Consider the following 71,623-nt stretch of genomic DNA (forward strand, 5'->3'; position numbering starts at 1 on the left):
TTGGGAAATCGTAATTCTAGTTTGGATTTGTTTTGAGGACATAGCTTTCTGGTGTGCTTGCTGTCTTTCCAGATAGGAATCTGTTCTTTTCAGATAGATAGGAATCTGTTCTTTGCAGATGGATAGGAATCTGTTCTTTATTTGCTTTTTTCCTTACAGTACAGCTTTTTTTTTTTTTTTTTTCCAAACAGCTTTCATTATAAGAAAAGGTATGGCATTTTACCATGATAGTTTTCATGTGAAATTATTTTTCTTTAACTTTTAGAAGGAGGCATGGTTCAGGATAATTTTTCTAACTTCACCCATCTCCTTCTTTCTTTCATGGTTTTCTTTTGATGATCAAAAATGTGGTGATGTGCCTTCTGAAACTTCTGGCTCAATTCCTCTGGCTGACCTTGAGCTAGATCTCCTCTTTCTTTTGGCTCCACTCTCTGTGTTTTCCTTGATTTCAGCTTCTCTCTGGCAGTTTCTCCCAGTGTGGGGCTCTGTCCTAGAAGGGAGCCCTGTCTGGCAGGTTTCAGGTACTCACAGAGGCCAGATTTTACTAAGGGCCCCCTTTGTTCACTTGCCATTGCCTTCGGCAAAACCCCTCCCAGACTGAGCTGCTGTTCTCAAATTGGCCTGCCTGGTTTTCCAATGAGCACCTGTTGACTACTTTGGGGTCCCCTGTTCTCAAGTCAGTCACCTGTCCTTTTATTCCCTGGGCTTAGTATGATCATGGCATTGTGATTATGTTAATAGAGTATGTTTTATAGGTCCACACTTACAATCTATGAGACAAATCATAGGATGTCTGGACTTTGCTTCAAAATAATTCAGGAAATTCTGGGAAGATGGCAGTGGCATGAATCTTTAATCTCTCCAAATCCTCACATAAAACAGAACCCTACACTCAGGCTGCTCTGTGGATTTTGTGGCTCTTGGTGGTTTGCACCCACCCACTTGTATTTTGGAGCTCATTAGGAAGACCTTTCCACTTTGCACTGTTGTAAATGTTGTCTTTGGAGTTTTGATTCTGCCACCGGTTCTGTTTTATGTGAGGATATGGGGAGATTAGAGAGCTATGCCACTGCCATCTTCCCAGAATTTCCTGAAGTATTTTGAGGCAAAGTCCAGACATCCTATAATGCCATGATCACGCTAAGAATTAGTGATAATTTTTAATTATTGTCAAATAGCCAGTCAGTATTCAAGCTCTCCATTGTCACATATTTCCTTTATAGTTTGTTTGGATAAGAAGTCATCTGAGGTTCATCCATTGACTGATGATGGTTTTACATTTTTTTTTTTGACAGAGTCTTGCTCTGTTGCCCAGGCTGTCATCCAGGCTCACTGTAGCCTTCATCTCCCAGGCTCAAGCCATCCTCCCACCTCAGCCTCCTGAGTAGCTGGGACCACAGGCGTGTGCCACCACACCTGGCTAATTAATTTTTTTTTTTGTTTTAGAGATGGAATCTCGCTATGTTGCCCAGGCTGGTCTCGAATTCCTGGGCTCAATTGATTCTCCTGTCTTGGTCTCCCAAAGTGCTGGGATTACAGGAGTGAGCCACTGTGCCTGTCCTGGTTTTAAGTGTCTTTTAATCTACAGGTTGTTCCTCTGTCTCTTGTTTTCCCCTTGCAATGTATTTGTTGAATAAAACAGTGTTATTCGTACTGTGGCATTCCCCTCAGTCTGGATACTAATGGCTGCAGCCCTGTAGGGTAGTAAACTCTGTATTTCCTGTATTGGTAGTTGGATCCAGAAGGTTAATCAGATGTGAGTTCTTTTTTTTTTTTTCAAGACTAATTCATATGCAGTGTTGGAAGACTTTAACACACCTTTGTCAGTAATTGGTAGATCAAGCAAACAAAATACAAGTTAGAATATGGTTTTGAACAGGAACTGGCAGCTTAACCTAATGAGCATATGTGGAACATCACACCCAACTGCAGACTGCACATTCTCTTGGGCACACATGGAATATTAATAAAAACCAACCACAAACTGGAACTTAAAGCAAATCTTACCATGTTTCAAACGGTTAAAATCATTCAGAGCGTGATCTCTGACCACAGTGTCATTAAGCTAGAAACCCAAGAGAAAGGGAAAATAAACAGCAGACCCTGACATTTGGAAGCTGGCCTGGCCCTCGCAGCGAGGCCATGCTGTTCTCCTATTGGACATAAACAATCTCGCAGAATACCAACCTCAGACAAGGTTACTTGGAGACCATGAGAAAATGAGACAAAGCAAGGCCACTTCATCATTTTGTCTAAGTGCAGATAAAAACAAGGTTAACGTGCAACCCACAAAATACCAAACGTCCTCCTCTTGCTTGGCTAGTATGGGTGACTGCTGCTTCTTTACAAATTACAACTTTAACTTTGTTCTAGCCTGCCCTCCCCAGAGAAAAGATTTACTAAGATACCCAATCATAGACTTGTTCTCACTCTCTGATAGTGCTTAGAGCAAACCCCAGCTTCCTCAGACCCTCCTCAAAATACCCCACAAAAGTCCAAATCTAATAGGTTTTTTTTCTAACATACTTTCTCTGAGATGGTGCACATCTCCCTCACTGCAGAGAGGAAGAAGACCACCGTATACAACTAGAAAAATCCCCAGGTGTTTAGAAAAGAAGAAATGCACATTGAAATCACCCAGGGCGCAAGGACAGTAACATGGGAATTAAAAAATATTTTATTGAATGATAAAACATACCACACATCTGTAACAGTCAGCTGTCTGACAGGAAACAAATGTCACATGCAGACTGAGTAATTTGAGGAGAGTTCAAGAAATGGATTGAGGTGGCTTTGTCATGTGTCACCTTGGCTAGCCTGAACTATGTTTTCTAGAATTCCCTTTTCTATAGGTTTTGATGAGATGGGCAACATGAGAGATTCTGATGGGAGATTTGGAGAACAGAAGGGAAACAAAGATGTAACTAAGTTCTCATAACTAGAAGATAGCAGGAACAAAAAATAAGAAAAATACATAGAATACAATAGAAAAATGGGCCAAACTCTTGAACAGACAATTCTTCACAACATATGAAAAGTGCCCGACCTCACTTGTCATTTCAGAACTGTAAGTTAATGTTAGTGGGAGATACCATTACACACCCACCTGATTGGCAGAAACTGAAAAGTATCACAATTGTAAGTTTGTGAAGCTGTGCAGCAATGGAAACTTCCCACAATGCTGGTGGGGGTGTGCGTTGGGAAAAGGGTTGGCATCCCGTAGTAATATTGAAGACACACTTCCCCTATGACCCAGCAGTTCCACTGCTAAGTATACAAACTCTGGAGACACTTGTGTAGGTAGGCGCCAGAAAGCAAGTGTAGACGGTTGCAATACGTTGAACGGTGCCTCCCACTCCACAACAAAAATGATATATGTCCACGCCCTAACCCGTAGGCACCATGAATGGGATCTTATTTGGGAAAAGGGTCTCTGTGGATGTAATTAAGTTAAGAATCTTGAGAGTACATCATCCTTGGTTATCCATGTGGGCCCTAAACACAGTGAGAAGTGTCCTTATAAGAGAAAGGCACGAGGCCATTTGAGAGAGGCTGTGTGAAAATAGAAGCAGAAAGTGGAGTGATGTGGCCTCAAGCCTGGAGTACCAGAAGCTGGAGGAATAAGCAAGAAAGAGAGTCTCTCCTCAAACCCTCAGGGGAAGTGTGGCTCTGCTAATGCCTTGGTCTTGGATTTCCGGCTTCCAGAACTGTTGGAGAATCCATTTTTGTTATTGTAAGTTGACCACTTTGTGGTACTTTGTTGCAGCAGCCACAGGAAAATTGTACAATGGTTCATCACAGCATTTGGTGGCTGAAAATAAACCAAATACTCAGCAGGTGTGGGATGGATAAATACATCATGGTAACGTTGTACAATGGAATACTCTACCGGGATGCACAGGAATACACTCTACATATGCTACAGTAAGGATGGATTTTAAAGACACAGTGATGCATGAAAGAAGCAAGACACACAAAAAGCATACATTACAGTTGCATTTATGTAAAGTTCAAAAATAGCAAAGTGGAATCATATGATTTATGGATGGATGTGTGCTTCAGTGGCAAAACTCTGATGCAAAGCAAGGAAAAGTTTACGAAAAATTTAATAAGAAGACGATTGCAAGGGACACACTCTGGGCTGGGGTGGGGGCCAAGGGTCTAGCCCTTGATCTGGGGTCCGGGGGGTTAGCTGAATATGTTCACTTTATAACTGTAGAGTTTTAAAGTGCAGAAAATGCATGTAAAATATATATGATTTATACAGTCCTCTGTATCTAGGCTGTATTTCACAATCTGAAAAGTTGGAACATTAGAAAGCAGAATTCAAACAATGATTATTTGCAGATTATATATTATATATATGTCTCTGCACTGGGAAAAATCTAAGGGAATCTACTAAAAAAAGTTACAAAGAGTAGGGCCGGGTGCAGTGGCTCACGCCTGTAATCCCAGCACTTTGGGAGGCTGAGGTGGGGGGATCACGAGGTCAGGAGATTGAGAGCATCCTGGCTAACACAGTGAAACCCCGTCTCTACTAAAAATACAAAAAAATTAGCCAGGCATGGTGGCACGCACCTGTAATCCCAGCTACTCGGGAGGCTGAGGCAGGAGAATGGCGTGAACCAGGGAGGCGGAGCTTGCAGTGAGCCAAGATCGATCGCGCCACTGCACTCCAGCCTGGGCGACAGAGCAAGACTCCGTCTCAAAACAAACAACAACAAAAACAAATTAAAAAAAAAAGTTACAAAGAGTAAGGAGAATTCAGTAAGTCCTATGGGTACAAAATCATTGAGACAAACAAGTTAGAATATATAATAAAAGAGGCCGGGCACGGTGGCTCAAGCCTGTAATCCCAGCACTTTGGGAGGCCGAGACGGGCAGATCACGAGGTCAGCAGATCGAGACCATCCTGGCTAACCCAGTGAAACCCCGTCTCTACTAAAAAATACAAAAAACTAGCCGGGCGAGGTGGCGGGCGCCTGTAGTCCCAGCTACTCGGGAGGCTGAGGCAGGAGAATGGCCTAAACCTGGGAGGCGGAGCTTGCAGTGAGCTGAGATCCGGCCACTGCACTCCAGCCTGGGCGACAGAGCGAGACTCCGTCTCAAAAAAAAAAAAAAAAAAAAAAAAAAAAAAAAAAAAAAGAATATATAATAAAAGATGCCATTTAATAAAAACAATAAAATACCTTGAAATAAATTTAACAAGGAATGTGCAAGATCTATGTAAAGAAATTTTAAAATGTTCCTCAGGGCCGTCAAAAAAGGCTTGAATGAATGGAATGGCCTATTATGTTCTCAGATAGAAAAAGTCAACTTCATAAAGAAGCAAAATTTCCCTACATCAGTCTCTAAATTAAAGATGATTCCAAACACACAACCACAGAAAATTTGGAATTCATCAAGATGATTCTAACATTGGTGTAGAAAACTAAAGCAGTAAAATTAGCCAGAAGTATTCCGAAAAGGAAGACTAATGAGAGGGGCACTAGTTCTATCAATATAATACTTATTATAACATAATAAGTATGTTTGATGTAATATGTTTGATGTAATATTTGATATAATATTTATTATAACATGTTTGATGTAATATTTAATATAATACTTATATGTTTGATGTAGTATTTCATGTAATACTTATAACATAATAATATATGTTTGATGAAATATTTAATATAATACTTATAACACATGTGTGATGTAATGTTTAATATAATACTTATAATATGTATGATGTAATATTTAATATAATGCTTATTATATTAAAACATAAATTGAGAGTAATTTAAAAGAACAATGTAGTACTAATATATGAATAGAAGACAGAACAATAGAAAAAACAGAAAGTCTAAAATACATCTAAATACAAACGAGGATTTAGAATATGATAGAAATGTTATTTCAGTTTCTTGGAGAAAGATGGGTTATTCAATCAATGGTGTAGGGACAAGTAGGTGGCCATCTGGGAAAAATGTGAAGTTGAATCCCACCTCATAAGCAATCAACTAAATTCTGGATGGATCAGATTTAAAGATTAAAAAAAAAACTATAAAAATATTGGAAGAAAATATGGGACATTTAAAATATGTTGGAAGAGAGAAGGCCTTTTAAAGTTATGACAGAAGCCAAAACAGAGAAGTTTGATTAATTCGGCAGATAAAAACAAAAAGTTACTTCAATACAAAACTTCCTGCCAGCAAAGTCCAGGGCAAATGTTAAACCGGGAAAATTATTTGCAATTCCTGTTGGAGACAAGGAGGCTAATTTTCCTATTATTTAATAGCTCCTACAAAATAGTAAGAAAAATGGCAACAACACAATAGCAAAACAGGCATAAACTAGGAATATGGTTAATGGGAGAGAAATACAAATGACTTCCAAATAAGAGAAATCCAAATCAAAACCACCTGCTTTCATTTATCAGACTGGCAAAAGTAGAAAAGTTTGATAGCACCCAATGTTAGCAAGAGTGTGGGCAAGTAGGCACTGTCCTATGTTGCTTATGGGAGTTGGACCTGGTATGACTTCTGTGGGGGTAATTTGGCAACATCTATCAAAATTACATTTTGGGACCCAGCAATTGCACATGCAGGAATTGATTCTGCAGATATATTTTTGTGAAAAGATAAAAGAATACTAGATGAACATTAAAGAGAATGAAGAAATTAGGTGCTGATATAAACCATCTCCAACACACAATGTTAATTTAAGAAAGAAAAGTAAAGCACAGCGTGAGTAGTATGCTAGCATTTGTATAAAACAGGAATGTGTGTGTGTGTGTGTGTGTGTGTGTGTGTGTGTGTGTGTGCATGTACATGCATAGAATGTCAATGGATAATTGTTGAAGTTGGGTGGTGGGTATGTGGAGGTTCATTATACCATTTGCTATTTATTGTGTATGTTTGAAATTGCCCATTATAAAAAGTTGAAAAATATACTTAAATGATGACAGTAAAAAGAACATCTCTAGAAGAATAAACAAAAACTGGGGAATACTGGTTGCCTCCACAGGCAATGTATTAATTAGGAACTGTATTCAATGGAGTAACAGACAACCAGCAATGGGGATTTAAACACAAAAGAGTTTATTTTTTCCATGTATGGAGATGTATGGAAGTAGGCAGTTGCTGGCTTTGGTTAGTTGCTCAAGGATGTCAAGAGAGATCTTTACTATTTTCTTGGCTTTTTTTTTTTTTTTTCCATACGCACCAACACAGCTGCTGAAGCTCCAGCCATTAAATATGTGTTCTAGGTTAGGAGAAAGAGAAAGTGTGGGGACCAAATGGGGCAGCTCCTGGTAATTCAGCCCACTGTCAGGAACTTTCCAGAAGCTCCACCCAATGACTTCCACTCTCATTTTACTGACCACCCCTATCTGCAAAGGAGAATGGGAAATGTAGATTTGAAACTTGCAACACTACTACTCCCAACAAACTTTTTACAAAACAAATAATGAGAAGGGTCAAAATAAATGGATTTTTAAAAGGCCAGGAAAATACTAACAGAGAGAAAGCAAGTAGAACAATACTACTATCATGTAAAATGGAGCTCAAAGCAAAAAGCTTTCTCAGGGACAAATATGACTATTCCTATACGTAAAAGACACAAGCTTAAAGGGTTAGTGCCCAATATAGTTTCATAATATGTGAAACAAAAACCTGATAGAAGTTCAGAAAAAATTGACAAGTTCATAGTCAGAGTGAAAGAGATTTGCTATACTTCTCTCAGGAACTGATAGACCAAGGAAACAACAAAATAAATAATAATATAGAAGCTCTGAATAACGCAAGTTAGGAGCTTGACCTAAGAGGTGCACAGTGTGCATAACTGCATCTGACAATCAGATAACACAGATTTTCTTCTCAAATGTATATGAAACAGTATTCAAGACTGACTATATATTTGGTCGCAAAGAAAATCTCAAGTTCAAAGGCAGAAACCATATTTATTGAATACAAAGCACTAAAATAAGACATTAGTAACTAAAGGAAAGCCCCCAATACTGAAAATAATGATTAATAAAATAAATTGCAAAAAGCCCAGAATAGTTGAAAATATCAATATTTAAAAATGCACAAATTCATGGAGATATTGGTCAGGAGAAAAGAAGGTGAAAAAACAAATAAATATAATAAGAAACAGGACAGGGTGTAAACTTCAGATGCAGAGTCTGTTTTTCTAAAACATGTAAGAGAATACTATGTATAGGCCGGGCGCAGCAGAGGCTGAGGCGGGCGGATCACCTAAGGTCAGGAGTTAGAGACCAGCCTGGGCAACATGGAGAAACCCCATCTCTACTAAAAATACAAAAATTAGCCAGGCATGGTGGCACATGCCTGTAATCTCAGCTACTCAAGAGGCTGAGACAGAAGAATCACTTGAACCCAGGAGGCGGAGGTTGCAGTGAGCCGAGATTGTGCTACTGCACTCCAGCGTGGGCGACAGAGCAAGACTCTGTCTCACACACACAAAAAGAATACTATATATAGTTTTATGTGAATAAATTAGAAAATACAGATAAAATAGAAAATTTTCTAGAAAAATACAAATTATAATAATTGGTCAAGAAGTAGAAAATCAGAATAAACCAATATCCATAGAAGAAATGTAAAGATAGTCAAAGATTTATGCTTCAATATTGCATCAGGCCCAGGTGGTTATATGGTTAAATTCTGCTAAATCTGAATTGAAATAGGTAATTCTCATATTGTACAAACCCTTCTCTGCATTGGAAAAGATGGAAAGCATCCAAACCCATTTTACGAGGCTACTATAACTCTGATACCAAAATTGGAATAAGATTGCACAGTAAAAGCACTGTGTAGATCAATTTTCCTCCTGAACAAAAACACAAAGACACCTCATATCCATGAGGGCATTACAAGGATCCTTTATCATGTCAAAGTACAGGTTCCCTCCAAGAATGCAAAGATAAATCAATATTAACAGTTATTAATGTAATTCACTTCATTACTGGTTAAAGGGGAAACATAATATATTATCTCAACTGATGTAGGAAAAACATTTGATCTAATTCAGCATCTATTCTCAGCATCCTTGCCAACTTTCTGTAATGGACTCAGCCTGATCAATGCAAGACAAGAAATAAATACAGAGTATAAATGTTGGATGAGAAAAGACTATAATTATTCAGATATGTTGTGCTCATTTTCTAAAGAATCTAAAAGAAGGACCTGACAAATCTTTAATGTTCATATGAGATGTTTTCACAAGCTCTACCTTTCCAGCAATGACCAATTAACCAATATACTATTTTTGAAAACCTCGTAATCCTCAGAGCAACACAAACTATAAAATCATTTGAACTTAAAAGGCATAAAAATGCATAAGACTGATATAAAGAAAAATATAAAAACTCACTACAGGACATAAAAGTAGTCTGAATAAATGGTAAGATATATCATGTTCTTGGATAGAAAGACTCAACTTTGAAAGACGTGTGTTCTTCTGAAAGTAATCTGTAACTTTAATGCAATCCCAATAATAATCCCCAAAGGATTTCAATAGAACCTGGGAGGCAAATCTTAAATCAATTTGGAAGAGAAATGTACAAGATTGGCAAAAAATCTTAAAAGAAAGAAACTACTAGATATTAAAACTTATAAAGCAATAGTTAAAACAGTAGAGTATTGAAGCAAGAATCAACATATTAATTGATAGCACAACAGAAATTCCAGAAACACACCCATGAAAATTTGGCTACTTAGAATTCATTCATCCATCCATTCAGTTGACAAATCATCATGTGCCAGACATTATTTTAGGGGTGAGGAAAACAAAGCCTCTGCCCTCATGGAAGCATGGAGCTTACTTTCTATGTGATGAACTTGGCATTTCAAATAATCAGGGGAAGGATGGTGTTGGGACAATTGGCTATTCATGTAAGGAAAACAAAATAATAGATCCTAACTATATATCATAGAAAAGACATATTCCTGAGTGAATAATAAAAAGTTTAAACATAAAAAACAAAACTGTAAAAAGAAAAGTATACAAGCAAATTTATAAAAACAAGACTAGAGGATAAAGAAGATGTTATTAAGTAAGGCACAAAATGCACACACCATAAAAGAAAAGCCTGATACATTTGAGGACATAACTGTGAAAAATATAACTTCTGTAGGACAATAAACGTGCCATTAACTAAGTTAAAAATACGACTGTGGGGCCGGGCATGGTGGTTCACGCCTGTAATCCCAACACTTTGGGAGGCCGAGGTGGGTGGATCACGAGGTCAGGAGATCGAGACCATCCTGGCTAACACGGTGAAATCCCGTTTCTACTAAAAATAAAAAAAATTAGCCGGGTGTGGTGGCGGGCACCTGTAGTCCTAGCTACTCGGGAGGCTGAGGCAGGAGAATGGTGTGAACTCAGGAGGCGGAGCTTGCAGTGAGCCAAGATCGCACCACTGTACTCAAGCCTGGGCGACAGAGTGAGACTCCATCTCAAAAACAAAACAAAACAAAACAAAAACAAACAAAAAAGCACAAAACACAGTGGAAGAAGCATCTACAACATACATAACAGACAAAGGGTTACTATCAAGCATATAAAAAGAACTGCATGTCCATAGGGAAATCAGCAAAGAGTATGAAAGAGCAGTTTACAGAAGAGGCCATTGAATGGTCTGTAATAGTAAAAAGATGTTCAACCTGACAGCACTAGTAATCAGGGAAGTGCAAATGATAAGGAAGTATCTGCCATTTTTGCCCATTTGTTTTGGCTAGGATGGGGGGACATGGGAACTCTTGCCACTTGGTACAGGCTTTTTTGGAGGGAAAGTTGCCAGAATCTACTTTTAAAATGCCTGTACCCTTTGAACCCAGTAAATGCCACTTCTGGAGATCTCTGGGCAAGACTGCTCATTGTCTCCCTGGCCCAAGGGCTATTATTCCTGGGTGCTAGGCTGCTCAGCTAGACAAGATTATCCCAGCATCCCTTGGGGTGAGTGTGGTGCCCACTCCCCACTTGAGCTCCTCCTCAAGTGGAGCTGCTATAGCAGGGTCCCTGAACCACTGTGTACCCACAAATTGTTTGTTAGTGGTGGGTCCATGACCAGCGTTAACTTTTAAACAAATCTATAAATTTGGAAAGGAGAAAGGAGACTTTACTTCTTTTTAAGGGTTACAGCTTGCAAGGTGGTCATCCCACAGGCTGGGAAGTGTGCCTCTGGTCAAGACAAGAGACAGGCACTTCGAAGGAGGAGGGGTTGGGCTAGGATCTTAGTGCTGGACAGGTTAGCTAAACATACATATTCAACAGGTTACAGGAATAGCTATGAATATTCATAAAGGGGGTCCTGACACACGTATACTGAACAAACATGCATGTAACATATGACCCATGTTCACTTTGGGGTGGAGACTTAACATTTAAATGTATTACAGTTAGGTCTTATACATCCAAAGGTCTTTTCAGGATATGAAGTCACTCAAGCATGAAATCTCTGTAAACTGGCAAGAATCAGCATGTGGCTGCTGGTCTTATCAGGAGAAACTTACTGAAATCAATCTCTTGTCCCATCAAAGCTGTAGTTACGTCTGGTGGAACAGGGGTTCAGTTAGTCCATGTCTGAAGCTGGCTGAGCGGCAATTATTTATAATCTTGCTTATTTCAAGGCCAGTGCTTGTTTAGCTGCTAGAGAAAAAGAAAAAGCTTGTGGCAGTGAGAGCACAGTTCATTCTGTAAGTGTAGGGGTGTGGGACTTAACCCTTGCATGGCATGGCCTTAGGTCGTGTTTATAATTTCACATCTAATTGTCATCAAGAGTCTGTTCTGTCAGTCTTATGATCTCTATTTTAACACCAATGCAGGTTAGTTGTTGTGCTTAATCTCCAAAAGGGAGGGAGTACAATGAGGCATGTCTGACCTCCTGTCTCATCATGGCTGTGAACTCAGTTTTAAGGTTTTCTAATGTCTCCCTGGCCAAGAGGGGGTTTGTTCAGTCAGCTGGGGGCTTAGGACTTTATTTTTAGTTTACATTGGGTTAGTACAGATATTAAGGCTTTTATAGTAACAGAATATCACCATGGCATCTTTATTGTAAGTTAAAAAAATTTCACTCTACAATTGAATGACATAAACTGGCCTTTCACCATAGAGTTTGAGAAGTGCTGTCCTAGAGAAGAGAGGAAAAAGGCAACGTGAGGAGCTGGGGTTTCTGAGTGACTGTGTGGAGCAGAGCTGCCTCATCAACCAGGACTACATGGCTCAGACTTCCATGAGAAATGATCCTCAATTTTCTCTAAGCTACTGCTTTATTGCAGGTCTCTTTGTTGAAGCAATCTAGTGTCACTCTACCTAACTCAGCATCTGTTGTACAGCTCACACCTGTGCACAAGAGCTCTGAGCAAGGCTCTTTCAGCATTGTTTCTATTAGCAAAACCCTGGAAAATACCTGAATGTTTACCAAGAAGGGGAAGGGTCAAATAAACCTCACTATGCTCATGCTATGAAATACTGAGCTGTAGTTAACAACACTCTCCCAACATTCTCCCATGCTTAGTTATGTGAAGAAAGTAAGTTGCATGACAAGCAGATGGCATGATAAACTGTCTATTGTGTGTGTACATATATGCAGGTAAATAGGCAGAAAAACATCAGGACAGATCTTTTCAGAAAGGGGAGTGTGACTGGGAGGGGCCAGATAGTGACTAAACGGGGTTTTTATTTTATTCATATTTGTTTAATATTTTAAAATGAGATTATGTTCACGTTTTGTTTGTGTAATTAAAAATGAATATAAAATAGACAATATTCATTTTTTTTTTCGAGACACAGTCTCATTCTATCACTCGGGATGGAGTGCAGTGGTGCAATCACAGCTCACTGCAACCTCTACCTCTCAGGCTCAAGAGATCCTCCCACCTCAGCCTCCTGAGTAGCTGGGACTATGGGTGCGTGCCATCACACCCAGCTATTTTTTTTTTTTTTTGTATTTTTGGTAGAGATGGGGTTTTGTCATGTTGCCCAGGCTGGTCTCAAACTTCTGCGCTCAACTGATCTGCCCACCTCAGCCTCCCAAAGTGTTAGTGTTATAGGAGCGAGCCCCTGTGCCTGACCTGTTCATACATTTTTAATAACAACACAGAACAGAATAAAAAATCTCACTTGATGATTTGGCACACCAGCGTTTGTAGCATTGAATAAAGGAACTTTAAGAATGGAATTTAGTTTTTACTTGTTTGACTCCATTTAAGTCATAAGTGTCTTCAGAAAGAGCACCATGGGGAATTCTCATCTTGCAAGAAAAAAAAGGAGAACCTCCAGGAGGAAAAACTCCAAAGCTGTGTACAATTGTGTCTTTGATAAATTGTCTCTAATCCCCCCAAAATAAAGAATATAAAAATATAAAGAAAAAAATAAAGCACTGGAGAAAAATGTGGTTCTCAAACACGTTTTAAAAAACTTATTTATTTATTTATTTACTTATTTATTTTTGAGACAGTATGTCACTCTGTCTCTCAGGCTGGAGTGCAGTCAAACACATTTTTATCTCAACTACACAAACTTCAAGCCAGACTTTACAGAATGCTTTAGGAAAACACTTGCTAAAAAGTTAAAGGAAATCTTGTGACTATGACCGCTATAGATGCTGGCAGTTTTCTGTAGTTAAGGGCAAAGAATTTTTGAGATTTGACCCAACTGTTAATCCTAGGAGCCAGGTTCCTTCTGGAAAACATGTCACTGAAGCCTTTCTTCTGGAATCCAGTTGGCTGCTCCAGGAGCGTCAGGTGTCATCCTGTGGCCAGCAGGAAGTGGCTAAGAGCCCAATACAGGGACCCCAGGAGTCTGCTTTGGGCACCAGAGGGCCAGCTCTGAAAGTGAGGATGAAGATGGATCATTGCATTATAGTAACAGTTAGGTTTGGAGATTTTAATACTCTGTTTTCACGCTGCTGATAAAGACATACCCAAGGGCAATTTACAAAGGGAGGAGGTTTAATGGACTTATAGTTCCACCTGGCTAGGGAGGCCTCACAACCATGGTGCAAGGTGAAAGGCATGTCTCACATGGCAGCAGACAAGAGAAGAGAGCTTGTGCAGGGAAACGTCCCTTTAAAAACTATCAGATCTTGTGAGACTTATTCACTATCATGAGAACAGCACAGGAAAGACCTGCCCCTATGGTAATTGAATAATTACCTCCTGCTGAGGCCCTGCCACAACATGTGGGAATTCAAGATGAGATTTGGGTGGGGACACAGCCAAACCATAGCATTCTGCCCTGTCACCTCCCAAATCTCATGCCCTCACATTTCAAAAAAAAATCATGCCTTCCCAACAGTCCCCCAAAGTCTTAACTCATTTCAGCATTAACTCAAAAGTCCACAGGCCAAAGTCTCATTTGAGACAAGGCAATTGCCTTCCACTTATAAGCCTGTAAAATCAAAAGCAAATTAGTTACTTGCTAGATACAATAGGGGTACAGACATTAAGTAAATACAGCTGTTCCAAATGAAAGAAATTGGCCCAAACAAAGGGGCTACAGGCCCCATGCAAGCCTGAAATCCAGCAGGGCAGTCAAATCTTAAAACTCCAAAATGATCTCCTTTGACTCCATGTCTCATGTCCAGGTCATGCTGATGCAAGAGGTGGGCTCCCACGGACTTGAGCAGCTCCACCCCTGTGGCTTTGCAGGATACAGTTTCTCTCCTGGCTGCTTTCACAGGCTGGTGTTGAGTGTCTGCAGCTTTTCCAGGTGCACAGTGCAAGCCATCAGTGGATCTACCATTCTGGGGTCTGGAGGATGGTGGCCCTCTTCTCACAGCTCCACTAGGTGGTGCCCCAGTAGAGACTCTGTATGGGGGCTCTGACCCCACATTTCCCTTCCATACTGCCTAGCAGAGTTCTCCATGAGGGCCCCACCCATGCAGCAAACTTCCGTCTGGGTATCCAGGCATTTCCATACATCCTCTGAAATCTAGGTGGAGGTTCCCAAACCTCAACTTTTTTTTTTTTTTTTTAGATAGTGTCTTGCTCTGTCACCCAGCCTGGAGTGCAGTGACATTATCTTGGCTCATTGCAACCTCCACCTTCTGGGTTCAAGTGATTCTCCAACCTCAGCCTCCTGAGTAGCTGGGATTACAAGCGTGCACCACCACGTCCAGCTAATTTTTATAGTTTTAGTAGAAACAGGGTTTCTCCATGTTGGCCAGGTTGGTCTTGAACTCCTGACCTCAAGTGATCTGCCCACCTTAGCCTTCCAAAGTGTTGGGATTACAGGTGTGAGCCACCATGCCTGGCCCCAAACCTCAATTCTTGACTTCTGTGCACTTGCAGGCTCAACACCACGTGGAAGCTCTCAGGGCTTGGGGCTTCCACCCTCTGAAGCAATAGCCCGAGCTGTACTTTGGCCCCTTTTAGTCACAGCTGGAGTGGTTGGGGCACAGGGCACCAAGTCCCCAGGATGCACACAGCAGAGGGACCCAGGGCCTGGCCCACAAAACTATTTTTTCCTCCTAGCCCTCCAGGCCTGTGATGGGAAGGGCTGCCACAAAGGTCTCTGAAACACCCTAGAAGAATTTTCCCCATTGTCTTGGTGATTAACATTTGACTTACTCTTACTTATGCAAATTTCTGCAGCCGGCTTGAATTTCTCCTCAGAAAAGGGAATTTTCTTTTCTATCACATTGATAGGCTGCAAATTTTTCTAACTTTTATGCTCTGTTTCCCTTTTAAAACTGAATGCCTTTAAAAGCACCCAAGTCATATCTTGAATGCTTTGCTGCTTAGAAATTTCTTCCACCAGATACCCTAAATAATCTCTCTCAAATTCAAAGTTCCACAAATCTCTAGGGCATGGGAAAATGCTGCCAGTCTCTTTGCTAAAACATAACAAGAGTCACCTTTGCTCCAGTTTCCAACAAGCTCCTCATCTCCATCTGAGACCACCTCAGTCTGGATTTCATTGTCCATATAATTACCAGCATTTTGATCAAAGAAATTCAACAAGTCTCTAGGGAGTTTCAAACTTTCCCACATTTTCCTGTCTTCTTCTGAGTCCTTCAAAATTTGGAATCCAACCTCTGCCTGTTACCCAGTTCCAGTCACTTCCACATTGTTCTGTGCAGGAAATGCATGAGGGGAGAAAAAAGACACACACACAATACTTTTAAGGGTAAACAAACTTTATCCCATGTAAATGGCAAGGCAGATATAATAAGCAAATGATATAATAATAAGCAAATGATATAATAAACAGATTGATACAATAAGCAAATTGCAATGGGAAGGGGAGAAGGGAATATATATATATATTTACACTCACCAGATTATGGAGGATTCACCACCAGACTGGGAAGCAACAGTCTGGGCTCCAGAGTCAGAAGCAACAGCCTGGGCTCCAGAGTCAGACACTTCACTCACTAGACCATGGAGGATTCACCATCAGACTGGGAAGCAACAGCCTGGGCTCCAGAGTTGGCCACTCATCTGCGGCACAGAATAGGAGAGGTCTCATGAAGGTTTGGTGCAGTCTGGGACCCTAGCTCTTTTTGTAACGAGTTGTTTGGCATGAGGCCCAGTCACGAGGGCCCTTCACGACTGGGCTCAAGGAATATAAAAAGGTCAACTTGTTTTTGCAATTGTCTATCGTTTTTCAATGTATAGGAATAGATTGAAATGGAGATTTCTCTGAAACAGCAGTGGATGAACGTCTCAAGGGGCTCACACAACCTGTTCCAGGACTTGGTGACCATTGTTTGTGTCCATGTTCAATTGAGTTCAAATTTAACATTTAACTTTTCCTCCACACACATTTTCGGGTATCTTTTCAGCAGTACCCCACTCTACTGGTGCCAATTTACTGTTTTAGTCTGTTTTCATGCTGCTGATAAAGACATTCCCAAGACTGGGTGATTTACAAAAGAAGGAGGTTTAATGGACTTACAGTTCCACGTGGCTGGGGAGGCCTCACAATCATGGCAGAAGGTGAAAGGCACATCTCACATGGCAGCAAACAGGAGAAAAGAGCTTGTGCAGGGAAATGTGCCTTTTAAAAACCATCAGATCTTGTGAGACTTATTCACTATCCTGAGAACAGCATGGGAAAGACCTGCTCCCATGGTAATTGGATAATTACCTCTCACTGGGTCCCTCCCACAATATGTGGGAATTCAAGATGAGATTTGGGTGGGGACACAGCCAAACCATACCAGAGATAAATTTCAGAATTACTATTGAATCTTGGAAGTTCATTCCCCAATGGTGAAATTTGGGCTTTGGCTTTGGTCATTGGCATTTGTTGCCCTTCCAAAGCGGGCTTGGTGCCCTGAGGCTTCTTGAGGTTCAGGGGCAACGCACCCATCCTCCACCATTTGGCCCCTCCCATTTGGCAGCTCCTGGCCTTGGGGACCTTCTGAGCCATGGTGGAGGCTTCATCCATCCCCATTCTCCAGGCACCTGCCACCCACCTGCCACCTCCAACCAGGAGGTCAGCACCTTTGTGCAGTGGCCACCCAGAGGCCTGGGAGGGACTTGGATCTGGAGGGTCTCCTGCTGTCAGGCCTTGCCTAAGGCTCTGCACCCTCCCTCCAGCCCTCCAGCCCTCCACCTTCCTCAGGTGGGGACCTCCCCATGTCTCTCTCTCCAGGTGTGTAAAGCCTGAGGACACCCTGGGGAGTTGGAGAGTAGAGGGCCCCCTGTTGCCCAGGTCCCCAGGCGCCCCCACCTGCATGTGCTGCAGAATCCTCCAAGTGCACCAGTTCCCCAGCTCTGCATATTTGCCCGCCAGTTCCTTGTCTGCCTCCCTGAGCTGCTCTGCCAGGTTCAGCAGCATCATGGGTAATGCCATGGGCTCTGTGGCTGGGGACCCATGGAGCTGGGGCCAGCCCAGTCCTGATGAGTCCTTCCACACCCAGTGGACAATCTGATCCATCATCTCCACCACTTCCATCTGGGGGTGCAGAAGATGAGGTGAGGCCCAGGCTGAGGCTACATTCTGTCCCACCTGTCCCATCCCCAAGGACATGGCCCTGGGTGGGAGAACCAATTTCTCTCATGAATTCCAAAGACATCTTCATCCAGGGCCCCGGTGTCCAGTGAGGTCAGGAAGATGTGCCCCACTAGGGGGCTCCCAGTCTGGGGGTGCAACCCCTCCCAGGCTATGGGGTCAGGGTCTGGCAGCACAGGGAGCCCAGGGAGGAGGGAGGGGCCTCTTCCCGGTTGGGGGCAGGGTGTAGTTAGTACCCTCTCTGTCTGGGCCTCTGTGGCATCCAGCAGGAGGGTGTTCAAAGGTGAAGGAGACTTCTGTGGGGAAGGGAGACACCTGTAGACACCAATGACAAACAGCTCAATAAGGGGTGGTGGTGCCAGAAGTCCTTGGACTGTAGAGGCCCAGAGGAAACACCTCAGGACTGCAGAATTTGCAATAGGGAAGAAAGGGATGAACAGACTTAAACTTGTGGGAGAAGCTGGCTTGTTGGAGAAGATGTGGCAGAGGACTGGGATGGACAGAGAACTAGCAGTACAGTATCCCGGGAGTGACGTAGACCAGCCAGCTCACAGCACCCTGAGGTGCCGGCCCCACCCACCTTTGAAAGTGCTGAGGTGACAGGCTGACCTTTCAGTAAAGAACTCTCTGTAGCACGGTGGGGCCTGCTGGGCTTGGGTGAGGACCACCCCACTGGAGCTGCCTTTCTTCCCCAGAGGTCGACAGGTGCAGAGTGGAACATGGACTGGGCCCAGAAAGGCAAGGCAAGGCAAAGAGGCAGGGATGCCAGTGAGGCTGATGGAGCAGGGCTGGGGCAGGGATGGAGAGGTGCCAGAGAGTAATGTATTAATAAAATCCCATAGCATCTGAGGAGGGAGTGGGGGGATTTATCCACTAATGTTGTATATGCATTTGGCTTGGTAGTTGTTGTGTAACCCACCTCCACTCAAGTGCACAAATCCTACCTAGGAGCACAGCTTGGTGAACATTTACATAGGCCCCACTTGTGGTGACATTTTGGCTGCATGTCTGTTTTTCTCTCTGGCACTCTGTCCTTGAGGGCAGGGACCTTGTCACTTGCTTTTACATCTCTGGGGCCCAGCACAGAGCAGGTGCTCAATAAATACTTGTTGAATAAAGGTCAGAAAAGGGATGACAGAGCATAGAGTTTTTCTGACACATCTTGCCTGAAAAAAATTTGAGGCCATGTTTTTTTATTGTGCAGTGAGCTTTTGAATGAAATGCATTTTAGCCCAGAAGGTGTATCACGTCTACTGGAGACTAATGAGGGTGGACAAAGACACAGCTCTGGAAGCTTCAGGAAAATAGGCTGGGAGAGTGTTGGGGAGGGGAAGCTAAAATGCAGTGGGCATGAAAGCAGAAGCCCCCATTTCTACCTGCTGGCCTGTCCTTTCTGCAATGAGAGGTAGGCTGGGGCTGAGGGCTGTGATGGGGAATCTGTGCTAGAGGAATCGGGGCTGCAGACACTGGCCCAGAGATTAGGGGCTGGGGACTGTGAACTCTCAGGCCAGCAAGAGACTTCTAGGGTGTAGCACGTGATCTTTCCAATAATCTTGGATTTTTTAATGTTCCACCAGGGAGGAGAGCCAAAAGGCACATCCCATTTCCTCAGATGCCTTCTTGTTTGTTCTACAGAGGGTGGTGTTGGAAGAGCTACAGTGCTCAGGCAGGCAGGGGCACTAGGAGAGGGGCAGGAGATAATATTCTCAATCCTCTACTAGGATTGAGATAATATTCTCAATCCACCCATCTTAGAGAACACAGAACACACATTTAAACAGGTGTTCACGCAGTCAGGTGCGATTGGCCTACTAGGGGCCCATAGGACCCCCAGAGGAAACCCCATGCTGTCCCCTCCTGCCTTGGGTGCAGTGTCAGCTGTGCAAATGGACCCATGCACATCTGAGGCTTGCCAGAACAGCTTGCACACGTTTTAAGAAAAAACAAACAGGTGGAATTCTCAGTAACAAGTGCCATAATGATGCTTTTCCAGCAACTAAGTGACTTGCAAGTGGCGAGGGCTGGGCCACACCAGGGCAGGCACTGGCTAGGGGTAGACGCACTGGGAGGTGGCTGCCTTGCCAAGTAGGAAGAAACCCTCAAGGGGGGGCAGTATCGCTCCACCCACCCAGAGCTGCACCTGGGGTAGAAGAATTGACAGTGGTGATGAGCATGGGCCCCTGCCAGAAGCCAGGGAGACTGGGGCAGTGGAGAGAGTCATGTTGTCTCCTCCTGTTGGCTCCCATCGGGATGTGCACCCCGGAGCCCAAGGGATGGGATGTCCTTCTGCAATTGGGCTGCTGGCTCCACAGCTGAGCCATTGGCATTTAGAAGGGTCAGGAAACTGGGGCCTGCTCCTGCCCCCGACTTCTCTGAGGCAGTGGTCACCAGGCAGAGGGCCAGCCACAGGCCACCAAGAGGAATGAACTCCTGCTCCCACCCCTATGCAGCCTAGAGAGGTGGGATGATTCTCAAGTCCCAAAGCCATGTTAATCCCATTCCCAGTCCCTGAGGGAGGAGCTGAGGATCTGGCCTTGTCTTCTGCTCCCACCTGGAATTACAACTTGGGGAGCCCTCGCTGCAGTGATGGGAGGCTGAATGAAAGACCCCTTTCTGCTGAGGGAGAGCTCAGAGCTCCAGGCAAACCAGCTTCCCCATCAGGGTGCTTCCTCTTCCCTCCAAGTGCCCAGCAAGCACTGGAATAACCATTCCCAGCGGGGGCCACAACAGCACCTGGACCCTAGGAGGGGGCAGTTTCCAAGTGCAAGGACAAGTATAGAACCCTATGGCATGGAGAAAGGAGCAAGGGAAGTGGCAAACGAAGCTGTGACAAAAGACGTCAAGGAAGACCAATGCCATTTAACATATATTTATTGAAATCTACTTGATGCAAGGCACTGTGCTAGATTTGGTAGGGGATCAGACACGAAAGGCCACCCCTGTCTTCTAAGAGCTCACAATTAAATGGGTGGGGGAGGGCTGAGGAGGAGGGGGTGAAGCCAAGTCCACAAACAGCTCTAGTGCAAGGCTGATTATAGTGAGTGCCAGAAAACAGACAAGGTAATGAGATGGGGGGAATGAGAAAAGAGTGCCAACCCAACAGAAAAATACAGAGATACGCAAATGACACTGAGGGCCAAGTTTAAAGAGACAGTTTCTGCTTTGCAAAGTAAACACCCAAAGTGATGCAATGAGAACCACAGAACGCAAGCACATTAGTAAGAGAAGTTAGCAATCCCCCCCTCTGATGGACATGCTGGAAAACGTGAAACACTTCAAAAATAAGAGAACAGGGTGAGCTGTGACTTCACTCATTTTATGGCCTGCACGTGGTGGGTTCAGTAAAGGAACAATACCTAGACATAAAATCACAGGTTAAATTCACTGAGACTAGAAGGCATCAACTTTCACCCATCTTAGAGAACAGAGAACACACATTTAAACAGGTGTTCACGCAGTCAGGTGCGACTTGGCCGGAAAGCAGTCAAGTGGCAAAATGCAATAGAAAACAGTAGAGACCCACTCAAGCTGACTCAAGTCAAGGAGTCTGTAGTGGGGACACACGTGGACCAATGAGGGCTGCTGCCAGAAATCCAAGAACATACCATGGCCAGGCCTTCCTCCCAGCAGGTGCCACACTCCTCACTCCTCTGAGTACTGTGCTGCCCCCCACACCTTCTGATGCCTAGAAGGTTCTGTTTCCTTGTTTGCATTGCCGATCTGGAAGGCCTGGTGGTGTCCATGGTCCGTCGTGTTCTGCCAGCTCTATGCTCTGAAGATTGCCTGCTGCCCTTGGGTCAGGTGTTCAGTTCTGGCTGAATTAATGTGGCCTAGAAGGGGGGTGGCAAATCACATGGTATGCAACAGGGCCACAACCCAGGGCTGCAGGTAGGGCAGGCGCTGTGCCAGTTCTAGCACAAAATCAAGCACATGGAATGCAACACCACTGGAGAAAGATGCCTGCTGCAATCGGGTGGGGACTATTCTGGAAATGCAAGAGTGGGGTGACACAGCTAACGGACACAGCTCATTGTAATAAGCAGCAGAAATGGTAAACAATTAGTTTCTTTTGAAAATTTTCACAAGTATTCAAAACTCTAATAAAAGTAATGGAGGATTTCTTTTTTCAAATGGTAGGAAAAGAACATATTTCTTTTTTTTTTTCTTTTTCCATGTCAGGCGGGTAATGTGCCAACATAGTAACAAGGTGTGAAGGAGGCACATCTCACACATGTGCATGAAAACCCAATTGTCACGTGTATGAACTACAAAAGGATCAGGAAAAGAACACATTCCCTCGCAATAGGAATACATGAGAGTAGAAAGAAAACTGGAACGAGGTAGATGCATGAATGCACAGACAAGGATATGTGACAGGAAGCTGGGTGATATTTTGCATCTGACATAGTAGTACACCTAGAGAGCCCAAGGAAATCCACCCCAAGTTACCAGAGGCGAGAAATGAACTCGGCGAAATTAAATGACACACGTTAAAGCCACAGACTGCGTTGAAAGAGAACACGGGTTTTACCGCAAACACTACGAACAGCTGTTCCGTCAACCTTGACAGCAAAGACCAGATCTTTAGTGTTAACTCTAAAAGAGCATTTGTTTGAGAGAAAATTATTGAACCGAAGATGGGAAAGGGTCAAGGAGGACAGGAAGGGATGCCAAGATGCCACGTCCCAGTTGGGAGCAGTGACAACTTTATGCTACGTTCTGAGTTAATGCTGCATTCAATGGGATCCCTTCATAAAAGGGATCTACTTCAATGGGATCCCTCATGAAACGCAACAAACGATGAACGAACGGGCAAGACATGGCAGAGTACTTCTAGGTAAAGGTGCCAGACTTGCCCTGGTCGAGGTCAACCTTCTTTATCAAATGACAGCTGTACAAAACACATCCTAACAACTCGAAAAGAGAAAACGGATCCGAGAAGAAAGTAGTGATTTCAGACACAGATTCACAACTACTCCAAGAACTGAGGCCCACAGGGCAAAAGGAATCACTATGTAACAAGTGTTTTTGGCTCCTCTCCAGCCTAGGGGTCAGGGTGGAGATGTCGTATAATGCCACTGTGGTGGCCTGGGTCCATTTGAGAGGACCTTCTGGCCAAGGTCACAGAGGTCATTGTAGGACCTTGCTTCCCAGGATGGGAGCCTGAGAAGCCCTTCCAAGTTGTGTCTGCTAGGAAGCTCTGCCTCAGCCTTGGTGGGCCCACAAGGGCACACTTTCTTGCCAGGCCCTCCTAGTGTCCCTGTCCCCAGCCACAGCTGCTGGGAAGTCACACCACAGCCCTGGTGGGGCTGGCTTCTATCTGTGGCTTCTGTGGACCACTGGAAGGGCAGGTTCCTCGCCAGACCTTGCTGCTGTTCCTCTTGGGGGAGCCCGCTAGAAATGGCAGCTCGGACCCAGGAGGACCAGCTTCTACTTGTATGCCACACAGACTGTCAGAAGGGTTCCACTGCCCTCCAAACCTTTGCTTTAGTGCTCCTCCTGGTCATGACTGTTGCAAGTCATAGCCCAGGGCAGTGCTGCCAGCTTCCATCCACATAACATGCAAGCCATCGGAGGGGCAGGGTTCCTCTCCAAGCCTCTGCTCTGTTGCCCTCGCTTAGGTGTGGCTGCAGGAAGTGATGCCAGAACACATGGGTGAATTTTCCCCTAGCTGCCCAAAGCAGAAGCCTATGAACCAATCTCTTTCTAGTTCTAGAGTCACTGGCTGAAAGGAGGATGTGGTCCAGGCGAGTCTTCTTGTGTCCAAGGAGATGTCTCGTGGGTGAATCTGCTGTTCAGTCACTGAATCCACTCCGAGCACTGCCAAAGCTCCCAGGAGCTCAAAGGATGGCTGGGCTGCTTGCTCCCAGATCAAGTTTGGACCACCCCATTGATCTAGGTGAGGCCAAGCCCTGCTGCTGCTGGCGGGGTCTATATTGATGAACAGTCACAGAGTTCTGGCTAACCTATGATGGGAGCATCTCCAGTGTGCTGCAGTGGCCAGGTTGGATAGTCAAGTGGTGCCCACAGATAGACACGGAGTCTGCATCTCGGATGAGGAAAGAGCCTGCTTCTCTGGCCCATTTCCATCCAGCCTGCCCACCTGGTGTACTCACCTTCCGATGGGCAGGGGTTGCAGCTTTTTGTTTGTAATTAAAATTCTGGTGAAAATGTCATCATATCTAGCTACAGAAGCAATGAAAGTTATGACAGAGTGGACAAAAAATGAATGCTTGGATATGTAAAAATTAAAAGCTTTCACAACAAAAATGTAATAAAACTGCCACAAAGAGCAAAGCAATAAAACTGGAAAAGAGAACATCACCATCAATATAGAAAGAACTGCCACGTAAAGTCAATATATCAGAAGGTAACTTGATAACTAGTCAAAGGAGATGAACAAACAATTTGCATGCAACAGAAACAGCATTTAAGTCATTGCATAAGAGAAAGAAGATGAGACTGGTGGTCAGGAGGCCTGGGGTCTATCCCCAGTTCTGGTACTGACAAGCCACAGAATAATGGCAATAACTACGACAATGACAATGACAGCAGATGGCCTTCACTGAGTGTGTACCTCCGTGCCAGGCTGGTGGTCCTGGCACTCTGCAGGCACGATGGCAGTCCTCGTGATAACCTTCGGAGGTAGGTGCTGTGATCACCCCCGTTTTACAGAGCTAGAAACGGAAGGTTGGAGAAGTACCATCTAGGCCTGATACCAGGAGAGGCTCTTGTTTCCAAAAGGAGGCGTCACCCTGCACTGGAGTCCTTGAGATGTATCTCTTCTTAGGGGCATGCTCTCAACTATTTTGTTTTGAACAAAATAGTGCTGCTTGAGGACAAGACCCATTAGTTCAAAACAACCCCAATCGATGCTAGTTTTGGACATGTATAGGGGACACCAAATTGAAATGGTTTAAGAAAAAAAGATACAGACATTTAACCCAGATTCAGTAACTGTTACTAGGCGTTTGGCCTCACAACAACATTTTGGGTGCTTTAAAAGAAAAGACGTTTAAAGGTTGTTTGAAAAAGTACCACCTTAAGTGGTTATATTGTAGAGTCACAGGACAGATTAAAAAATGACAAGAGAAATAGTCCTTATGTTCTGCAAATATGGTCTTGTGGCTTGGGAGAAAATTTCTAATGAGAGCCTCATGAAGGGATTGTCACTGAGCTACCGTGCAGAGTTCGGATGGAAGTGACTGGGTGTATCTTGAAACTGTCTGATGACTCAAACAGGGCTCCCATGTCGGTGAAGACCGTGAGGAGTCAGAGTAAAATGATTTCGTGAAAGGGAGGATGGCAAAAATGGGGCATTTTCTAAATTAATATATTATTTTATATAATATGTGATTTACAGTATGTATGTATAACTAAATTAATAAATTAAATATTTTAAGACATTTGAGTGTTCTATTTACATCCCTAAAAATTTATAAATTCAAGTAGGCCAAAAATCATGAGGGCAACGTTCTCTTCAGGAAAGTTGGGATCGTATTATAAGGACGCCACCGTGGAATAGCTCTGTGTATTTTTCTGGGGCGGGGGGAGCTTGGACTTGATGACCTCTAAGCCCCTCCCTACCCCACATCCAGATTTGTCCTCTCTCATTCTTGGATTCAAGGCATGTGTACCTCGATGGTACTTCCTACCAGTTAAACTAGGCAAACTAAGTTAAATGGTACAAGCTACTCTCGATGGGCATAACGTAACACTTATAAATTGCTGGTGGCAGTATACATCGGTCTCAACCTTTTGGAAGACAAAATATATAAGCGCTACAAAACTGTTCATCTCCTTTGACTCTGCCATCCCCTCTGGGGATTCCGTCCCTGTCCCGCGGGACCGCAGGGCATTTCTACTCGTGGTGGGTCGGCTGATGCTTCTGTAGCGCCGAGCGCCTCTTGAAGACACGGCCACACTGGCTGCATTCACAGCGCCGCGCCCCGCTGTGGATCCGCCGGTGGCGACTGAGGCCGGAGCTCCGGCGGAAGGCCTTGCCGCACTTGTCGCACTCATAGGGTTTCAGTCCGCTGTGGATGCGCCGGTGCTTGATGAGGTCGGAGGGACCGCGGAAGGCCTTGCCGCACTCGCCACACGCGTAGGGCCGCTCGCCACTGTGGATGCGTGCGTGCTCCAGGAGGCTGGAGCTCTGGCGGAAGGCCTTGCCGCACTGGCCGCAGGCGTAGGGCTTCTCACCCGTGTGGATCCGCCGGTGCTTGGTGAGCTCCGAGCTCCTTCGGAAGAGCTTGCCACAGTGGGGACACCCGTATGGCTTGGCCCCACTGTGGATGCGCTGGTGCTCAGCCAGCCCGTTGACCCCTCGGAAGGACTTGCCGCAGTCGTCGCAGTCGAAGGGCAGGTGGCCAGTGTGCATGCGCTGGTGCTTGAGAAGCTCCTGGCGATCCAGGAAATCCCTGCTACATGCCTTGCAGGCGAAAGGCTTTTCCGAAGTGTGAAGTTTCTGATGTCGGAAGAGGTGGGTGTTGACTTTGAAGGACCGCCCGCACTCCTCGCAATCAAAGGGCTTCTCTCTGCTGTGGACCCTCAGATGTTGACTGAGGCCTGCATTCTTCTTAAACCGTTTTCCACACTCCTCGCACTCGAAGGGCTTTCCCTCCCTCTCCGTCTGCTCCCTCTTCTCCGCGGCATTCTCCAGGGCCCTACTGGGGCCGGGCCGGGGTTCCGCAGCTACATGGCTTTTCCTGTGCTCATTAAACTCCGCCACCCCCCTGAAGACCTTCCCGCAATCGCCACATTCCCAGCCCTTCTCCTCACTGTGGACTCTCTGGTGCTGGACAAGCAGGACTTTAAGCCGAAAGGTGTCCCCACACTCTTTACAAGCAAAATGATGTTCTATGGGCAGATTCTGTGGGCTCCCTCTCTTCCTGTCAGAGTCCCCATGCTGTCTGAATTCAGGACTGGGGCCACTGGCCCTTGGGGAGCTTGTGGACGCCATCTCCTGTGGCTGGGCGTCTTCCCCCATCGTCTGGTGTCGGGTCGCAGAGGTGTTTTCTGAAACGATAAACACAAGGCAGTGTAGTCTGCAGAGGAGGACGGAGGAAAGGGCCTCTCCTTTGTCAAGAATCTTTTTCTTTCTGAGACAGCCACTGAGCATGGGGCCTGGGCCCGGAAGCCACCAGAAGCAAGGACTGCAGAAGCCAGGGGCAGAGGGGCCTCATTCCATTCTGGACACTCTCTACCACAGTGGTGCTGAGGAGGTCACCCCTTCTGTGACTGGAGAGCAGCCACACACGTCCCCAGAGGCTCAGCTGGGCCCCCTAACCCTAACCCAAGCACCCCAAGAGCCCAGTTAATCCTCTCAAACCTAACCTATACCCCAAGAGCTCAGCTGGGCCCCCAACCCTAACCTCAACCCCAGGAGTTCAGCTGGGATCCCCAAACATAACCTGAATCTCCAAAGGGCCCTGCTGATCCTCAACCTAACCTCACCGTCAAGAGCTCAGCTGGGGCCCCAAACCCTAACTAGAACTCCAAAAGCTCAGCTGGGACCCCCAACCCTAACTTCAACTCCAAGAGCTCAGCTGGGATCCCCAAATATAACCTGAATCTCCAAAGGGCCCTGCTGATCCTCTCAACCCTAACCTCACTGTCAAGAGCTCAGGTGGGCCCCCCAACCCTAACTTTAACCCCAAGAACTCAGCAGGGTTCCCAAACTTAACCTCAACCCCAAGAGCTCAGCTGGGATCTAACTTTAACCCGAATGCCCAGAGAGCCAAGCTGATCCTCTCAACCCTAACCTCAACCCCAGGAGCTCAAATGGGCCCCTCTACTCCTAACCTCAACCTCAAAAGTTCAGCTGGATCCCCTAACCCTAACCTCAACTCCAAGAGCTCAGCTGGGCCCCTCAACCCTAACCCGAACCCCAAGAGCTCAGTTGGAACTCCTCAACTCTAATTCAAAACCTCCAAGAGGACAGCTGATCTTCTCAACCCTAACTTCAACCCCAGGAGCTCATCTGGGCTCCCCAACCCTAACCCAAACCCCTGAGAGCTCATCTGTTTCAACCCTAACCTCAAGCCCAAGAGCTCAGCTGGGACCCCCAACCCTAACCTGAAGCCTAACAGCTCGGCTGGGCCCTCCAACCCTAACCCAAACCCCAGCTCAGTTGGGCCTCCCCCAGTTTCCTCACATTTCTTTTTCACTCACCAGAGTACTTAGCTGGATCAGTGTTGGGCGATGGGTCTGATACCAACAGCACTTGTCCTTGTGCCAGGTGAGGGACCAAGGCAGGATTCAAAACAGGAACGCCTGCTCATGGGAAAGGAGATTGGTTACGGCGACAGCCAAAGATGACATGAGAATAGTGGAGGAACATAGGCAAGGCCTTTGAAGGGGAACCCCCTTCCATCTTCAAAGACCAGGCTGGCCTTAACCTTAGGCAAGTCATTCATTCAGTTCAAAGGTGTTTCCCAAGGTCAGGCTCCTTCCAGGAGCTTGAGGAAGGCAGGCTCTGGGCCCACCTGGGGGAGGCTCTGTGGAGGATCAAGTGGCCACCCTGAGGAGGTGATCCTCACCCTGCCTTCTGCCTGTCCACCCCCTCAGTGCTCACACATTTAACTTCATGCTCTTCCCAGACATGTGGACTTCCACAACTCCCAAATCTGACTCCCAACAGTCTCTCCTCCTAAAACCTCCTCCCCACTGCACACATGCAGACCCCTAATGGGTGAACAAGATCTTGATCACGTCAACCATTCTCTCACAAATAAACTCAAACCAAATGGTCATGCAATTTGCATAATTTGTGCATTAAAATGAAAAGAGTATTCTACATTACAGTGGCAGTGTTCTAATTTCTTTCCCAATAAAAGACTGAGAGGGGTTCTTTCCATGCCAAGAGGAGTTGGGGGAACGCATACTACTCTGACATATCAGATGTGGCAGACCCATTGTGTTTCCCCACAATCCAGGGAGAAGGTGAGCTTCTGTGGGGGTAGCCATGTGCCCCCTGCCCCACTCCAAGCAGGTGGTGAATTTGAGGAAGGGCTGGGACATCCTTACCCACATAGGTCACGTTCCTATAATATGCCAGCACCCTCTGTTCAGGGTCCAGCTTAAACCACTCCCCTGTGGTGAGGTACCATGCCACATCGTCAAATGTCACCAAATCCTGAAAGAATTCCCAGGGCTAATCAGTCTTTCCATCTATTTTAGAATGAGGCAGGGGCAGTGCCAGTAATGCCAGGGACAAGAGGCGAGGGTCTGGAGTGGGTGTCTGTTGTTAACATGGAGGCCTAACCACAGCTCCAAGAAGTCCTGAAAAGAGAACCTGATCAAGCACTAGGATCCCTGGGCCATGGCCCTGGCGTCTCATCTTTCCAAGGGACCTCCGTTCAATCACTTTCCTGGATGGAAACTCAGCTTCCCCACCTGGATGATTGGGACTTCAAGCCCAGTGGATATCCAATCCTTGGCAGCCTCTAGAAGAGAAGCAGTGGGAGGGCAGGAAGGCAGCAGCTGGGGTTCATACTCTGCCGTGTGTCATGCTGGGGCAAGAGACAGAGGCTGAGGCCAGATTCAGGGAGTGGTGAGAGAATCCCAAGCAAGGCAGAGGGAAGCACAGCTCACCTCAGCCTCCGGCATCTCAAGAGGGACTGCCAAGACCTGGTTTCCTGGTGCTCCATCCTGGGGAGAGTAAGACCTTGGGGATTAGGTGGAACTAAAGAAAGTGAAAAAGGCCATGAGTGATGACAGCCCTGTCCCTGGATCCCCTGTGAAGAGACTGGTGATTTCCTCTTCCTTGGTTTCTGATCTTGTTGAGTCTTCTCTCACATGTTGGCTGAATGACAAGCCAGGGCATGGAGATGTGTGAGAAAACACACCTTGAACCGGGCCTGGCAAAGAATGAACAGAGGCAGGCCAGAGGGAGCCAAGACAAGACCAGCAGATGCCAGCCCAGGCACAGCCAGGTGAAGACAGACCTAGACAGAGATCCAAGGGCAGGAAGACTGGCAAGCCTAGAAGTCCATGCTGACGCTGCACAGGAAGGAGGCACACCAAGATCATCAGAAGAAATAACCAGGAAGTGAGAGACCCTTTCCAACTTTGTAGAGGCAACAAAAAAACTGGATCAGGATGCCGGAGGGAAGACAGCAGGAATGGGGGCTTCTAGACCAGCAGTGAGGCCCTTAAAAGCCATAGCCCACTGACACAAGGAGCCTGGTGACAGCGAGACAGGTACACATGACAGCAGTTCTCTAATGCATTCAACCAAATGAGAAGTGGAACAAAACAGCTGGAAAAATAAGCCTCAAAGAAAAGATCTTCAAACACTAAATTGTTAAACAAAAGAGCTGAATGATTTCTACAGATTTTCTTCTCCTTCCAAATTGCAAATTATGTGAAAGATCCTACCACCGATATCCATGCATCACAGGCCTCTCACATCAGTGAGTTCAAAGAAACAGCTACACAGTTCCTGTTGTGATGACAGTTCAATTTAATTCATAATTCAGTAAAAAGGAAGGCTTTTTACACTGGCTCAAGACCCACAAAATCTAGCTACTCCAGAAAGACTCTTATATAAAATTAAAGATGTTAATTAAAAAGAATGGACAGAAACTTCCACGTTTGGCTGCGATGGAGTAACAAGGAACAGATTTCACATCCTGCCATAAATAAGTAGAAAAAAATGGAGAAAATATATATGAAACAAGTTTTCAGACACTGGACAGCAGGAAGTACAGAATCACGATCCCCAAGAGAAAAGAAACAGATAAGGGGAGCCCTATCATTGCCTCAGCTGTCTGCCTGGAGGCAATTTCCAGATTGAGACTGTGTGTTGGGGTGGGCGAAAACCAAACAGAGCTTAGTGGCTTTGCCAAGTTGAGGAGACACAGACCAGCATTCAGAGCAGCTGAGGCAGCTGGAAGTTGCAGAGCAGAGTTCCAGAAAGGAGTTAGTTATGCAGTAAAAAGAGCTTCAAAAAATATGTATAAGCTTCCCTTTGAGTCTTTCCTGACTACTAGGCCATGCATGCATAGAGCGAAACTCCAAAAGCCCAGGAAAAGGGTGATCAGGAAGCTGTAAGCTGAACAATTCTCAGGACACACAAAGGTAGAGAGACATTCAAGGTCTGACCAACCAGTATAGAGTCCTCTGTGATTACCTGGGACACACAGTAGAGAATCCAGAGGCCTTAGTAGTAGGGCTGATGTATTCCTAGAGCCAAAGCTACACAAGACCTGTCTCAAAGAAAGTTTAAAAATAGGCCTCAAAGGGATCAAACTGATCCACAAATAACTACCACCCCAAATCCAGACACTCAACAATATAATCTTTATAATACCCAACATCCAATCAGAAGTTACTGAAATGCCAAAAAGCACAGAAATGTGGCCAGGGCAGGGAGAATAATCAGTTTATAGAAACACACAGAAATGACCAGTGACGACTCACAGACAAGGATAACAGCCAGTTTAATGATGTACAAGCATTAAAAGAAAAACAGGAATACAGTGAGAGAAATAGAAGATATAAAAAGAACCAAATAGAACTTCTGGAGGTGAGAACTATAATATTTAAAGTGAAAATTTTACTGGATGTGATTAACAGCAGATTAGATATCACACAAAAAAATTAGAGAACTTGATCTTTTCAAAAAACCAGCTCCTGGATTCATTGATTTTTTGAAGGGTTTTTTGTGTCTCTATCTCCTTCAGTTCTGCCCTGATCTTAGTTATTTCTTGCCTTCTGCTAGCTTTTGAATGAGTTTGCTCTTGCTTCTCTAGTTCTTTTAACTGTGATGTTAGGGTGTCAATTTTAGATCTTTCCTGCTTTCTCTTGTGGGCATTTAGTACTATAAATTTCCCTCTACACACTGCTTTAAATGTGTCCCAGAGATTCTGGTATGTTGTGTCTTTGTTCTCCTTGGTTTCAAAGAACATCTTTATTTCTGCCTTCATTTCGTTATGTACCCAGTAGTCATTCAGGAGCAGGTTGTTCAGTTTCCATGTAGTTGAGTGGTTTTGAGTGAGTTTCTTAATCCTGAGTTCTAGTTTGACTGCACTGTGGTCTGAGAGACAGTTTGTTATAATTTCTGTTCTTGTACATTTGCTGAGGAGTGCTTTACTTCTAACTATGTGGTCAATTTTGGAATAAGTGTGATGTGGTGCTGAGAAGAATGTATATTCTGTTGATTTGGGGTGGAGAGTTCTGTAGATGTCTATTAGGTCTGCTTGGTGCAGAGCTGAGTTCAATTCCTAGATATCCTTTTTAACTTTCTGTCTTGTCGATCTGTCTAATGTTGACAGTGGTGTGTTAAAGTCTCCCATTATTATTGTGTGGGAGTCTAAGTCTCTTTGTAGGTCTCTAAGGACTCGCTTTATGGATCTGGGTGTTCCTGTATTAGATGCATATATATTTAGGATAGCTAGCTCTTCTTGTTGAATTGATCCCCTTACCATTATGTAATGGCCTTGTCTCTTTTGATCTTTGTTGGTTTAAAGTCTGTTTTATCAGAGACTAGGATCACAACCCCTGTGTTTTTTGTTTTCCATTTGCTTGGTAGATCTTCCTCCATCCCTTTATTTTGAGCCTATGTGTCTCTGCATGTAAGATGGGTCTCCTGAATACAGCACACTGATGGGTCTTGACTCTTTATCCAATTTGCCAGTCTGTGTCTTTTAATTGGAGCATTTAGCCCATTTACATTTAAGGTTAATATTGTTATGTGTGAATTTGAGCCTGTCATTATGATGTTAGCTGGTTATTTTGCTCATTAGTTGATGCAGTTTCTTCCTAGCATCGATGGTCTTTACAATTTGGCATGTTTTTGCAGCGGCTGGTACCAGTTGTTCCTTTCCATGTTTAGTGCTTCCTTCAGGAGCTCTTGTAGGGCAGGCCTGGTGGTGACAAAATCTCTCAGCATTTGCTTGTCTGTAAAGGATTTTATTTCTCCTTCACTTATGAAGCTTAATTTGGCTGGATATGAAATTCTGGGTTGAAACTTCTTTTCTTTAAGAATGTTGAATATTGGCCCCCCACTCTCTTCTGGCTTGTAGAGTTTCTGCTGAGAGATCTGCTGTTAGTCTGATGGGCTTCCCTTTGTGGGTAACCCAACCTTTCTCTCTGGCTGCCCTTAACATTTTTTCCTTCATTTCAACTTTGGTGAATCTGGCAATTATGTGTCTTGGAGTTGCTCTTCTCGAGGAGTATCTTTGTGGCGTTCTCTGTATTTCCTGAATTTGAATGTTGGCCTACCTTGCTAAGTTGGGGAAGTTCTCCTGGTTAATATCTTGCAGAGTGTTTTCCAACTTGGTTCCATTTTCCCCGTCACTTTCAGGTACACCAATCAGATGTAAATTTGGTCTTTTCACATAGTCCCATATTTCTTGGAGGCTTTGTTTGTTTCTTTTTACTCCTTTTTCTCTAAACTTCTCTTCTCACTTCATTTCATTCATTTGATCTTCAATCACTGATACCCTTTCTTCCAGTTGATTGAATTGGCTACTGAAGCTTGTGCATTCGTCACATAGTTCTTGTGCCATGGTTTTCAGCTCTATCAGGTAATTGAAGGACTTCTCTACACTGGTTATTCTAGTTAGCCATTCATCTAATCTTTTTTCAAGGTTTTTAGCTTCTTTGTGATGGGTTCGAACTTCCTCCTTTAGCTCGGAGAAGTTTGATCGTCTGAAGCCTTCTCTCTACTTGTCAAAGTCATTCTCTGTCCAGCTTTGTTCCATGCTGGCAAGGAACTGCAATCCTTTGGAGGGGGAGAGGTGCTCTGATTTTTAGAATTTTCAGCTTTTCTGGTCTGTTTTTTCCCCATCTTTGTGGTTTTATCTACCTTTGGTCTTTGATGACGGTGACATACAGATGGGGTTTTGGTGTGGATGTCCTTTCTGCTTGTTAGTTTTCCTTCTAACAATCAGGACCCTCCACTGCAGGTCTGTTGGAGTTTGTTGGAGGTCCACTCCAGACCCTGTTTGCCTGGGTATCAGCAGTGGAGGCTGCAGAACAGCGAATATTGCTGAACAGCAAATGTTGCTGCCTGATCGTTCCTTTGGAAGCTTCATCTCAGAAGGGTATCTGGCTGTGTGGGGTGTCAGTCTGCCCCTACTGGGGGGTGCCTCCCAGTTAGGCTACTTGGGTGTCAGGGACCCACTTGAGGAGGCAGTCTGTCCATTCTCAGATCTCAAACTCCATGCTGGGAGAACCACTACTCTCTTCAAAGCTGTCAGACAGGGACATTTAAGTCTGCAGAGGTTTCTGCTGCCTTTTGTTTGATTATGCCCTGCCTCCAGAGGTAGAGTCTACAGAGGCAGGCAGGCCTCCTTGAGCTGTGGTGGGCTCCACCAGTTTCGAGATTCCAGGCCGCTTTGTTTACCTACTCAAGCCTCAGCAATGGCAAGACTAATAAAGAAGAAAAGAGAGAAGAATCAAATAGATTCAATAACAAATGATAAATGGGATATCACCACCGACCCCACAGAAATACAAACTACCGTCAGAGAATACTATAAACACCTCTATGCAAATAAACTAGAAAATCTAAAAGAAATGGATAAATTCCTAGACACATACACCCTCCTGACTAAACCAGGAAGAAGCTGAATCCCTGAATAGACCAATAACAGGCTCTGAAATTGAGGCAAAAATTAATAGTCTACCAACCAAAAAAAGTCCAGGACCAGACAGATTCACAGCCAAATTCTACCAGAGGTACAAGGAGGAGCTGGTACCATTCCTTCTGAAACTATTTCAATCAATAGAAAAAGAGGGAATCGGCCGGGCACAGTGGCTGACGCCTGTAATCTCAGCACTTTGAGAGGCCAAGGCGGGCGGATCATGAGGTCAGGAGATCGAGACCATCCTGGCTAACATGGTGAAACCCTGTCTCTACTAAAAATGCAAAAAATTAGCCAGGTGTGGCGGCAGGCGCCTGTAGTCCCAGCTACTTGGGAGGCTGAGGCAGGAGAATGGCGTGAACCTGGGAGGCGGAGCTTGCAGTGAGCCAAGATCGCGCTGCTGCACTCCAGCCTGGGTGACTGAGTGAGACTCCATGTCAAAAAAAAAAAAAAAAGAAAAAGAAAAAGAAAAAGAGGGAATCCTCCCTAACTCATTTTATGAGGCCAGCATCATACTGATACCAAAGCCTGGCAGAGACACAACAAAAAAAGAGAATTTTAGACCAATATCCCTGATGAACATCGATGCAAACATCCTCAATAAAATACTGGGAAACCAAATCCAGCAGCACATCAAAAAGCTTATCCACCATGATCAAGTGGGCTTCATCCCTGGGATGCAAGGTTGGTTCAACATATGCAAATCAATAAATGTAATCCAGCATATAAACAGAATCAAAGACAAAAACCACATGATTATCTCAATAGATGCAGAAAAGGCCTTTGACAAAATTCAACAGCCCTTCATGCTAAAAACTCTCAATATATTAGGTATCGATGGGACATATCTCAAAATAACAAGAGCTATTTATGACAAACCCACAGTCAATATCATACTGAATGGGCAAAAACTGGAAGCATTCCCTTTGAAAACTGGCACAAGACAGGGATGCCCTCTCTCAACACTCCTATTCAACATAGTGTTGGAAGTTCTGGCCAGGGCAATTAGGCAGGAGAAAGAAATAAAGGGTATTCAATTAGGAAAAGAGGAAGTCAAATTGTCCCTGTTTGCAGATGACATGATTGTATATTTAGAAAACCCCATTGTCTCAGCCCAAAGTCTCCTTAAGCTCATAAGCAACTTCAGCAAAGTCTCAGGATACAAAATCAATGTGCAAAAATCACAAGCATTCTTATACACCAATAACAGACAAACAGAGAGCCAAATTATGAGTGAACTCCCATTCACAATTGCTTCAAAGAGAATAAAACACCTAGGAATCCAACTTACAAGGGATGTGAAGGACCTCTTCAAGGAGAACTACAAACCACTGCTCAACGAAATAAAAGAGGACACAAACAGATGGAAGAACATTCCATGTTCATGGATAGGAAGAATCAATATTGTGAAAATGGCCATACTGCCCAAGGTAATTTATAGATTCAATGCCATACCCATCAAGCTACCAATGACTTTCTTCACAGAATTGGAAAAAACTAGTTTAAAGTTCATATTGAACCAAAAAAGAACCTGCATTGCCAAGACAATCCTAAGCCAAAAGAACAAAGCTGGAGGCATCACGCTACCTGACTTCAAACTATACTACAAGGCTACAGTAACCAAAACAGCATAGTACTGGTATCAAAACAGAGATATAGACCAATGGAACAGAATAGAACCCTCAGAAATAATACCACACATCTGATCTTTGGCAAACCTGACAAAAACAAGAAATGGGGAAAGGATTCCCTATTTAATAAATGGTGCTGGGAAAACTGGCTAGCCATATGTAGAAAGCTGAAACTGGATCCCTTCCTTACATCTTATACAAAAATTAATTCAAGATGGATTATAGACTTAAATGTTAGACCTAAAACCATAAAAACCCTAGAAGAAAACCTAGGCAATACCATTCAGGACATAGGCATGGGCAAGGACTTCATGTCTAAAACACCAAAAGCAATGGCAACGAAAGACAAAAGTGACAAATGGGATCTAATTAAACTAAAGAGCTTCTGCACAGCAAAAGAAACTACCATCAGAGTGAACAGGCAACCTACAGAATGGGAGAAAATTTTTGCAATCTACTCATCTGACAAAGGGCTAATATCTAGAATCTACAAAGAACTCAAACAAACTTACAAGAAAAAAACAAACAACCCCATCAAAAAGTGGGTGAAGGATATGAACAGACACTTCTCAAAAGAAGACATTTATACAGCCAACAGACACACGATAAAATGCTCATCATCACTGGCCATCAGAGAAATGGAAATCAAAATCACAATGAGATACCATCTCATACCAGTTAGAATGGCGATCATTAAAAAGTCAGGAAACAACAGGTACTGGAGAGGATGTGGAGAAATAGGAACACTTTTACACTGTTGGTGGGACTGTAAGCTAGTTCAACCATTGTGGAAGACAGTGTGGCGATTCCTCAAGGATCTAGAACTAGAAATACCATTTGACCCAGCCATCCCATTACTGGGGATATACCCAAAGGATTATAAATCATGCTGCTATAAAGACACATGCACATGTATGTTTATTGTGGCACTATTCACAATAGCAAAGACTTGGAACCAACCCAAATGTCCATCAATGAAAGACTGGATTAAGAAAATGTGGCACATATACACCATGGAATACTATGCAGCTGTAAAAAAGGATGAGTTCATGTCCTTTGTAGGGACATGGATGAAGCTGGAAACCATCATTCTCAACAAACTATCGCAAGGACAAAAAACCAAACACCGCATGTCCTCACTCATAGGTGGGAATTGAACAATGAGAACATTTGGACACGGGAAGGGGAACATCACACACTGGGACCTGTCGTGATGTGGGGGGAGGGATAGCATTAGGAGATATACCTAATGTAAATGACGAGTTAATGGGTGCAGCACACCAACATGGCACATGTATACATATGTAACAAACCTGCGTGTTGTGCACATGTACCCTAGAACTTAAAGTATAAAAAAAAAAATAGACAACTTGATGACATAGCAATACAAATGATCTCAAAAGAAGCTCAGAGAGAAAAAAGAGTTTTTAAAAACAAACAGCATCTCAATGACCTGGGGTAAGAGAAAATGGTCTAACACCTACATAACTGGAACCTGAGAAGGTGAGGAAAAGTAGGGGAGGGATAAAAAACACAGTTGAAGAAATAATGGCAGGACAGTTTTCCAAATTTGATGAAAACTATAAGCTCACACATGCAAGAAAGTCAGTGAACCCCTAGCAAGACTTTAAAAGACCCATAATAATCAGACTGCTGAAAAACCAGTGATAAAGTCTTCAAATAGCCAGAGGAAAGAAATGATGTTGCTGCGTGGAGAGGAACAAAGAGTAATTACTAACTTCTTATCAGAGAATGTACAAGTCAGAAAACCAGTGCATGACATTTTTAAAGTGCTAAAAGAAAAACAAAACTGTCAACTTAGAATTCTATATTCAAGGAAAATTTCCTCCCAAAATGAAGGCAAAATAAAGTTTGTTTTCAGACAAAAGCTGAGAGAATTCATCACCGGCAGATCTCTACTATAGGAAATACTAAAGGAAATCTTTCAGGTTGAAAGAAAATGATAGTAGGTGGAAAGATGGGTCTACACAAAGGCATGAAGAACACCAGGAATGTAAATATGTGGGGAAATATACAATGCTTTTATCAATCTCACTTTTAAATGTTTTAAAAAACATTCAATCATTCAAAGCAAAAATAATAAAAAGGTAGTGTCGGGTTTATAACATCAGAAGTGAAACATATGATTGTGTGTTCTGGCAAGTCCTCCAAGACTCTGATACATGCTAATAAGCCAACAGCAGAGATCAAATATATACTAAAAATAATCTGAAGGAAGAAGGGTAAAGAAAAAGAGGGGAAAAAAGAATGGAAGGGGCAAATAAAAACAAATAGCAAGATGGCAAACTTAAACCCAACGACGTGGATAGTTAAGGTAAGTGTAAATTGACTAAATACTCCGATCAAAAGGCAGATTGTCAGGCTGTAATAAAAACAAGACATACTGTCTACAAGAAACTTTAAATATAAAGGCACGGATAGGTTAAAAGTAAATGGATGGAAAATGGAAAACAGGATACTAGAACCAACACAAAGAGTCTAGAAAATCCCAATGTCATAAAAAAGTGGGGGAAAGAATGAATGACAAATGTGGCTAAGAGCTCTGGAGACACTACCAAAGAGCCCTAGAACTCAGCAGGAAGAAAGCTGGAGGGTTTCAATATAAAACCAACAGGTGCCAACGTAGGATGATATGCTGCAGATGACAAAAATGTGAATCCTTCATAGACGATACAGGCATAGATAGTTACTCTCCCTTGAAAACCCAAAGAGGGTAAGGGAAGGGGAGGAGATGGCTAGGTATATATTTGCATTTCAGGAGAAAAAAGGAAAGAAGTGAGAGTGACTTGTAGCTAGAATAAGCACATCTCTAATGTGTATGTGACCACATGGGGTTGGAGTTGGGGAGAGTCAAGGTCTGGAAAGATCTGCTTTCTTTTTCTGTAATGTGAGAATTTTTAGTAACCAAGCTGAATTTTGTTGGTATCAGAAAAGCATAACAATTGTAAAATATTTTGGTTTTAAAAGACTTTGAGTAAGAAAGATGCTCAGCATGTGAGAAGCCAAGGGCTGAGGCCAAGGAGTCAATGGGGAGTGGCCCTTCGCTTGGGTAAAAAATCCAGCATTTCCTGGGATCCCCACACAGTAGGGCAAGTGCAGGGGAGAAGGGCTGGCAGGAATCTGTGGGCGGTCCACGAAGGGCAATGACCAGAAAGCCTAGAGACAGGCCCATGGGGTTGTGACTTCCTGGGCTCCTCCTTGCAAGCTATCAGCACCTAAGAAGTGCGGGCAGAAGGCCTCATCTAGTCCCAGAATCCAAGGAAGCCCCATTCCCATCTTTAACTGGCTGTCTGGCACAGGGGCTTCCCCAGTGTGAGTTCATGTTCATCCCCAGGTGCTCAGCAGCCATACCCTCACTGTCCCACTGTCACCTGGGCAGGGCCCTGCTGGTCTGCTGGATTCCTCTGGTATACATTCAATGCCTGATTTGACTTTGGCTTCCAGTACAAAATGAACTGGTCATAAATTACTTACACAATTCATTAAAACAAATTCACTTCCAATTGACATTGACATTTGGCTGCCAAATGGAATGGAGAGGGGGATATTGTGGATATACCTTCTGAGAAAGAGGATCTGTTAGAGACCTCTTCTCGCTGACTTCAGGCCAGAGACCTAAGAACTTAGCCCTCTGACAAGGCTCTGCCCCAGCCCCCCAATCCCATATCTTGCCCTGCCACATCGCAGTGACATCCAGACACACTGGCCTTCATTCAATCCTAGATAGGCCAAGACTGTGGCCTTCAAGGCCTCTGAAACTGCTGAGAGTACCATGGGCTTCTCATGGATGGCTCCTTCTGAGAATTCGGGCCTCAACTCTATTTTTATTTTTCTGAGACAGGGTCTCACTCTGTCACCCAGGTTGGAATGTAGTGGTGCCATCACAGCTCACTGTAGCCTCGACCTCCCAAGCTCAAGTGATCCTCCCGCCTCAGCCTCCTGAGTAGCTGGGACTACAGCTGTGTGCCACCACCCCCAGCTAAATTTTTAAATTAAAAAAAAAACAATTGTAGAGATGGAGTCTCACTATGCTGCCTAGACCAGTCTCGAACTTCTGGACTCAAGCCATCATCCCACCTCAGCCTCCAAATGCTGAGACTACAGGTGTGAACCACTGCATCTGGCCCACATCAGGCTTCAACTCTAATGTCACCTCCTTAGAATGCCTTCACTCTCTAGTGTCCGTCATAGTCTACTCGGAACATTTTTGCTAACTAAAAACTATCCAATGAAATTGCTTGTTTCTAACTGACAGTCCCCAGGAGAAATGGAGCTCCAACAGCGCAGGGGTGCTTTCTCATTCTTGGTCACTCCTGAATCCCCAGTGTCTGCAGCAGCTCCTGGCCCTGAGTGGGCACATGATAAATTGCGGGGTGACTGAATCAATGTGTGTGGGGAGTGGCATGTTAAATGAAGCACACTTCCATTACCGGAGCATGCACTACACGTGTTTGGAGCCATGCATCTCCCTTCCTGTAATTCACTTATCACATCCTGTGGTTATTACCGCCTCCATTCACAGAGAAGGAAACCAGGGCTCCAGGAGGTTAACTTGCTTAATATCCATCTCCCAAGATTTGAGACTTTTCGAACCACACCAGAGAAGAGCGAAATAATATTCAACCTATAACACCACGCCACAGCCAGAAGACAGACTGGGGGTGAGGCTTAGTGTCATCTAGGCCTAATGGCATATATGGGTGTTTGGGTGCTGCCTTTAAACCATCCTGCTAACATGCCCTCATTGCACAATGAGACATGTCATTCCTCTCTCTCTTTCTCCGTCTCTGTCTCTTACACACACACACACACACACACACACAGAGTCCTCCCGAGCCACCCACGTTTAATCGAGTGAATCCTCCCGAAGTGTTCCATTTAATAGGGCAAATCCTACTGAAGTGTTTTTACTTAATTGGCATGATTAACTGTTGAAATCCTGGAGCCACAACTCCCAAATGAATTGTTAATAATCCTTTCCTGTGCAGCAACAGGAGTGCCCCTTCCTGTAGCAGCTCACCCAGGGGACTCAGCCTGAGAGCACTTTAGCTCTCAGTGGCTGCGTGATCACCACCCACAGTGACAGAGCCCCTTGACATGGAGATCATTTAAAAGGTACTCATAAAAATGGGAGGAAAGAAGTGGGCCCTGCTTCCACAAAAGGAAATGAAACTTTGCATAATTAATCAATCAAGTATATCAGGTAAAAGAGCTTCATGAGAAGCAAAGGAAGGTCATTAAAAAAAAGATAACACATTAATCCCTACTGCAGATCAAAATAAAATTATCATCAATCCTAGTGATAATCGGATCATTTAGGATCTATGTTGCACAACTGTTCTATTTTAAAATGGTGGAACTAATCAGGAAAAGAAGCTGGATGCTGTGAAAAAAGTGACAAATGCAGGTGTCCACTGCCTTCTGACAGTGGATCTTGGGGAATCAAGGTCGAAGGAATTCCAGACAGAACATGAAAATCATTGTAATGCACACCCGATGGACACACAGGGTAATGCTGACCTTGAAGTAAGGCACTTTCACTCACAGCACAAAAGCATGTCCTCAATCTCGTAGGGTGCACTCCTACATACAACTGGGAAATATGAACGCTCAAAGAAATACTGTGGGAAAATACATTTCCAACCCTTAATATAAGTGGTATTATTCTCCTTCTTTCAATGGGATCTGAAGATAGTCTAAAGACTATAAACTCCCAGAAAGCAAAGGCCCTGTCAAGGTCAGCTGTGAATTGCACACTGGATCTAGGCAAGCACCATTACACTGCAGCTGTTTAACAAACATCTGCTAGAATAAATGGAAAATAATGATGTCAGTGTCAACCTACTGCCTGATAATTTGAAAAATTATGCTTTCTAAAACACGAGAGCTCACATGAGCGAACAAATCTTCCTGCTCACGTGCTTTAGATCGCAATGTAAATTTTAACCAACTTATTTAAATCAAATTTACCGCATGGAAGCAGAAAACACTAAGAGACTCAAAATAATCATTCCACTTCGATGTGGAAGAACAGAAATGAAGAGTTGAACTCAACAGAGACAAAAAACAACCCACGTCACAAAATGTAGTAATAATGAGATGTTTCCTGGTTGTCTTTGGATTAAAGACACTCCTGCCTCACTGCTGAATGTTTGGCTACTGGCTAACAGTAGCTTCTGAGCCTAAAGACCAGCATTCAACTGATTTTATCACACAAATAGCCAAGCAACATTCTCTAACAGGGGCGCTGTCCTTCCCTGGGCAGGGGAAAGGCAGCGAGGCCACCCAAATAAGCCTCATCTGGAAGGTTCCAGAAGCTTCCAAGGGGTGCCAGAAACACCTGAACTCTCTGAAGCATCTAAATAAAGACCTGGAGCAGAATGTCCTCAGGCCCTAAAGCTTGAGTTTACCCAGAAGACAACAGGTGGCTTGTGTTCTGTTCAGTTCTAGGCCAGAGCAAATGTACCCCAAAGGGTGTCTTCAAAGGTTTCCACTCACAAGAGATCCAATTCAGATGGATGGCTTCTGCTCCCTCTCCCACCCAAAAGGGAGATTAGATTCCAAATTCTCTTTCCTGAATATCTTTTCTCCTGTGAGTTGTGTTGCTTGGATTGAGAGAACTGTCTCTGGGCAAAGACAGTTCAGCAACACTGGCATAGATGAAAATATAAGTGCTTCTGGAACCAAAACGATACTCCTCACCATGTTGTAACCCCACCTATAGGGTCTTCTGATAGCATGCCCAGCGTCGAGGCCAGCAGACACCACGCATAAACACCGAGACTTACCCAAAAGAGACACACACGGATGACTCATCATGGCTCAGAACTACTCCAACGGATCAGCCTGGCAGGTAAGGTCCCACCTGTTGGATTGCAATAATTCAGGTGAACAGAGGCAGACCCATGTGCGCCTCCCAGCAACCTGGCCCCCACATTTTGGGGGATGTACTGAACTGGGCCAGATACAGGGTTCAACTGAATGTACACCACCACAATCTGGATCCACCCTAGCCAGGTCAGGATGCAACCCTTGAGCCAAGCCCAGGGCCACGCTGGGCCTGGCCTTCATGTTCTTTCCACCTGACAGGCCAGGAGGCAGAAGTGAAGGCCCCACGTGGGCCCACCCTGTCCCGTCCCAAAGCAGCAAACAGGCTGCTACTCTAAGTAGCAGAATCCTGAAGGGTCTAAAGAGAGGGTGTCTCACCAGGAAAGTCTGTCTCTCTTGGGGTATTTGTGTCTGTGTGTGCCTTTTTCCGTATGTGTGGGTGGGAAGGCATCTGTTTCCTCTCTCACTTTGCCTGGGCACCTGTCTCTTTCTGTTTGGGTTTCTATCTTATTTCTTTTCTATAAAAAGCCAGAAGGTAGACCAGAAGGGGATTTTGTAGTGTTTGTTGTACTTAATTGAGGAAAGTTTTGTGTTCCCATTTCCCCAAGAATATTCATGGCATCTTACTAAAAATCGAAATAAATTGTAAGTATAGCTGCCTTTAGGTAACACTGCCTGGATACAAAGGATTTGAAACTGGGGGTGGGGTGGGATGCTATGCAAATTGCAAGGAGCCCAGGGCCATCCAAGGAGCCCAGGCAGGTTTGGGTAAGGGCTGGATCATCGGGTGAGAAAGTTGGTTTGGAGTTCACTAACAACTCATATGGGAGTGTAGCTGGTTTGGGAGAGACCAAGGGATCTGCATTTTTTAACAAGCACCCCAGGAGATTATGATGCAGAGCTGCACCTCCTTAACACTGGGCCTGTCTAGAATCTGGAGGTTCCCAGATTCTCCAACTCTCAGAATCTCTGTCATTGACAGGATTCCTGCCCAGGAGCCTTGTGAAATGGGAGCCCACTATCTCCGAGTCTGTGCTGATGGTTAGAAGAGAATTCACACGTTCTAGTAGATTTCCAAGGGGTCCCTCACAGACAGAAGGCTGAAAATCACTACTCAATAGGGTTCTATATATAAAACTCACAGTGTCTGGCCCAGTTCAGTAGTACATCTCCCACAAATGTTACTAGGGGGATATACTGAACTGGGTCAGACACTGTGCAAGTGGCTTCTACTTGAAGGTCCAATGTTGTGGGGTGGGGGGACCGTGGGGGTGGGGAAGGGCTGAGGCAGCATTAGTACCTAGGGGAGGTGCTGTTCCCGCAATCCTATCTGAAATTCTCTTGTAAAGGAAAAATGTCGGGCTGAGATTGAAGAGGAAATGTTTCATTGACCAAGGAGACTGGAGGGGGTCCGCGGGCCCAGCTAGGCCAAGGCTGGCTGGAGGGCTTCAGTTGGAACAGGGTGGCAGGGTGGGACCTCTGGGAAGAGGGCCAGGAATGGGGGTGGGGGTTGTTTGAAAGGGACCATGGACTTTGGGCGGCAGGCGAGTGGGGGCGGGGGAGGTTGTGGAAAAGACATGTAATTAATCACCCAAATATAGACTGGAGGAGCCAGCAAAGGAGTTTAAGGGGGCAGGGGCACTGGAGTGGGAGATGGCAGCCCCCAGTAGGGGAGAGAAAAAGACTGGTTCAGACAGAGGGCCTTGAGCTCAGCTCACGGCCCCCTTTCCCCTCCCTCCCCACAGTTCTCTCTCTAGGCTACCTACCTGCCCCCATCCTCCCCACCAAGCTGAGGCTTAACCCCCACCCAACCCACTCAAAAGGAAAGGAGGGACTCCCCAGCGGGAATTGTTCCCACCTAGCCCACCCTCCCAGCGCTCAGACTGCGGCTCAGCCCCTCCCCTAGACCAGGGAAAAGTCCTTTAATCCCCACCCCTACAACGCCCCCTCCAGATCGGGCTCCTAGGCGTTAGGGGCGGGGGTCCTCTCTTTCTGCCCCTGAGCGGTTCCCACTCCTAGCTTCCCCCAAAGAGCAGAGCAGGCCTCCGCACTTTAGCAATTCCCACCCGGGACCGCCGCCCCCCGCCTGCCTCGGGAAGGCCTTCGGGCCTCTTCGTACTCGTCATCCGGGACCCGTTCCCAGCTCTGGCCAGCCCAAGGCCGAGCAGCTCTCCAACAGCCCAGAGACGCCCCCTCCCTGCACCGTGCACTCTTCTGCGGCCCGCACACTCGCTCCAGCCCCGCACACGGTCCTGCGCCTCCTGCACATCCTCTCGCGGCCCTGCACGCTCACTCGGGCCCTCAGGTCCTCCTGCCGCCGCCACGATCACCTCCGCCCTGCGGCCCCTCCAGCGCCCCCGCACATCCTCCCGCGGCCCGCACACTCACCCAGGCCCGGCGGCGGCCGACGCGCGGCCCTCGGTGGAGCAGCGCTGGCGCGGCCCAGGCAGGCCTGGCGTGGCAGGAAGCGCCACGGAGCCGCCAGTGCCCGGCAGAGCTAACAGCCCCGCGGCGCGTTTCCGGAGCCGTGAGCGCCGCCGGGGGTTGTGAGGGAGCGAGGCCCCGCCCCGGCCCCAGTCTCGGCCCCGATTGGCCAGGAAAGGGGGCGGGGCGGGAAAAGGGCGGGGTTTGGGGCGGGGCGGACTGGGCAGGCAAATCTGATCAGCCTGCGGGGGAGCTGCGCGCGCGGGCTGAACGCTTGTGGGGAGGTGGGGAGGAGTGGAATGAGCGTGAGAATGAATGAATGAACGAGCAAACAAATCGACCAGCAGACGAAGGAGGGAACGAAGGAATGGAAGAGACCTCTCCCCTTTGGGCGTCTTCAAGATGGTGGTGGGGGGAGTGAAGGGTCGGGAACTGAGGGCGATAGACCAGGAAAGCCACTATTCTGTATGAATGGAATCAGATCGTCTGTACTATTGTGTGTCTGGATTCTTTCTTTCAAAGTGATGTTTCTAAGATTTATCTATGTTGTTGAATGTGCTGTCGCTGAGTAGTATGCTGTTGTTTGGATATATCAGAGTTGGTTTGTTTATTCACCAGGTTATGATCTGGGCTGTTTCCAGTTTGGGTGATCATAAATAAAGCTACTATGAATATTCATGTACACATCTTTGTGTGGACATATGCTTTCATTTTTCTTGGGCAAATACCTAAGAGATGAATTGCTACATCATAGGATAGTTTTATGTTTTATAAGAAACTGCCAGAATGTATTCCAAAGTGGTTGTGCAATTTACATTCCCACCAGAAATGTATGAGAGATCCTTTTCTTTCACATCCTCATCAACATTTGAGGTTGTCAGCCTTTATTTTTAGCCATCTGAGAGGGTGGGAAGTGATATCTCATTGTTATTTCAATTATCATCTCCCTGATGACTAATTATGTTGAGTATGCTTTTATGTGCTCACTGGCCATTTCTATATCTTTCTTTGTAAAGTGTCTGTTCAAGTAGTTTGCCCAATGTTATGTGCAGTGTGTGTATATATATATATATATATATATATATATGTGTGTGTGTGTGTGTGTGTGTGTGTAGAGACAAAACAGGAAGCTAGCTCATTATGTGCAATGTGTGTATATATGTGTGTGTGTATGTGTATATATATATATACACAGACATTTAGTTCCTGAGAAATTTTATGTTTTAGATTTAGGGGGTACATGTGCAGGTTTGTTGCCTCGGTATAGTGTGTGATGTTGAGGTTTGGGGTACAAATGATCCTGTCATCCGAGTACTGAACATAGTACCCAATAGTTACTTTTTAAACCCTTGACCCCTCCCTCCCTGACCCCTCTTGTAGTTCCCATTGTCTGTTGTTCCCATCTTTATGTCCGCAAGTACCCAATGTTTAGCTCCCACTTATAAATGAGAATGTGTGGCATTTGGTTTTATGTTCCTGCATTAATTCACTTAGGATAACGTCCTCTAGCTGCATCCATGTTGCTGCAAAGGACATGATTTAATTCCTTTTTTTGTGGCTGCATAGTATTCTGTGGTGAATACCTACCACATTTTCTTTATCCAGTCCACCACTGATGATCACCTAGGTTGATTCCACGTCTTTGCTATTGTGAATAGTGCTGTGATGACCATACAGGTACATGTGTCTTGGTGAAAAAATGATTTATTTTCCTTTGGGTATATACCCAGTACTGGGATTGCTGGGTCAAATGGTAGCTCTGTTTTAAGTACTTTGAGAAATCTCTAAACTGCTTTCCACAGTGGCTGAAATAATTTACATTCCCATCAGCAGTGTATAAACATCCCCTTTTCTCCACAGTCTCTCTAGCATCTGTTATTTTTTGACTTTTAAATAATGGCCATTCTCACTGGAGTGAGACACTGTCCCATTGTGGTTTCGATTTGCATTTCTCTGATGATTAGTGATGAGAGCATTTTTTTCATATGTTTGTTGGCCACTTGTATGTCTTCTTTTGAGAAGTGTCTGTTCACATCTTTTGCCCATTTTTTGATAGGTTTATATTCTGGATATTAGACCTTTGTCAGATGATTTTCTCCCATTCTGTAGGTTGTCTGTTTATACTGAGATATATTTGACAGACAGTAAACTGTGAGTTTGTCATGTTTCAGCTAAACAACTTGATAAGCTTTCACACACATACACACACACAAACGTATGAAACCATCACCACAATCAAGGCAATAAGGATTTCCATCACCTTCAAAATTTCCTCATGCCCATGACTATCCCTTTCTCTTCTCCTCTCCTGTTCCTAGGCAACCAATTATCTGCTTTCTGTCACTATAAGGTATTTTCTAGAGTTTTATATAATAAAATATTATAATAAGTCTTCTTTTGTGTTTGGTTCCTTTCACTCAACAAAATATTTGGAAATTGTCTTAATTTGCACTGCCATGACAAAATACCTGAGACTGGATGGTATAGTTTGAATGTATCCCTTCCAAAATTCAGGTGTTGCCAATGTGATATTATTAAGAGGTGAGGCACTGTCATTGTCTACTTTATGTAGTATTAAATGGACAGAAGGGAGAAGAGAGAGAGACTTAGATCTATTAAAAGGTGATTAGGCCAGAGGGCTACTACCTCAGAACGGAATTAAGGCCCTTATGAAAGAGGCTTCGTGCCGCATCTGGTTAACTTGCTGTTTTGTGTCTGCCTTCCACCATATGAGGACATGGTAAGAAGGCCCTCAGCACACACCAAACTCTGAGATGATCATTAGCATTTTTAGCAATAAAATATTTTAAAATTAAGATGAGTACATTTTTTCAGACATAATACTATTGTACACTTAATAGGCTATAGTTTTGTATGCACTGGGAAACCAAAAAATTTGGGTAACTGGCTTATTGTGATATTTGCTTTATTGTCCTGGTCTGGAACAGAAGGCATACTATCTCGAAGGTATGCCTGTATCTATTTCTTTTTGACTGAGCTTTGCTATTTGTATCTTTCAAGAAATTTGCCCATTTCATGTAAGTTGCCAAATTTATTAATATAAAGTTGTACATGATGTTCTATTATTATCTACAGTGATAACGCCACCCTGATTCCTGATATTGGTAATCTGTGTGTTTTGTTTCTTAACCTGTGTTTCTCTTCTTTCTTCTGTCCATTTAATACCATATAAAGTAGACAATGACAATCATTTTTATATTAACCATTCTTTGTTTGGGGCATTGCCCCATCCCACGAAGTAGAATTTGCCTCCCACTGTAGATCCCGAAGATGGTTAGTATTCACTCTCCCAGCTTCCCTTGTAGCTACAGCTTGGGCACCTAACTCAGGCTCCACCAATCACATGAACCCACTACCCATTGAGTCTGAGGCCCGAGGTGGGAAGAAGCAGGGTCCCCACAGATTTCACTCAGGCTGGGCTGCTGGTGGCAGGCGTCATGCCACCCATTCCTTGAGAAGCACTGGTAGCTGTGGTTCTCTTGGCAGCGTCTGCAATGTCTGCCCAGTCATTGGTGGGAGCAACAGGGGAGCCCGAACTGCTGAGCACTGCGGTGAGGTTTGTAACCTTGTTCCTCTCTGCAAAGGTGAGTTTCTTGCTTGTCTGCATGTGAGTGTGGGCCACAGAGAATGCTGTGCTGGGTGGCTAAAACTCAGAGACCCAGAGAGCAGATTTTAGGGTGGCCATGGCAGAGGAAAAGCAGGAGGGGCAATATCTGGGAGCAGAGAAGCACCGTATGGACGAGCTCCATGTTTGGCCTGTACACTCTGCCCAAATCTCTGGTTGACCCTGGAGCTATGCATGCACAGGGCAGAGTCCAAGAAAAGAACTGAGCAGAGGTTTCAGCTGATGCCCAATACCGTGGAAACGGAGTCTGGAGATTGCAGTTGGTACCCAATACAGGGGAGACTTAGTGTGAGTTTAGCTAGGTTAGTTGTCTACTAAGACAACAAACCACCGTCACCACCACCACCACCACCACCACCACAACAATAACAAACAATGACCCATCTCTGGAGAAATATAACAGAAACTAAGAAGCCAAATCTACTAGAACTCATTATGGACAGTGTCCAGGATATAATGCTAGATTACTAGAAGAAACAAGAATTGTTCTGGTACTCAAGGGAAAAAGCATCCAAGGGAAACTCACCCTGGGCTGACAATAGTCAAGAACATAAAGCATGCTCATAATGATTTTTATATTGATATATGTGCTTCTTCATTAATGCATAAAATAGCAGTACTTAAAAGTTCTTTACCAATATCATAAATTGTTGAAATGTTATTTCCAGCGAATGTGTCTAGCTATTGGCAATAACTGTAATGTGATATGAAAATATTTATTTCTGTTGGTGACAAAGTCACATGTACTGCCGATACTGTTGTAGTTTGTTGCCTACATTCATAATTGAAGGAAACACTAAAGTTTAGTTAGTTTAGTAAAAATAAGGATTCATTTTTCGCCATCTGATTCATAGATCCTTTGAGATCTTAACACCAGGTTAAGGTCTTAAGACCATAGATATGATTTCTCCCTGATAGTACCAAAAAAAAAAAAACATGCCTGGCACATAGTAGATGCTTCATAAATATTTCTCAAATAAATGAATGCATCTGTGTTACAATCTAGTGATTAAGGGGTTAAAATTAATTATCTAGTTTTTCATATCCATTAAAACAATAAATTGATAACAAAGGCTATTATTTGATGATTGTTTGCTATGTGCCAGACATTGTTTTATAAATATTATCTCATCTAATTCTTACAACAGTCCTGAGGCAGACACTGTTATTACTTCTGTTTCATGGTTATGGAAATTGGTTATTGAGCCAAACAGAGTTTAAGTAATTTGTTCAATGCCACATGGCTGGCCTTAGAACTTTGCTCTGTCTGAGTCCAGAGTCTGCGTCCTTAAAGTATAAAGGTAAAACTTGTTATGAATGTCTCAGGCTTGGCTTCTGGCCCTCAGTTCCAACAAATTCTTTTCTGATCTCCTTCACTGACTAAGGCTCAGAACAACTCTGTTTTACCCACATCCTCTTAGGATACCTGTGGTGCCATCTGGGGATATCAGCCCCTCACCCAGTGATATGGTTTGGCTGTGTCCCCACCCAGATCTCATCTTGAATTGTAGCTCCATAATTCTCACATGTTGTGGGAGAGACCTAGTGGGAGATAATTAAATCATGGAGGCAGTTTTCCCCATACTGTTCTCATGGTACTGAATAAGTCCCATGAGATCTGATGTTTTTATAAGGGGTTTCCCCTTTTGCTTGATTCTCATTTTCTTTCTTGCCTGCTGCTATGTAAGATGTGCCTTTCACCCCCTGCCATGAGTGTGAGGCCCCCCAGCCACGTGGAACTGTGAGTCCCTCAAACTTCCTTTTCTTTATAAATTACCTAGTCTCTGGTATGTCTTTATCAGCAGCATGAAAACAGACTAATACACCCAGCTTCACACAACCACCTTAAGGCTAAATGCCATCAGGTTTGGCTCTCTGGGACCAACTTCTGCTTTCCAAATCTCAATGTCCACCTGCTCACTGGACACCTCTCCCTAATGTTCTTCAAGCCATTTGATGATTGTTTGCTATGTTTCTGATATGTACCTCTATCTTTCCTCCTCTATCCTAATGCAAGGTACACCTTCCCTGTGAGGACTTTCCTGACCCTTTCCAGGTATGACCTTCCCACTTGGTATCCCCCTGTACTCTGTACATACCCTATCACTACCCCCAGTAGGTTGTGTTACTAAATTTGTTTACATGCCTGTCTCTTCTTACCATTCTGGCAGCTCCTTAAGAACAGGGACTATTTCTAATTTGTCTCTAAATTTCTAGGACTTAAAATAATGTCTGACACAGTAGGTACACTGTAAATGCTTGTTGAATGGGTAGATCTATGAATAAATTAATGAATGAATTATATACACCAACCCTACTTATCACTTTGGCTGTTGTGTTTACTGTGATTTACACAAAGCCAATTGTGTAGTATAGAAATGTAAATGTTATGTGTAAAATGTAAAAGGTAAAAGTGTAAAAATGTAAAATATATACAAACATGGCCCAAGGGGATAACAATGAATTTTTAAATAGGAAATTTTAGTATAGAAAAAGAAACTATTGAAAAGAACCAATTGGGGGAGTGGCCAAGATGGCTGACTAGAAGCAGGTAGTGTGTGTGGCTCTCACAGAGAGGAACAGAAGGGGCGAGTAAATACATCACCTTCAACTGAAACATCCAGGTACTTACATTGGGATTAATCAAGGAAACAACTTTACCCACAGAGAACGAAAAAAAGCAAGATAGAACAATGGCCCACCTGGGAGCAACACGGAGCGAGGGGATCCTCCCCTACCCAGGAGAGTGGTGAGTGAATGAGCGACCCTAGGAAACCATGCTTTTCCCACAGATCTTTGCAACCCTTGGGTCAGCAGATCTCCTTGTGAACCCACTCCACCAGGGCCTTCAGTTTTCAGTCTGACAGAGTCACGTGGAGTCTTGGCAGAGCAGCCGCTCAGGCATGTGAGGAGAACCTGGAGCCTTAGATACTTGGGCTTTCTGGCAAAAGTAGCTGCAGCTTCGGCAAAGTGGAAGGCTAGACTCCTGTACCTACCCCCAGGAAAGAGGCTGAATCCAGGGGTCTGAGCAGCAACAGCACGCAGGCCCCACTTCCACAGCACCTCACAAGATTAAACCCACAGGCTTGAAATTCCAGGAGTTGGTTTTTTGAAAACATTAATAAAATAGGCCACCAGCTACATGAATTAAGAAGAAAAGGCCAGGCGCGGTCGCTCAGGCCTGTAATCCCAGCACTTTGGGAGGCCGAGGCGGGTGGATCACGAGGTCAGGAGATGGAGACCATTCTGGCTAACATGGTGAAACCCCGTCTTTACTAAAAATACAAAAAAAAAAAAAAAAAAAAAATTAGCCGGGCGTGGTGGCGGGCGCCTGTAGTCCCAGCTACTCGGGAGGCTGAGGCAGGAGAATGTCGTGAACCCAGGAGGCGGAGCTTGCAGTGAGCGGAGATCGCGCGGCTGCACTCCAGGCTGGGTGACAGAGCGAGACTCCGTCAAAAAATTAAAAAAAAAGAAGAAGAGGAAGAGGAAGAGGAAGAAGAAGAAGAAGAGGAGGAGGAGGAGGAGGAGGAGAAGAAACAAACACAATTAGAAATGATTAAGGGAATGTTACTACTGACCCCACAAAAATAAGAACAACCATCAGAAACTACTACAAAGACCTTTATGCACACAAATTAGAAAACCTAGAAGAGATGGATAAATTTCTGGACCCATACATCCACCCAAAACTGAGCCAGGAAGAAACTGATTCCCTGAACAGATCAATAACAAGCTCTGAGATTGAATCAGTAATAAATATCCTACCAACCAAAAAAGGCCTAGGACCTGATAGATTCACAGACAAATTGTACCAGATGTACAAAGACAATCTGTCACCATTCCTATAGAAATTATTCCAAAAATCGAGGATGAGGGACTTCTCCCCAACTCATTCTATGAGGCCAGCATAATCCTGATACCAAAATCTGGCAGAGACACAACAAAAAAAGAAAACATCAAGCCAGTATCCCTGATGAACATCAATGCAAAAATCCTCAACAGAATACTTGCAAACCAAATCCAGCAGCACATCAAAAATCTAATCCACCATGATCAAGTAGGCTTCATCCCTAGGATGCAAGTTTGGTTCAACATATGAAAACCAAAAAATGTGATTCATCACATAAACAGAACTAAAGACAAAAACCACGTGATTATCTCAATAAATGCAGAAAAGACTTTTGATAAAATTTGACATCACTTCATGTTAAAAACTCTCAATAAACTAGATATTGAAGGAACATAACTCAAAATAATAACCACAGCCAACATTATACTGAATGGGCAAAAGCTGGAAGCATTCCCCCTTGAAAACCAGCACAAGACAAGGATACACTTTCTCACCACTTGTGTTCAATGTAGTGTTGGAAGTCCTAGCCAGAGCAATCAGGCGATAGAAAGAAATAAAGGGCATCCAAATAGGAAGAGAGAAAGTCACCCTATCTCTGTTTGCAGACAGCATGATTCTATATCTAGAAAACCCCATAGTCTTGGCCCCAAAGCTCCTTCAGCTGATAATAAACTTCAGCAAAGTTGCAGGATACAAAATCAATACACAAAGATCAGTAGCATTCCTATACACCAACAACAACCAAACTGAGGGCCAAATCAGAAAGGCAATCCCGTTCATAATTGCCACAAAAATATAAAATACCTAGGAATACAGCTAACCAGGAAGGTGAAAGAGCTCTACAATGAGAATTACAAAACCTGGTTAAATAAATTAGAGAAGACACAAACAAATGGAAAAACATTCCATGCTCATGGATAGGAAGAATCAATATCATTAAAATGGCTATACTGCCCAAAGCAATTTACAGATTCAATACTATTCCTATCAAACTATCGACATTCTGCAGAGAACTAGAATTATTTTAAAATTTATATGGAACTAAAATAGAGTATGAATGGCCAAGACAATCCTAAGCAAAAAGAACAAAGCTGGATGGATCACATTACCTGACTTCAAACTATGCTACAAGGCTACAATGACTAAAACAGCATGGTACTGGTACAAAAACAGGCACATAGACAAATAGAACAGAATAGAGAGCCCAGAAATAAGGCTGCACACCTACGACCATCTGATCTTTGACAAAACTGACAAAAACAAACAATGGTGAAAAGACTCCCTATTCAGCAAATGGTGCTAGGATAACTGGCTAGCCATATGCAGAAGATTGAAGCTGGACCCATGGTTTACACTGTATGCAAAAATCAATTCAATATGAATTAAAGACTTAAATCTAAAACCCCATACTATAAAAACCCTGGAAGACAACTTAGGCAATTACCATCCTGGACATAGAAACAGACAAAGATTTCATGACAAAGACACCAAAAGCAATCAAAACAAAAACAAAAATTGACAAGTGGGATCTAATTAAACTTAAGAGCTTCTGCACAGCAAAAGAAACTATCAACAGAGTAAACAGATAACCTACAGAATGGGAGAAAATATTTGCAAACTATGCACGTGACAAAGGTCTAATATCCAGAATCTACAGGGAAATTAAATAAACTTACAAGAGAAAAACAAACAACCCCATTAAAAAGTGCGCAAAAGACATGAACAGATACTTCTCAAAAGAAGACATACATGTGGCCAAAAAGCATATGGAAAAAAAGCTCAATATACTGATCATTAGAGAAATGGAAATGAAAACCACAACGAAATGCCATCTCACATCAGTCAGAATGGCTATTATTAAAAAGTAAAAAAATAACAGATGCTGGCGAGGTTGTGGAGAAAAGGAAACCCTTATACACTGTTGGTGACAGTGTAAATTAGTTCTACCATTGTGGAAAACAGTATGGTCATTTCTCAAAGAGCTAAAAGCAAAACTACCATTCAACCCAGCAATCTCATTACTGGGTATATACCCAGAGGAATATAAAGCATTCTTCCATAAAGACACATGCACATGAATGTTTGCTGCAGCACTATTCATAATAGCAAAGATATGGAATCAACCTAAATGCCTATCAATGACAGACTGGATAAAGGATATATGCTACATATACATGATAGAATATTATGCAGCCACAAAAAGAACAAGAGTATGTCTTTTGCAGGAACATGGATGAAGCTGGAGGCTATCATCCTTAGCGAACTGACACAGGAACAGAAAGCCAAATACTGCATGTTCTCACTTGCAAGTGGGAGCTAAATGATAATAACTTACGAACACAAAGGAGGAAACAACAGACGCTGGGGTCTACTTGAGGATGGAGGGTGGGTGGAGGGAGGGGAACAGAAAAGATAACTATTGGGTACGAGCTTAATACCTGGGTGATGTAATAATATGTACAATAAACCCATATGACATGTGTTTATCTAGGCAACGAACCTTCACATGTACCCCTAAACCTAAAATAAAAATTTAAAAAAGAGAAAAAAACCCAACTGTAATTCCAGAACTGAAAAACATAAAGTGAAAAATTCAATGGATTGTTTTAATAACAGATTGCAGATGACAGAAAAATCATGAACTTGAAGCTAGATCAATAGAGATGATCTATTCGGATAAGCCAAGAGGAACAACAATAAAAAGGAATGGAAACTCAGTGGTCTGTAGGACAATATATAAAGTTCAAATGTGTATTTTGAGTGCCAGGATGGGATAGAGAAAATGGGGAAGGAAAGCTATCTGAATAAATAATGGCTGAAAAATTCCTCTAGTATCATTTTTCTTGGGAAATCCATTATTTACAAATTTAATGAAACTCGATGAACCACAAAGAGGATAACTACAAGGGAAAGCAACATCTAGGTACGTTGTAGTCAAGCTACTGAAAACAAAGAAGGGTAAGAAAGTAGTCAGAGGAAAATGAAACACTACATATGGGAGCATATTAAGAACTTAATTCTCATCAGAAACAATGGAAGCCAGAAGACAGTGGAGCAACATCTCTAAAACAGTGAAAGAAAAAAAAAAAAATCTTCCAATCCAGAACTCTATATCTAGGGAAATAGAACAAATTCAAGAATGAAGGTGAAATAAATATCTTTTGAGATACATGAAAGCTAAGAAAATTCATCAACAGAACTGCACTAAAAGAAATATTAAAGGAAGTCTTTCAATCTGAAGAAAAATGAAACTAGAGGAAATCTTTGATCTTTGGGTAGAAATGAAGAACACAGGAAATGGTAAATGTGTGGGTAAATATTAATGAATAGTTATTTGCTCTTAATTTCTTTGTAATAATATGACTTTAAAGTAAACAGTTTAATAGTATATACTAGGGCTTGGCAACTATAGCATAAAGGATGAGGTGGAATGGAAGTGAATCTATATGATGGAGAGTTTCTTACATTTATGTACAATATTAACTCTAAGTAGACAGTAAAAAGTTAAAGATATACATCGTAATCTCTAGAGTGAGCACTACAAAAATGCAAAGAGGTATAGCTAAGAAGATAATAGATACATTAAAAGTGAATTATAAAATATATTTGATTAATCTGGGCAGGAAATGGGGAACATGGGATCAAAATCAGATGGAGCAAATAGTAAAAGGATAGACCTAAATCCAAACATATCAAACATAACATTCAATGTAAATGGGCTAAACACTCCAATTAAAAGGCAGAGACTGTCAGAATGAATAAAAGAGCAAGACTTTTGCTGTCTCCAAGAGATGCAATTTTAATATAGAGACTCAGATGGGTTGATAGTAAGAGGTTGTAAATTATATACCATGCAAGGGGCAAGCATAAGAAAGTGGGAATTGCTATGTTAATAGCAGACAAAGTGGAGTTCCAAAGAGTATTGCCTCAGATAGAGGTAATAATTATGTAAGGTTCAATTAATCAGAAACACATAGAACTCATAAATATGTTTGCACCCAATAACAGAGCCTCAAAACATATGAAACAAAAATTGACAGTACAAAGGAACAACTAGGCATTTCCACAATTGTAGTTGGAGATTTCATCATCCCTGCCTCAGCAATTGATATAACCACTAGACAGGAAATCAGTAAATATATAAAATATATTTAACATTTAATATAAATCAGTAAATATACAAAACATTCCACCTAAAGAGACTAGAAAAGGAATAGCAAAGTAAATCTCGAATAAGTAGAAGGAAGGAGATAATAGAGATACAAGAGCAGAAATCAACAAAATAGAAAACAAAATAAAAGTAAGCAAATCATACATATTTTAAAAGAGCAACAAAATGTATAGCCCTTAGGAAGGCTAATCAAGAAAAAAGAAAAGAATCATTAATATCAGCCAAGAAAGAGGGGTATCATTAGAGGTCATATAGGCATTAAAAGAATAGTGAGGGAATATTAACTTTATGACAATAATTTTGACAACTTAGATAAAAGTGACCCGTGCATTGGAAACAAAGCAATTTACCAAAACTTCCAATGGATTGAATAGAAAAAACGAATAGCCCTATACTTCGTAAATATATTTATTAACAGAAAACATTTCTAAAAATAAAACAAAAATCCAGGCCCAGATGATTTCATGGGTGAACTCTAGCAAATATTTATGGAACAAAAATTGCCAATTTTACACAACAGTTTCAGAAAATAGAGGAGCAAGGAACAATTCTTAGCTCAGTTTATGGGACCAGTACAAACCTAAATCCTGATAAAAAGATAATATAAAACCAGAAAATTACAGAAAAATATCCCTCATGAACAGTGTAGCCAAACTATTTATTAGAAACTCATAGCCAGCAATGTATAAAAAGGAAAGTGTTTTATTGCCCATTTCTAGATGATGGGCATACATGTTCACTGACAGATATAGGCCACCCAGCTGTTAGGTGAGGCTGCATCTGTTTGATCGAAAGCCTACACGCTTTCCTATGCAATGGCTGCCCAGGTGGTTGAAGGCCAGCCTCCAGGCGGTAAAGAGCTGTGATGAGGAACACAGCCAGCAATCGATCTACGTTGTAGGGATTCCAGGCCTGAGCAGGGCAGGCTGTGAATACCCTGGGGACCTGGTCTTAGGATCTCCTGCTCGTGACTTCTAGTCCACCCCATCCCAGCAATTTGCCACAGTTACTGATGGAGGTCATTTTGATGGTAGAGGGCCAATCGGTGGGTCTGTTGCTCCCAGAGGCTCCAAGCCTTGGAACATTAAGCCCTTACCATGCAGGTCCTGTTGCCAGGGCAACACAGATGTCTCCTCCTGTCTAGCCACTTGTCTTCCACAGAGACTACGAAATTTTTCTTCCTCATCTACCTGGGGCTTCTGGGAGAAGCGGGAAGCCCTGTGGTCTTAGCACATCGGGCCTGGGAGACCGCAGCGCGGCCGCGTGACTGAAGCGAGATCTTGCACCCTCCTGCTCCAGGGCCTCTTGGCGGCCTCCAGAGTGGGCTCCACAGCTTGAAGGCGGCATTTTTCCGCGGGTGTCGCAGCGTCCGCAGAATCGGAGAAAGTGAGCAGGCGCTGGCGGGACCCCCGAGTGACCGCGGGTGCTCTGGGCAGGGGCCAGATCGCTGCCTCAGCAGGCAGTGGTCGCGAGAGAGGGTCCTGGTCCAGCCCAGCACCCGCAGAGAGAGGAGGAGGGGGCTCCTGGCTGCAGCAGTCTGGTGGGGCGGGAGGGGGGCTCCTGCTACAGGGGTGCAGGGGACGATGGGAGAGAGGGGGGCTCTGGCTGTGGGGGGAGGAAGGGGACTTCTGGCTGCAGGTGTGGGGGACGCGGAGGGGGTTGCCAGGTTACACGGAAGATCAAAAGAGGGAGGGGGCTCCTGGTTTGGAGCTGGGAAAGAGAGTGGGGGAGGTCTCTCTGCTTCCCTTCCGCAGTTTGGGTAAGGAAGGACTCCAGGCTGCGAAGATCTGTGTAGGGGAGGACTCCTGGCCGCAGGGACTCTGGGTGGGGGGAGAGCTACCTGTTGCAGGGGCTTGGATAGGGGAGGACTCCTGGCTGCAATGTTACAGATGATGGCGGGAGGGGGAGGTGCACTCGTTGTGGTGTGATAAGGGGACATCAGCTCAGGCAAAAGGGGGTCTCCCAATAGAGGTTGTGGGTGTGTGCCAAGGGATCAAGTGTCACCAACTGGGGGAGGGCTTCGGGGGTGCATGGGCTGCAGCAGTGGGAGGGAGTGGATTCCTGGCTGCTGCAGTGCTTGGGAGGGGAGGGCAAAGGCCTGTAGTGGGGGTGGGTTGATTGGCAGCAACATCCCTCTCTCCCCTTTGCACTCACAGGCTGCGTCAGAGACTGCAACAGTCAGCACACATTCCTGTCTGATCAGGCTCCCTCCCTCAAGTCCTCTGCGATGGCTCTGGCGATTCTTCGGGACTGGTGCAGGAGGATGGGTGTGAACACAGAGCGCTCCCTGCTCATCCTGGATATCCCTGACGACTGTGAGGAACATGAGTTCCAGGAGGCCGTGCAGGCTGCCCTGTCGCCCCTGGGCAGGTACCGAGTGCTCATCAAGGTATTCAGAAAGGAGCTCGGGGCCAGGGCAGCCTTGGTGGAGTTCACTGAGGGTTTAAACCGAAGCTTGATTCCTCGCCAAATAGCAGGCAAAGGGGGACCCTGGAAAGTGATCTCCCTGCCCCAGGTTCCTGATGCTGAGTTTCAGGATATGCCCAGTTTCCCTGCACAGCCCCAGGGGCAAGCAGTGGCCAGAGGCGCAGGTGAGGCGGGAGCTGCAGGTGAGGCAGGATCTGTCAGTGAGGCAGGAGGTGTGAATGAGGAAAGATCTGCAGGAGAGGCAGGAGGTGCAGATAAGGCAGGAGGTGAAGATGAGGCAGGAGGTGCAGGTGAGGCAGGAGGTGCAGGTGAGGAAGGAGGTGCAGGTGAGGAAGGAGGTGCAGGTGAGGCAGAAGGTGCAGGTGAAGAAGGAGGTGCAGGTGAGGAAGGAGGTGAAGATGAGGCAGGAGCTGTAGGTGAGGCAGTAGGTGCAGGTGAGGTAGAGGCCTGGACCCAGTCATGGAGCCAGACCCTGCGGCCTCTGATGAAAACGATGGCCTACCGGGAACTGAGACCCTTTTCCGGGAGGGAGCAGCCAGGCTGCGTGGAAGAATCCTTTGAGAGCTGGTTGGAGGACGCCAAGGATATGCTGCAGCTGTGGTGCCATGCGTCGGAAAGGGAGAGAAGGAGGCGGCTGCTGGATAGCTTGGATGGCCTGGCCCTGGATATCGTGAGCGGCCTCCTGGAGGAAGAGCCCGACTTCTCTGCGCAGGACTGCCTGAGGGCGCTGGGGCAGGTGTTTAGGAGCCGGGACACGTGGATGACCTCGCGGATGAAGTTCCTGACCTGCACACAAGGGCCCCAGGAGGGGCTGTTTGCCTTCGTGGTGCGCCTGGAAGGCCTGCTGCAGAAGGCCGTGGAGAAGGGGGCTGTCCACCCAGCCATGGCCAACTACCTGCGACTGCGGCAGGTGCTGTCTCGGGCCCACCCCAGCGAGGCGCTTCAGGATACCCTGAGGAGGATGCAGCTGGAGAGGAGGCCACCCGGCTTCCTGAGGCTGCTGCGGCTCATCCGGGACATGGAGGCGTTGGCGGCCTCCCCAGCGAGGAGCCAGCAGTGTGCGGCCTGGCCAGCAGCCCCAGTGGAGAGTGAAGACCCAGCTGCCATCCAGGCGTCCCCTGCCGGTGGAGACGCCGCCCAGGCATCCCCAACCCAGGGGAACGCCAGCGAGGCTGATCCCAGAGCGGAAGATGCTGCTGAGGCTGCTTCTGCCACCAAAGAGGCTGCCAGGGGCGCCCCTGCCACTGGGGAAGTTGAAAATGCCCCTGCATGCCTTGAAGGCCTAGGTCAGGCAAGGCCCCCCGACGCCCCTGGGGGCCTCCCAGCCCGGATGGGCAGTGGAGTCGACATGGCCCCAGGAGGTCCCAGCTGGGAGCCAGAGGGCCTTGTCCAGGTTGGAGGCCAGGAGGCTGAGGAGCCTCCCCAGGAGGGGCTCAAGCCCATCTTGGAGGAGTCAGAAAATGAGGATGAGGACGGGGCTGGGGAGGTGGGCAAGCCCAAGTCCCCCCCGGGCAAATAGGCTCTGAGGGCCCCGAGGGCTCCTCTCCTCCCAGGCAGCAGCACCCTGGAGGCAGATGGAGGCCAGGCCAAGGCCGGTCCCTCACCCCACGTTTGGAGCTGTGCCTCCCACCTCCCCCAAGGGGCCCTGGCCACCATCACCAGTCCTTCCCAGTGACCCAGATGACCACGTTTGATACCAGATGGGGAGCTGGCCTGGAGGGAGCCCTGAGCAGCCAGCCTGAAGATGTCTGCCCCCACCCCTTGTCCTGTGTTGGGAGAGATAGGGGAGAGACGCTCTCTCAAGGGTGCCACCTGCCTGCATTTCCCAAGAGGTGGCCCCCACTTGCCATCCCTGGGGCAGGCTGCCCCCTGTTCCTGGAAGCCCACCCTCACCTGTGTAGGCCCCATAGTGACCCACACGTCCAGCAGACACCCACTCACCCACCGCTAGCCGTTGTTCCTACACAAAGTAGTGTGCTGTGCGCACATCGATGCAGCCGCCTCTGGGCCCGGGGCACATGCTGTGAGCTTCCTGCGAGCCCAGGCTCTGCTCGCTGCTGTCTGTCCCACATCATGAGCACCACCTCTGCTTTCCCAGTGTAGACCTAGGCCAGGGGCTGCTCATTCTCGTGGAGCTGTGTGTGTTCTTCTCTGAGCAGTTCCTCCCCGGAGGCCCCCAGCACAGTCCTGGGAGATGGTGGAAGGAGGCGCCAGGGCACGGTGGATGCTCGTCCTGTGACTGCTATGGTGAGCATGACCACGATGGTGACTGTGACCATGATGGTGACCATGACTGTGTGAGGAAGAACCGGACCTGGGACAGAGCAGACTTGCCCTGCCTGAGGCTCCCCGGGGAGCTTTGTGCTTTGGCATTCTACTCCTGTTGTTACTCGTGACTCAGTTTCTTTGACTCGGGGGGAGGGGTGTTCCCTGCTGTGTTTTTGGTGTCCTGTGAGGGCCATAGGACAGGGCCCTGCCCCAGCGGATGGGCTTGGGAGGGGGCTCCCTGAAGCCGGTGGACTCTGCCAGAGTCCACTGTCCTGGCAAGAGGCGGACCCTGGGGCCCTCAGGAAGGAGGGACGTGGCAGCAGGGTCGGCAGCAGGAGGGCGGGTAGATGAGGCGCCTTGCCAGGAACCCCAGGAGGAGGGGGCCTGGGACCTGTGTGGGACCTGCGTCCTGTGGTGGCCATTTGCAGTTTCTCTCTGTGTTGTGGTTCCCTTCTCTTCAATGGTTTCAGTACATGTTTCTCTTCAATAAACTTCATTCAGTGTTCCAGCCGGCCTCACCTCTGCTGTGGGAAACTGGAGGTGAGGTTTGCGGGGGATGGAGTTGGGTGGGGTGAGGGCCACAGTGGCCAGGCTGACACTGGTGTGTGGGCAGAGCAGGGTCCCTGAGGGCCTGTGTGGTTCTTTGGGCTGCATGAAGCCTGGCGACAGGATTCTGGTTTTCATGGGCAGTGGCTGATTGAGTCCCCAGGGCAGCAATCCTCCTTGAGCACTGGCCGGAGGGGCAGTCCTCAGTGGGGGCCTGAGGATCCTGGAACCCGCCCTCCTGAGCCCTCCTGGGACTGGCTCTCTCTCCCAACAGGCCAGGGAGCTCGCCACAAATTGAGGGTAGTCCTCGATCAGCCATTTAACTAACCCAGAGTCTGTGGGCAACAGGACTGGGACAACTGATAGGCCCCTCCCTGCACAAGTGCGGGGAGGGGACGGGATCAGTGACTTGGACCTGGCGAGGGTCTCCCAGAGCTCACTCAGTCTGTGCCCACACGCTTCCTCCAGCTGTTCTGGAGCACAGAGCCTCCGACCATCCCCTTGGCTCAGATGATAGCCAGGGTGCCCCAAAGCAGCCTGGGAGCCAGTGCTGGGAATGGGTGGCTGCCCGCCTGGGCTGAGGAATCCTGGATCTAGGCGACCTGTCTGCTTGAGCAGAGCTGCAGTCAGCAGGGCTGCAGGGCGGCAGGGGCCCTGGGAGACACTAGGCATACACAGGCGAGTGCAGGCGTGGGCGGGGGGTAGTTTTGCGGGGCTGTCGGGGAGGGGCAGGGGCAGCAGGTCCCTGGGGCTGGGTCTGCAGCCTCCTCGGCCTGAAGGTGCCTAACCAGTGTCTCAGGGACCCTTGTAGTGTGTCGCATCGGGGTGCCCTGCGGGCATGCCTGTGGCCCCCACTGTGCTCTGCTGTCCCTGCCTTCTTCAGGCTAGGCACAACCCCAGCATGTCTGTCCCTTGTGTCTCAGCAGGGCCAAGTCAACTGCTCACTTTCCAAGGGCCCCTCCAGATTTCAGGGACAGGACAAGAAGAGAGGGCGAAGAGCTTGGCTGACCTTGCCAGAGCCTGTCAGGGCTCCTTGGTTTTCCCTGTTCAGAGTGGACCTGTGTGTGCCGTGAGTGTCTGAGCGGGTGTGTTTGCGCATGTGCGTGTGTGTGTCAGTGTGAGCATGTGCATGAGTTTCTGAGAAAGTGAGTGTGTGTGAATCCAAGTGACAGCATGTGACTGCATCACTAAGCATGTGTGAGTGGGAGTGTGTGGGGGAATGAGGCTGTGCCATTGAAGGTGAGCATGCATGTCGCTGCATGTGTGTGACACTGTGAGTGTGTCAATGCGTGTCAGTGTGTGTGTGTTTGTGAGTCATTGTGCGTGAGTGTGCTGACTGCAAATGTGGGTGTGTCGATGAGCAGGCATGTATGTGTCATTCAATGCGTGTTTGTCACTCAATGTGTGCGCGCATGTGAGTGTGTCTGGAACGTGAGCGTGTCACCGAACGTGTGCGCGACTGTGTCAGTGAGCGTGTGAGCACACATGCTGGATAGCTGGGTTGTGAAACCTGGAAGGGATCTAGCCAGGGAGTCTGGAAGGCGGTACCGGGAGGAACCAGTTGCTTCCCCACCAGCCTGGAGCCAGGAGACTTTGTTGGGCCTGAAGGACGGGCCCCACCACGGGGCCCCCTGTCCCTTTCATCCTGGCCAGGCCCTTGGTGTGTGCCGGCTTGCAGAGCTCCTACCATGCATTGTGCTTCACTGCACAGTCCTCACCAAGTGTCCCTGGGGGGTGGGGGCACGGGGCATGTGTGGCCTGGGGACAGAAAGGTCCATCGAGGTGCCTTCCCGGGTGCCCAGGGGCTGACCAAGCCCATCCAATAAGCAGCAACCTCCTGGGCTCACAGACGGCTTGAGCAGTGGATGAGGGAGCGGGATCAGAGCCCAATCATGGGGGTTGAGGCTGAGCAGAAAGGACTCAGAGAAGTCCCGTCCTCAGGACTGTCCCAGAATAGACAAGACTGAGTGGGGTCCCATCCTAAGGCCTGTCCCCTGAGCAGGGAGGACTGAGAGAGGTCCCGTCACCAGGCCTGTCCCTGATCAAAGTGGTCTGAGAGAGGTCTTGTCCTCAGGTCTGTCCCCCGAGCAGAGAGGAGTGAGAGCGGTCCTGTCTACAGGTATACCTCTGAGAAAATTAACTGAGATGGGTGCCATCATAAGACCTGTTCCTTAACAAGAGAGGACTGAGTTGGGTCTCCTGAGCAGAGAGGCCTCTCTCCGAAACCTGAGCAGGGGGAACTGTGAAAGGTGCTGTCCTCAACTCTGTCCCTGATCATAGAGAAATGACAGAGGTCTCATTTTCAGGCCTGTTCCATGAGCAAAGAGGACTGAAAGAGGTCCCATACTCAGGTGTCCCCTGTGCAGAACAACTGAGAGAGATCCTATCATCAGCCCTGTCCATGAGCAGAAATGTCCGACAGAGTACAATCCTCAGGTTTCTTTCTGAGCAGAGAGGACTGAGAGAGGTCCCATCTTCTAGTTTGTCCCCTGAGCAAACAGAACTGACAGAGGTCTCATCCTCAGGCAGCCCCTGAGCAGGACGACTGAGAGGACTCCTGTCCTCGGACCCATCCCTGGGCGGAGAGTCATAAGAGAGGTCCTGTCCACAGGCCCATCCTCTGTGTAAGAGGTCAGAGAGGGATCCCATCCTAAGGTCTGTCCCCTTAGCAGAGAAGACGGAGAGTGGTCCTGTCCTCAGGCCTGACCCTGAGTAGAGGTATCATCCTCCGGTGTCCCCGGGCAGAGAAGACTGAGAGAGATGCTGTCTTCAGGCATGTGAGGCTTAGTGGGCAGAGAGAGGTCCTGTGCTGTGGCCTGTCTTCTGAGCACAGTCGACTGAGAAAGATCCCATTCACGTGTCTATCCCAGAGCAAAGAGGACTTAGAGGGGTCCTGTCCTCAGGCCTGTCCTTTGAGCAGAGAGGATTGAGAGAGGTCCTGTCCTCATATCTGTCCCCTAAGAAGATGGACCGACAGGGGTCGTATCTTCAGGCCTGTCCCCTGAGCTAAGGGGACTGAGAGAGTTCCTGTCCTCATATCTATCCCCTCAGAAGATGGACCGACAGGGTTCCCATCCTCAGATCCGTCCCTTGAGCAGAGAGGACTGAGAGACATCCTGTCCTCAAGTCTATCTACTTAGGAAATGGAGGGACAGGGGACCCATCCTAAGGCCTACCCCCTACGCTGAGAGGACTGAGAGAGGTCCTGTCCTCACATCGATCCCCTTAGAAGATGGACCGACAGGGGTCCCATCCTCAGGCCTGTCCCCTGAGCTGAGAGGACTGGGAGAGGTCCGGCCCTCATATCTATCCCCTTAGAAGATGGACCAACAGGGATCCCAACCTCAGGCCTCTCCCTGAGCTGAGGGGACCCAGAGAGGTACTATCATCATAGATATCCCCTTAGAAGATGGACCGACAAGGGTCCCATCCTCAGGCCTGTCCCCTGAGCTGAGGGGATGAAGAAAGGTCCTGTCCTCACATCTATCAGCTCAGCAGATGGACCAACAGGGGTCCCATCCTCAGGCCTGTCCCCTGAGCTGAGGGGACTGGGAGAGGTCCGGCCCTCATATCTATCCCCTTAGAAGATGGACCAACAGGGATCCCAACCTCAGGCCTCTCCCTGAGCTGAGGGGACCCAGAGAGGTACTATCATCATAGATATCCCCTTAGAAGATGGACCGACAAGGGTCCCATCCTCAGGCCTGTCCCCTGAGCTGAGGGGATGAAGAAAGGTCCTGTCCTCACATCTATCAGCTCAGCAGATGGACCAACAGGGGTCCCATCCTCAGGCCTGTCCCCTGAGCTGAGGGGACTGGGAGAGGTCCGGCCCTCATATCTATCCCCTTAGAAGATGGACCGACAAGGGTCCCATCCTCAGGCCTATCCCCTGAGCTGAGGGGACAGAGAAAGGTCCTCTCCTCATATCTATCTTCTTGGAGGATGGGCGCACACAGGTCCCATCCTCAGACTTGTCCTCTAAGCTGAGGGGACCGAGAGAGGTCTTATCCTCATATCTATAACCTTAGAAGACGGACCGACAAGGGTCCCACCCTCAGGCCTGTCCCCTGAGCTGAGGAGACCGAGAGAGGTTCGGTCCTCATATATATCCCCTTAAAAGATAAACCGACAGGGCTTCCATCGTCAGTCCTGTCCCCTGAGCTGAGAGGACTGAGAGACGTCCTGTCCTCACCTCTATCCCCCTAGTAGATGGACCGACAGGGGTCCCATCCTCAGGCCTGTGCCTACAGCAGACGGGACTCAGAGATGCCCTGTCCTCATATCTATCCCTTTAGAAGATGGAACCACAGGGGTCCCATCCTCAGGTCGGTCCCTTGAGCAGAGAGGACAGAGAGGGGTCTGGACCTCACATCAATCCTCTTAGAAGATAAAACGACTCGGGTCGCATCCTCAGGCCTGTCCCTTGAGCAGAGAGGACTGAGAGAGGTCCTGTCCTCACATCGATCCCCTTAGAAGATGGACCGACAGGGGTCCCACCCTCAGGCCTGTCCCCTGAGCTGAGGGGGCTGACAGTGTCTGTCCTCATATCTATCTCCTTAGAAGATGGACCAACAGGGGTCCCATCCTCTGGCCTGTCCCCTGAGCGGAGGGGACTGAGAGAGTTCCTGTCCTCATACCTATCCCCTTAGAATATGAACCGACAGGGGTCCCACCCTCAGCCCTGTCCCCTGAGCTGAGGGGACCCACAGAGGTCCTGTCTTTATATGTATCACCTTGGAAATAGACCGTCAGGGGTCCCATCCTCTGGCCTGTCCCATGAGCTGAGGGGCCCGGGACAGTTCCTGTCCTCATATCTATCCCCTTAGAAGATAAACTGCAAAAGTCCCATCCTCAGTTCTGTCCACTGAGCTGAGAGGACCGAAAGAGGTCCTGACCTCATATCTATCTGCTTAGAAGATGGACCGACAGGAGTGCCATCCTTAGGGCAATCCCCTGAGGTGAGGGGACTGAGAGTTCCTGTCCTCATATCTATCCCCTTAGAAGATGGACTGACAGGGGTTCCATCCTCAGACCTGTCCCCTGAGCAGAGAGAACTGAGAGATGTCCTGTCCTCATATCAGTCCCCTTAAAAGATGGACGGACAGGGGACCTGTCCTCAGGCCTATCCCCTCTGCTGAGGGGACTCAGAGAGGTACTGTTTTCATATCTATGCCCTTAGAAGACGGACGGACTGGGACTCCATCCTCAGATTTGTCCCCTGAGCTGAGGGGAGACGGAGAGAGATCCTGTCCTCATATCTATCCCCTAGGAGATGGACCGACAGGGGTCCCATCCTCAGCCCTGTCCCCTGAGCTCAGGGGATGGAGAGACTCGGTCCTGTCCTCATAGCTATCCCCTCAGGAGATGGACCGATAGGGGTCCCATCCTCAGGTCTGTGCCTGGAGCAGAGAGGACTGAGAGACACCCTGTCCTCATATCTATCCCCTAGGAAAATGGACCGACAGGGGTCCCATCCTCATACCTGTCCCCTGAGCTGAGGGGATGAGAGAGGTCCTGTTCTCATATCTATCACCTTAGAAGATGGACTGACAGGGGTCCTATCCTCAGACCTGTCCCCTGAGCTGAGGGTCTGACAAGAGTTCCTGTCCTCATATCTATCCCCTCAGAAGTTGGACTGACTGGGGTCCCAAACTCAGGTCTGTGTATGGAGCAGAGAGGATTGAGAGAGGTCCTGTCCTCATATCTATCCCCTTAGAATATGAACCGACAGGGGTCCCATCCTCAGACCTGTCCCCTGAGCTGAGGGGACAGAGAGTTCTGTCCTCACATCTATCCCCTTAGAATATGAATCGACAGGGGTCCCATCCTCAGGCCCGTACCCTGAGCTGGGGGACCAAGAGAGGTCCTGTCCTCATATCTAATCGCTTACAAGATGGAGCGATATTGGTCACACCCTCAGGCCTGTTACCTGAGCTGACGGGATCGAGAGGTCCTGTCTTTATATCTATCACCTTGGAAGATGGACCGTCAGGGGTCCCATCCTCAGGCCTGTCCCCTGAGCTGAGGGGCACAAAAGAGGTCCTGTCCTCATATCTATCCCTTCAGGAGATGGACCGACAGTGGTCCCATCCTCAGGTCTCTGCCTATAGCAGAGAGGACTCAGTGACGTCCTGTCCTCATATCTATCCCCTTAGAAGATGGACCGACAGGGGTCCCATCCTCAGGCCTGGCCCCTGAGCTGAGGGGACTGAGAGGATTCCTCTCCTCATATCTATCCCCTTAGAAGATGGAACGGAAGGGGTCCCATCCTCAGATCTCTCCCTTGAGCAGAGAGGACAGAGAGAGGTCCTGTCCTCATATCTATCCCCTTAAAAGGTGAACCAACAGGGGTCCCATCCTCAGGCCTGTCCCCTGAGCTGAGGGGACTGCGAGCGTTCCTATCCTCATATTTATCCCATCAGAAGATGGACCGACAGGGGTCCCATCCTCAGGCTTGTCTCCTGATCTGACTGGACCGAGAGAGGTCCTGTCCTCATATCAACCCCTCTATCCCCTTAGAAGATGGACTGACAGGAATCCCATGCTCAGGCTTGTCCCCTGGGTTGAGGGGACCTAGAGAGGTCCTGTCCTCATATCTATCCTCTTAGAAGATGGGCCGAGGGGGGGTCCCACCCTCAGGCCTGTCCCCTGAGTTGATGGGACTGAGAGAGGTCCTGTTCTCTTATCTATCCCCTTAGAAGATGGCCCAACAGGAGTCCCATCCTCAGGCCTGTCACCTGAGCTGAGAGGACCCAGAGTTCCTGTTCTCCTGTTTGCTGAGTGACATGTATGTGGAGAGGTGTCCCTTTATGAATTGCTCCTGAGTAGAGAGTACTGAGTGAGGTCATGTCCTAAGGTCTGTCCCCCGAGCAGAGAGGACTGAGAAAACTCCTGCTCCCTCATCAGCTTTGATCAGAGAAGACTGGGAGAGTTGTGGCCTTAGCTCTTTCCCTTAGCAGTGGGGACTGAGTTAAGCCCTGTCTTCAGGTCTGTTTCCTCAGCACAGTGGATTGAGAGACGTGCCATCCTCGGGCCTTTCACCTGAGCGGAATGAACTAACAGGGGTCCTATCCTCAGGTCTGCCCCTGAGCAGAGAAGGCTGACAGGGGTGCCATCCTCAGGCCTGTGCCCTCTCCTTCTGTGGATAGGCACCCGGGGTCTGTGGAGGGCCAGCATGTTTTGTATTTAATTTTAGGCTCATCTGAGAACCTGTCGATTCACTGCCTCGTAAGTCTATGTCCCATTGCAGTTGATTGGGAATGACAAGGCTAACCTAGGAACACGGCTGGGACCCCCTGCTGCTTCTCCTGCAGGCTGCAGCACTCTCTGTGGCCTTTCTGGACTCCCGGCCTCCACCTGTTCCTGGCCTGGGATCACCTCCTCTTAGTGAGCCGTGTGGCATCTTCATTTTTCTGAAGATGAAGATGCCACAGAGCAGTCACTTTCCTGGCCCCTCCCATGGCAGGATGCCAGGAAGAAGGCCATGCTCTGGGCAGTCTGGCCCTAGGTGGGCTCTGGGAATGGGCCCTCTGGCTGCCAGACACAAGAACAGGACCTGGCACAGAAGAGTGAGACCCCTGGGGGCCACCCTTTTCCCAGTCCTCGGTCCTCTTCCCTGGAGTAAGATAATTTGGAAAGAGCTGAATGTGACCTTTTCCCTCTGTCTCACCTTTCTCTTTGCCTGTGCAAGCGGGGCCACCATCCAGACCCCGACTCCTTCACCCACAGTGGGTTGTGCAAAGGCCAAAGCCCAGGTGCCTGTCGGGTGCTTCCCTGGACCTGAATGGCAGACCCTGTTCCCCTGCTGCTGTGGTCCCCTGAGCCATGGGCCCCAGAGGCTCAGCTGGTTCTGGGCCTGGACTTACACTCTGCCATCTGAGCTTTTCCCCACTCACAGACCCCAGCATTTAGGGGGCAGACTCTCTCAAGGCTACCATCTTCCTTCAGATCCTACCCCTTCCTCAGGGAGCCCAGAGCAGGGCCTGCCTCCCAGGCCTGCAGTCCCTGTACACAGCAGTCAGTCCCCTGAGTGTTTTGGCCTCCAGTACCTCCAGCTGCCCTGCTCCTGGCTCCACGTGCCTGCTTGTGCTCAAACTCATGGCTCCCATTCTTCTCCTGGAAAGCCCCAGGTCCTTCTATCCCCAGAACCTCATTGTGAGCCACAGCACCTATCACAAAGAGAGAAGAGCAGCCCCCAAGCAGATCAGTTTCCTGTCCTGGCAATAGGGGTGGGTGGATTTCTCTCCAGCAGGGCTGACAGTCAGCCCAATCACCAGTGAGTACCCTGGGGACCTGTGACCCTGTTCCAGGGCACATTGTACTGCTGGAGACTGGGCCCTGAACTTTTCCCTGAGCCCCAGATCCAGGCGTCCTAGCGCACACACCTGGGTTCTGCATAGTGTGGCCACACTGCATGCCCACCATGCTGCACTTTCTATGACATTGCCTGTGGTCTTGCCTTCTGTGGCACTCCCATACCTTGCTTTCAGTCCCCCATGGTCATTTGACAGCCATGATTCCATCTGGCCAAATCAGGGACAGCAGAAACCTGGTCATAATGGCCCTCCCCACACACCAGCCATCCACCCCGAGGTGCTGAAGGGTTTGGAGCCTGGGAGAATAGTGAGCCTCTCCCTCAGAGAACTACCTAGGGTCAGGCACCAGGCTGAGAGCCTGCATTGACTCCTCAAGCTGTCAGAGGAGGGGAGGTGGGCAGTGTCATGGCCGCTCTTCTCCAAATGAGGACACTGAGCACAGGAAGGTTCAGGAAGTTGCCTACAGTGACACAGCTCATCAGTTGATGTGTTGGGATTCCAGCCCAGGCTGACAGAACTCACAGCTTGTGTCATGGAAACAACCAGAGGACAGGTGGCATGTGGTTAATGGTGACAGCCCTTGAAAACATGGCCAGAGGACACAGGGCCTGCAGTGAACAGCGATCAGTGCTCTCTTGGTGGTCAACACATGCTGCTTCTGTAATCAGAAAAACAAAAATCCCAAACCAATGTCAATGTCTTTTTAAAGACTCTGAGAAAGAGACCAGAAGGACATGGGCCATATGTTCTCAGTGACTGCCTCCATCCGCTTGGGGAACTGAGACGGTTGGGAGCACTCAGCTTCTTTCTACTCAGTGTCTACAATGTCCCCAGGGCCCGTAGGAGCCTGTGCTCCTTAGGGTGGGGCTCCCAGAGCTGGGGCTCAGTCTTCTGCTCCAGTCTGTTCCCAGGCAGGGACTTGTCA

At 46.4% G+C, this 71,623-nt stretch overlaps 2 protein-coding genes and 1 non-coding gene across 3 annotated transcripts; 1 reads left to right on the forward strand and 2 right to left on the reverse strand.

Annotated features, from left to right (window-relative positions):
- Nucleotides 1-20,829: 20,829 nt before the first annotated feature.
- On the reverse strand, nucleotides 20,830-45,562 carry LOC105467342 (zinc finger protein 275). Its single transcript, XM_011716871.2, has 4 exons — nucleotides 45,440-45,562; nucleotides 43,012-43,088; nucleotides 28,150-28,251; nucleotides 20,830-26,994 (listed from the first exon to the last, which is right to left on the reverse strand). The coding sequence occupies exons 2-4, from the start codon at nucleotides 43,040-43,042 to the stop codon at nucleotides 25,838-25,840; spliced, it is 1,290 nt and encodes a 429-aa protein (XP_011715173.1). The 5' UTR covers nucleotides 43,043-43,088; nucleotides 45,440-45,562; the 3' UTR covers nucleotides 20,830-25,837.
- On the reverse strand, nucleotides 22,150-22,253 carry LOC112424158 (small nucleolar RNA U13). The gene has a single exon (XR_003014827.1). It is a non-coding gene; the product is annotated as a small nucleolar RNA U13 (small nucleolar RNA).
- Nucleotides 45,563-58,031: 12,469 nt separating the features above from the next.
- LOC112424157 (PNMA family member 6F) lies at nucleotides 58,032-62,338 on the forward strand. Its single transcript, XM_024788355.2, has 2 exons — nucleotides 58,032-58,528; nucleotides 59,299-62,338. Exon 2 carries the CDS (start codon nucleotides 59,370-59,372, stop codon nucleotides 61,086-61,088), a length of 1,719 nt encoding a protein of 572 aa, XP_024644123.1. The 5' UTR covers nucleotides 58,032-58,528; nucleotides 59,299-59,369; the 3' UTR covers nucleotides 61,089-62,338.
- The last annotated feature ends 9,285 nt before the right edge of the window (nucleotides 62,339-71,623 follow it).

This window comes from Macaca nemestrina, chromosome X (genome assembly GCF_043159975.1).
Source record: "Macaca nemestrina isolate mMacNem1 chromosome X, mMacNem.hap1, whole genome shotgun sequence".
In the NCBI taxonomy this organism is placed as follows: Eukaryota; Metazoa; Chordata; class Mammalia; order Primates; family Cercopithecidae; genus Macaca; species Macaca nemestrina.

Excerpts from the sequence above, each read along its gene's own strand:
- LOC105467342 (XM_011716871.2), bottom strand. The coding sequence starts at position 43,042 with ATGATGAGTCATCCGTGTGTGTCTCTTTTGG. Across the intron at positions 28,252-43,011 it reads TCCGTGTGTGTCTCTTTTGG|GCGTTCCTGTTTTGAATCCT; the intron begins GTAAGTCTCGGT and ends TCCCATGAGCAG. Across the intron at positions 26,995-28,149 it reads TGATCCAGCTAAGTACTCTG|AAAACACCTCTGCGACCCGA; the intron begins GTGAGTGAAAAA and ends TTATCGTTTCAG.
- LOC112424157 (XM_024788355.2), top strand. The coding sequence starts at position 59,370 with ATGGCTCTGGCGATTCTTCGGGACTGGTGCAGGAGGATGGGTGTGAAC.